The sequence below is a fragment of the Cibotium barometz genome, chromosome 5 (assembly GCF_041138505.1).
Source record: "Cibotium barometz isolate CiBa-2024 chromosome 5, ASM4113850v1, whole genome shotgun sequence".
NCBI lineage: Eukaryota > Viridiplantae > Streptophyta > Polypodiopsida > Cyatheales > Cibotiaceae > Cibotium > Cibotium barometz.
Window position 1 is genome coordinate 48361492 of NC_141050.1, and position 72089 is coordinate 48433580.

At 41.2% G+C, this 72089-nt stretch overlaps 1 protein-coding gene across 5 annotated transcripts; it reads right to left on the reverse strand.

Moving 5' to 3' along the window:
* Positions 1-5703: 5703 nt before the first annotated feature.
* On the reverse strand, positions 5704-34909 carry LOC147638575 (polyadenylate-binding protein 2-like). 5 transcript variants are annotated; one of them, XM_086798494.1, is made up of 8 exons: positions 34782-34909; positions 34512-34633; positions 6985-7087; positions 6813-6883; positions 6583-6686; positions 6391-6478; positions 6176-6261; positions 5704-6067 (listed from the first exon to the last, which is right to left on the reverse strand). In XM_086798494.1, the coding sequence occupies exons 2-8, from the start codon at positions 34620-34622 to the stop codon at positions 6019-6021; spliced, it is 612 nt and encodes a 203-aa protein (XP_086654620.1). In that variant the 5' UTR covers positions 34623-34633; positions 34782-34909; the 3' UTR covers positions 5704-6018. The 5 variants fall into 5 exon arrangements, with proteins under 5 accessions (XP_086654620.1, XP_086654617.1, XP_086654618.1 ...); XM_086798491.1 differs by having other exon boundaries at positions 6176-6268; XM_086798492.1 differs by having other exon boundaries at positions 6176-6268; positions 34512-34653; positions 34782-34891.
* Positions 34910-72089: the final 37180 nt, after the last annotated feature.

Below are 72089 nucleotides of genomic sequence, written 5' to 3' on the forward strand. Positions count from 1 at the left end.
CTTGGCAACAGGGCATGAAAAGACCTAGGACAGATGTGTGACCCAATTGCCTATCACTATCCAAAGTTATTCACATAGTCTAGATTTCTTTGTTAAGGAATCTAGATAGGGTCGATATTATTATAGCAAAGAATGGTTCTATAACCATGACATCCATGTGGACTAGACTATGGGACTTAAGGGTATTCAAATTGATCCAGCTAGAGATTTCTTGGCAGCAAATATGCAATAAATGCTTGTTGTCGCTAGAGATTCTATCAAGAGTGCTCAAGCTAGTGCACGGTTCTATTCTGATAGACCGCGTCGAGGGAATTATCCAAGGAAATGTTGGTGTATTTGCAAGTACCCAAGAGTTCAAAGACATTACATACAGGGAAAGTTGGGAAGTTATCCCCTAGGTAGTACTAAGGACCTTTCCGGATTTGAAAAAGATCAATGAGGTAGCTTATAAGCTAGAACTACATCAGATGTGAAAGTTCATCCAATCTTTCATGTCAGTTGATTGAAAAGAGATGTTGGGTGCTTAGGATAGCATTGTGAATCCTCAAGAACTTGTTTAGGTTGAAGACTTGTCTCACGTTCCACATGAACCGGGAAGCGTTTATCGATTTTAGAGAAAGACAACTTAGCAATAAGTTGATTCTTGAGTATAAAATCAACTTAGCAATAAGTTGATTCTTGAGTATAAAATCAAGTGGAAAAATAAAGCACCGGAGAACTCAACTTGGGAGACAATTTCTAGTTTGAAGCATATTAGATTCCTTGATCTTCTTCCTTAGACACATTTTGTTTCCATGAGTGAAAGCGTCTCAAGAGGCTACTAATAGTCCAATTAGTGGACCTAATCCAACAAGGTTAGGGGGACCTAGGATTAGGAGATTGTAGGCAGATCTTAGGGGCTAAGGCTCAAATCTAATAATACTTGGCTACAAGCGATTTATGGTAATTGGCTATTTACGAAAGTTGGCTATTCATAGCATCAACGACCACTATATAAGTGAGGTCTTGAGTTATTCTCAATAATTAGTTGTGCGATGCACTGTGACAAGTCTATGCCTCAACTAGAGTTTCTACTCCTTGTACGGACATGGAAGAGCACAAATAGTCTTGCCAAGGACCCCTTTGGGCAAACACTCGTGGTATGGGACACCAAGGTTGACTAGCAATTTAGATCCTTAGCCCCACACTCGGGGGTGGATTGAAGTATACATCTTATGGTTGGTGGTGAGCTAGCATGCACCCTTTATGTTTGGTTAACCCTAATCTTATGATGGATTGTGTTTAGGTGATTCTTACCAAGACAAGTCTTGGGGGCTTGTTATAAGTTCTCCAAGAAGATCAACATCTCGCACTGGTTGTGTAATTGCATTCAACGTCATTTAATTAAGGGCTAGAAAATGTCACAAAATTTCATGTTATACTCCCTTGACTATGCTAACACGCACATGCACATGGAAAATTAGATCCCAATTGTGAGAGATCAAAATGAGTGTACTTTCTTATGCCTTCTTCAACTTTTCATATGCTCATTGGCATTCGTCTATCCACTTGAAGACAATCAACGACTTATACAAGGGTCTGGCATATATGGCATACAAGAAGATCTATAATACTATATGCGTCCCATGAATCTCTACACCCAATTGATTTGTTAATTCTAATATCACACAAATCTTGTCCTCATCTTTGGAAGATGATGTTCTTGGAGACAATATATCCAAGAATGATACCGTGTTTAACCTTGAGTCTGCATTTATATGGGTTCAACGGCAAAATTTAACTAGCCAAAGATGAGCAGGATACTCATTCCATTTCAAGTACACATAGTTCATCAAAAGTTAATACCACCAAGATCTTCCAAATACGATCCTTGAAGACTACATCAAGCATTGAAAGGTGACTTTTATATATATATATATATATATATATAAAAGAGCATTGGTCAAGTCAAATGGCACACATAGATTTCCCATTCCATAACAAATATTATCTTGCATTGATCGTTGGGATCGATCATCACTTGGTTGTAGCCTAAGAAGCCATCCAAGCAAGTCAATGTCTCTTAGTGGTGGTGTAAATGCTTTCAACATCATTGAGTTCATGTTGGGATCGATCATCACTTGGTTGTAGCCTAAGAAGCCATCCAAGCAAGTCAATGTCTCTTAGTGGTTGTGTAAATGCTTTCAACATCATTGGGTTTATGGTTAGCAAAGGTCACAAAAAAGTCCACGTTGTGCTTCCCCGCACTATTCTAATACACATATATTGAAGCATCAATATGCACATGGAAAATTAGATCCTAGTTGGGGAATCTCAAGATGTGTGCACTTGCTAACGCCTTCTTCATCTTTTTGTATGCTCATTGGCATTCGTCTGTCCATTCGAAGACAATCAAAAACTTATACAAGGGTCTGGCATATACAACATACAAGAAGATGAATCTTTTATAATACTCTACATGTCTCGTGAATCTTTGCACCTCCTCTAGTTGATAGTGGTGGTAACACTAAGATTACGTGGATCTTGTTCTCATCTATGGAGATACCTTTCTTGGAGACAATGTCTCCAAGGATGACACTAGGTTTAACCCAAAATTAACATTTGAGTGCATTCAACGAGATGTAATCACAAGTCTACATCTCTTAAAGACTAGCCGAAGATGAGCAAGATGCTCATTCCATGTAGAGTGCACACATAGCTCATCAATATATATCGCTAGAATGTTTCGAAGGAGATCCTCGAAGGCTATACACATCGAGCGTTCGAAGGTGGCAAGGACATTGGTCAAGCCGAATGGCATGATGCAATACACGTAGGTTCCCCATTTCGTACCAAATGTTGTCTTATATCGATCGGTTGTATCACGCGTCGCTTTGTTGTAGCTTAAGAAGCCATCGAAGGAGGTCAATGTCTCTCAATGGTTGCGCAATTACATTCAATATCATTGAGTTGACAGCTAGCAAAGGTCACAAGGAAGTCCATGTCGCATTTGCTGAAGAGCATCGATATGCACATGAAAAATTAAATCCCAGTTGAGAGATCTCAAGATGGGTGCGCTTGTAAGAGATTATAAAGTCATTTCAAGATCTTGGTTGTGTTATAAGTTAGGTTTTATGTGACTCGTAGAACGGTGCACATGTTCCCATAAACACAAAGTAAGTCGAGAGAGAAAAGGCTTGATGCTTGCAACACATTTCCAACTATAGAAACTCTCCCGGAGAGTTCATCTAGTGAAAGAAGTGCATAACTTGGCCTTCAGAGGAAAAAAAAAATCATCTATTTATCACGAACAGCGACCACCTTCATAAGCTTACCATTAAGATGATAAAGGTAATGGTGATTGTTGCCAAGATCAAGTGTGGACAAGAGATTGTCCAAAATTATTATTAGCAATGGGATCACTTATGGATCCTTGTACTCGATCGAAATTGTGTCAATCCATGGTTATGTTTTTGATTTAGCACTAGTCTCGTAATTAAGAAACAAAAACGAAAACAAATTTATGAAATTCGTATAAGCGAAAAAGACAAATCGACGCAAATTTCCATGAAACTACTTGAGAGTAGTTAGTTAGCATGCATTTATCTACGGTAAAAGTATTCAAAAAAGCAATTTTATACTTCTTCAAATCACTAAAAATAGCATAAAAATGTCTTTAAAAAAGGATATTCTAATAGCCTAAATACATACAGAAGACTTTTTGTGCTACATTTTGGGCATGCTACATATAAGCAGTTGGCGATGAAAAGAGCTAAATAATTATCCCATATCTCTATGGTTAAATAATAGCACACTAGCCCTATAAAAACGACAGATGGGATCATTGCTAGGTGTATTGACCCGACCTTTTATAGTTCTTGTCTAGACTAGCCTTAGAATAGGCTTAAGTGAGTTTTGGGATAGCGAGCTCCTGTAGACTAGCTCCATGTGGTACAAAACACATATGTTGGTTGTCTGACTACAAGGAGCCCTACCTAGAGAAATAAAATTGTCATGCTATGGTGGATACAAGCATCTTACTGTTCCAAGCTCAAGGGTGGTTCGGAGTAATGTGCTTAGGGTTAGGAGGTGAGTCTACCTACTACTTTCCCTCAGTGTGTGGGTAATGCTAATGGATGACTTTAGCTAGGAAGGAGAGTTGGACACTAGCCCTCGGTGTAGTTTCGTGCCTGCTAGTTGCACTACCTCTGATCTTTTAGAGGTGGTCTCAAATAACCGCTTCTATAACTGTGCCTCGTACTATCACCATGTAGATTGAGCACAAAAACTGTTACAAACTGTACCTCCCTTATGCCATGAGTGGATCTGACCGCCTGAAGTCCTCAAACTACCCATATAAGAATTTACAAAAATCCAGAATGGAGATTTACCCTTGTGACCATAAAATCCACATGCACAACTGCGTGTGACCATAAATCCCTCAGCACTAAGTTCTATGAGAATCGATTAGGTTGAATCAATCATGAGAGTCCCCACTAGTCTTATGTTCAAACTTCAAATGTTTATGAGGTGTACTGCACACTCCGCAAACCATTCATCAAACTACCATACTAAATGATCAAATGTGGAACCATACAAGATTACTTGTGAATTAGCACAGCACATCCTTCAACTACACCCACTCGTAGTCAAACAATAATAGGCCTCTCCTTGCTGATTTTCTCTTGTATTCGCACATTAGGGTCTCTCTACAAAGAATCCGAAAACAAATGCAAAAGATTTGCATCCAAACAGTATATTGATGATTCAGCTCAAAGAGTCTTTCATAAACCCCTTGTGTTCTGGTCCCAAAAAATGAGACCTAGAGGGTAATATACTCTAGCCAGAGAAAAGCGTTATAGCAGCCACTATGGTAGTAGACGATTGTTTCAAAGCTTGCCAATATTTTCATGTGTACAGCTTTACCATCTGTGGTAGCTATCAAGCCTTTCCCTTCCTAACAGAACTTGGCTTTTTCTTTTTTCCCTCAACTCAATTTTCTCCCAATACCTTTTCTCCTGTTCTTCCGTTTATTAATCTTAGTTTTGCCTCTTGTTTTGTTTGTTTCTCTTTTTAAAGCCTTTTTTCTGCATCTTCTGCACTTTCTCCAGGCCTTAAACCTAAATAAGAAGATTCAAACCGTGTTTGCATATCGTGATATGAATGGCACTAGAACTCCATTACTGCAACACAGGAAGCTACAAATAAACGACATCGATACATTATACCCTTGCAAAATCACAGCACAATTTTTTGCAAATGTTACCCGACAAAGGATCTTTTCTCTCCTGCCACCTTATCATGTTTTTTAATAAATTGAAGATGAGCCAACACTAATGAAAACAAACCCAGAAAAGGACGTTAAGAACATACCATATCTTGAGAGAGCTTGTAGCTCGAGGATAGCATGCGCTTCACTGCCACATAATCAAAAGCACAAAATAACACCTGAATTGAGTGCATAGTTTCAGACATGGTTCCTGTAAAAGTCACATAACCCATAAAGCTTTGTATTAGTGTATACCTTGAGCAACTATTTTCATCCAAGCCTCGTGCAGAGAATTGGTTAGAAATTTTCCTGTTTCATCAAAAGAGAGCAGCAGCTAATAAGCCATCTGCTGCAACACAGCCTTGATGTGGACATCAGCTCCCTACCAAGAGCCACATACAGTAAGGATGAAAAACATACTATCATATGGAGATGCGACTGTAACACACTAGGAGTTTGCAAACAAATATTTGGCATCCAAATCAACTGGCAAGTCGCCATCCTCCTGATGAACCCTCATTTGAATCTGGAAGGAACACCATCAAAAAATAGCAACACCAATCTTTACATTTGGAAATCGTGATATATTCCACATGGAAATCAAGGTTCTTGAGGTGAGGCTTCTATTTGGAGATCCAACATACAACTAACAAAAGCAGACAAGAATGGTATTCAGACTCCAAAGTAAGATGTATCCTATGACAAATCTTGTATCCTATGAAGAGATTCCACACGTCACACTGGGAATGAGCCCAAGCCACAAAGGAAATTCAATAATAGGGCCTGAATCGGGAAGGTCTGCGTAACCGCGGAAATTTCCTGTGACACATGATGAGAAGAGATCTCAGCCAGCTTGAATCCTTTGATGGTAAAACTGACTGTAAATACGGTGTCGCTAGATTCAAAATGTACTCATATGGAGAATACCCAGCATAAGGATTTGGAGCATATCCACCATGTTGCCGGCCTCTTAACACCTTCATCCCTGGTACATTGGTCCTTTTGGCCGTCACCTGCCAGCTTAAAGAAACACGTGTGGTGGTAGCAACTTAAAGGATAGCTCATGTACATAGCTTATGAGCTCCTAGCGCGCGCGCGCGCGCGCGCGCACACACACACACAGAGAGAGAAAGAAGGCTTACCTTCAAAGGACGTCCATGGAGCTCTGATTCATTCAACAGCAGGGCATTCAGGACAGCCTCCGTCTCCACAAACTCAACATAAGCATACCTAAAAGATGACACGAGATTTCAATTCATACAAAAAGCAGTAAAGAGGTCCTTCCTAAACTATACTAAGCTTGAAACTACAAGAGCAAATGATTAAGTTAATACCCTTTTGGCTGTCCAAATTTATCTGTTAGGATTGTAACACGATTGACAGTACCACATGGCTGGAAATGCCGCTGAACTTCCTCAGGTGTGCAAGAATAATCAACCTAAACCCCTCCAAAATGATGTCAGTATCTTAACAATACTTGGACAAGTACAAATTTCAAATCTAAGTGAATGCATCGGAAAAGCATGATGTAATAATCTGAAGATTTTATGGTGTGGACCATTACATTGCCCACATATACTGAACGTGAATCCACCTCTTCTTTACTTGCTTGGCTTGCTGCAACGTCTGACGTACCTGGATCCAAACCAGCCACACAACCAAGTGAGCAAACCGCCATCCAGTGACAAATCCCGCTTGTGAACACAGCACAACAGTCTCAACATAAAACCCCGAACCTTGAATGGTCCCCATCTCTTTCTCCACCTTAGCTTGTGTATCCCGCAAAGCTGCTGCCTCCACCTCTATTTCTTTAAGTCGCCTCTTCATTTCTTTCAATTCCTGATGAAAAAGAGGGATGGTTCTCAGTTTTGAATCTGTACCACTGGGATTAAATTAACATGGATCCATATCTCGCAGTATCTAATAGAAGACCACAAGGGTCTCTGATCCATCCAACTTCATGCTCAATACACAGTAGAGAAGATGACCTAATCTAACTTGTATTACTTATCATGAAATACGTAAAATGATAAACTAGTAATAGTCAATGGTAACACAGCTCCTAAGGCATAGTAGCAGGGTGTAATATGCGGAAGCTTCGGAGAAGGATCGGTACTTCAAAACTCAGAAATCAGCACTCTTTTCGCAACGGAATTAACGCACAAACTGAAAGACGATGTGCAGAAAATAGAGAGAGAAGGGGGGGAGATGGAGAGGACACAATATTGGGTCCCAATTACCCTCTGTAGGGCCCCCACCACGGATGGTGTATTTGCTTTATTAGAATGATGTAAATCTGAAAACAAATACAAAGTACTTGACCTTTTCTTGGCTGGAAAACCTGCCCTTGACCTTCAGTCCTTCACCCCTTTGCTTTAGCAAGTTCTTGGCTGTCCTGGCCCTTGTTTGCTTGGAGCACTTGGTGAATTATGAGATTTATTAAATGCTGGCCATTCTGCGCAGCCTTTTGGGACAGCATCCTGGCTGCTGGGCAATCAGCGCATGGGTGTGGGACTGCTCCCTACACCTGGCCGACTTGCTGGGTAGGGTATTAGACCTGTCGGCTGCCTGTCCAGCAGCTTCAAAACTGGCCGACAGCCCCTTCCAGCCCATGCCATGGCTGGTGGGCACAGCCTGGGCCCTCCTGGCCCCTTGGGGGTGGTTCTACACCTCCCCCATGCCCACACTAAGAGTGCAAGTGCAAATCTTCGCACTGGGGTAGCCCTATGGGCTGGCCCCATCTCTACATCCAAACCTACATGCCTACAGAGGCCTGGCATCCAGTTGCAAACCAGATACACAGAACATCTGACATCATTCCAGAGGGAGACTCACAATGCGGACTGGCACTGCTTCATGTGCAGGACAGTGCACACCTGACCTTGGACTCATGTGCAGGACAATGCACACCTGACCTCGGACGACTGAGATGGATCCCTGGCTGACTCGTCCCGGACTGGGCTCACATGGGACCAGTTCACCATCCCAGGTCCTGCACCTTCTGTACAGAAATGTCTACGTGGCATCCAAGTGCGGGATGCACGTGACATCCCCTTTTGCTTAACTTGACGGAAGCTGCATAGCCTCCAAATAATCCGTCAATAATGCCAGATAGTCTTCGAAAAATTCTTTGTCGAGCCATACCGCTTCATGAGTTCCTCGGTCCCGAAACTTCGTGAGAAACTGTCGTAGTCTTCGGCCTGAGCCATGCTTGAAACGGTGCAGAAGGATCTGTTCTGGAACCATTACTTCTGCTTCATCAATGATGTCTGGTTCCGCTTCGTCTTTGACCTCTGAAGGGGGTGGACCTGCATATGGCTTTAACCAACTGACATGAAATACATCGTGCATAGTCCAACTCAGAGGTAGCTTTAACTGCATAGACACCTCATTAATCTTTTTCCGGATGGGAAATGGTCCGAAGCTCCTGAAAGACAACTTTGGGCATCGCTTGCCCACCTGCTTCAATCTTTGCTTCATAATCCGAAGATACACCCAATCTCCTTCCGAAAACTTCATGTCCCTTCGGTCTTTATTGGCCTGTCGAGTGTAGGCCTCTTGCGCTTTAGCCAATCTGTCTTTAACGGACTCTAGGATCTCCTGGTAAGACTCCGTCACTCTGTTCGCCTCAGGTACTGAAGACGAAGTCCTGGTTAACAACGACTGGAAAGGCCTTCCAAACGCTGCCTCATATGGAGTCCTCCCAATAGCTGAAGAAAAAGAGTCATTCAAAACAGCTTGAACTAAAGGCAAAAACGATTCCCACTTACCTTGCTGATCGTGGACATAACACTTCAGCACATCAAAGGCCAACTGGTTGTATATCTCTGTCTGGCCATCTGTCTGTGGATGGAATGCACTGGAAAAATTCAACTTAGTACCAAAATTATCAAACAATGCCCTCCAAAAATGACTGGTAAACTTGGCATCTCGGTCTGACACTATGGTCCTAGGAATCCCACCAATCGGGTACCAATGCCGAATGAATAGCTGGGTAACATCCTCGGCGGTCACATTGGCCCTGCAAGGAATAAGCATAACAAATTTGCTGAACCTATCAACAATAGTTAAACACTGTGTATTACGCTTACTCGGACTGGGAGGTTGTGACAAAGTCCATCGAAATGTCCTGGAAAGGACCCTTAGGAATTGGCAAAGGCTGTAACAACCCTATCTTCTTTCCACGAGGAGCTTTCACCTTTTGACAAATGTCACAGCGTTGTACATATGTAAACACATCACGCCTCATCTTTGGCCAATAGTATTGCCGTTCTAATTTCTCCAGAGTCGAATTCATGCCCCTATGACCACCTGTAATGGCGTCATGGGCATCATGGAGAAGAGCTGCCCGGAATGATTTCATGACACAGAGTCGGCCTTTGTAGAAAAGCCAACCATCGCGTATCAGAAAATGGAATGGTCCTGTGGCATCCAATGCATGTTCCCACTGTGTACCGAATTCCTCGGAATCCGCATACGTGTGCTTCATGTCTTCTAGTCCTGTACCAACAAGGTCAAGTCTAGTGGTCTGAATCGTAGATACTTGTCCCTTCCTGCTCAAAGCATCGGCCACTGGATTGGCCTTTCCTGGAAAGTACTCAATCATACCACCGAACTGCTGGAATATCTGATTCCAGCGGTGTTGTCGATCACTCCACTGTGCACTTGGCATCGTCTGAATCCAGCGCAATGCCTGATGGTCAGTGCGAACCTCAAAGTCACGGCCATACAGGAAATGTTTCCAATGTTTCAAGGCCTGTATTACTGCTAGGAGTTCACGATCATAGACTGAGTAGTTCTTCTCGGCGGGCAGTAACTTACGAGACATGTAAGCTACCGGATGACCATTCTGTTGCAATACACCTCCAATTGCGATGTTACTCGCATCGGTGATCACTTGAAATGGTTCGTCCCACGAGGCGAGGGCTAAACAAGGCGCTTCTGACAAAGCCACCTTGAGGTTCTGGAATGCCTCCAACGCTCGTGGAGTCATTCGAATCTTTTGCCTTCTTGTTTTCACTCCCTTTAGCAGATCGGTGAGGTCTGCCGAGAGATCAGAAAACTTGTCAATGTGGGTGGAATATGCCTGGCATATACCCACAAATGATCTAATGTCATAAGCGGTCTGAGGTACTTCCCAGTTAACAATCTCGGCCACTTTAGCCGGATCAAGTCGAATGCCTTCGGCACTGATTATATATCCCAAGTAATGTACCTGGAACAGATAAAATTCTGACTTCTTTTCATTGACATAGAGCTCGTTGCTTTCCAGCAACTTAAGGACTTTCTCCACATCAATGTCATGCTGCTCAACTGTAGCTGAAAATATGAGTATGTCGTCCAAAAATATGAACACACACACTCCAATCAACTCCCGGAAAATACGCATCATCATGCGGTTAAATGTAGCTGGGGCGTTCGTCAATCCAAATGGCATAACCACAAACTCATAGTGGGCCCGTTCTGTACGGAAAGCTGTCTTGGGAATGTCCCCCTCAACAATCCGTACCTGGTGGTACCCACTCTTTAAATCCAGTTTAGAGAACATCTTAGCTCCATTCAGCCTCTCGAGAATATAGTCAATTCGAGGCATCGGGAATCTGCTCTTGATAGTCAGCTTGTTGAGTGCACGATAATCGACACACAACCGAGAAGACCCATCTTTTTTCTTGACAAACAAGATCGGTGCTGCAAATGGCGACACGCTGGGGCGGATGAAGCCAGCTTACAACAATTCTTGGAGTTGGCGGTCCAACTCCGATTCCATTGCCTTAGAAAGGCGATACGGAAACTTGCTCGAGGGTTCCGAGCCTGGGAGGAGGTCAATCTTGTGAAAAATCTTCTGGAACTTTTCATGGAGAACCGAGTACTTCTCGGAAGCACTGGCCACCGTCTGGGCTGTCTGGATGTAAATCATCGCACACTGTGCGCCTTTCCTGACTGCTCACTTAGCCTGCAAGTGGCTTATGAGCGGAAAGTTTGGAATACCTGGCTCACACTTAATGGTCACCGGGGTATTTGACACATTCCGATCGATTTGGAACGTGTGCTTGTCCCACTTGACATCAGGAAGAAACTTGTGAAACCACTGGATACCCAAAATTATGTCTGCTCCTACAAGAGGGGCAACCATAAAGTCACGCACAAACTCTATGCCCTGAATCACTAACTTAGCACCTAGAGCTTCATACTTGACGCTCGTTGTCATACCTGTGCTAAAACCCTCAACTTGTTTGTCCACCGGAGTCAGCTCGAAACGGGCACGCCTAGCGGCCTCTTCCGTGACCACATCCTCCGTGCTGCCGCTGTCGAACAAGACGACGACTCTCTGGCCACCTATGTAGCCAAAGGACTTGAGCAATTCGTGCACTCATACTCCTGGTCATGGGCACCCTTCTGCTTATCTTCGAGCTCCCGGCTAATAATTGCTCCAACTGAAGCACCGGGGGTTGAAGAACTAGGGGTAGCCGCTGGGGTCTGTGTGGGGGCTGTGCTCACCACGGAAGCTGTGGAGGCGGCGGCGGCCTTTGGAGGCTTCTTCGGACAATCCCGAGAAGTATGTCCTTTTGTGTGACAAAAGTAACATCTACCCTCCTTCCTGTACTGAGAAAGCTCCTCAGCACTCAACTTGCCACCTGTCTTCTCAATTTCAACTGTGAAACCTTTAGTCTTTTAAAATTTACACATGGCAAAGTCTATAGCAATTAGTAAAATTTAAAACTCCTCTTATTCTCTCTTGAGTCTCTCCCTCTTAATACAGTAGACAAAAAAGAACTAATTTCTCTCATGCTCTCTCTCTCATGGATAACTTTGAAAGGCTAATCAATTTGTTGGCCGAATTTGCAGAAATCATGGCTTCCTCATGGTCAAAGCAATCAGCTTCAAATGCTACTTGGTGGGACGAGGTTGAAAGGCTAGAACCATATTCATCGAAGGGAGGTGCAACACGATGGAAACGTAAGCAATGTAACAAAGAGAAGTCAGGAGGAGCAAACCATGTGAGAGCACATCTATGCCATGTAAACAATTAAAAAGCACAAGTGCACAAATGCCCAAGGACAACACCTAAAATGCGTAGAGAGCTTTTGGCAGAGTACCCAAGTGAAGAGGAGAAAGCACGTGCACGAAAGAAACCAGCAATTAATGCATCTTACTTCAGTAGACATGGGGAAGATGTACACGTGGGAGATGGGCAGCAGTATGGGGGAGAAGGATTCGCAGCCTATGGGTGCAAGCTCCGGCAAGCAGCAAACCTTGGGAGCAGCTTGGGATCCCTGCAAGAAAGAGAGGGTAGATGCAACTGTTGCAAGGTTCTTTTATCATGATCTCAATGTTGCAAAGTCCCCATATTTTATTGAAATGGTCCAGGAGATTGCCGGGTCAACGGTATGGCCCAACATACAAGCCTCCTCCGTATGAGACACTGCGCACCACCTTGTTGCAAAAGGAGAAAGCCGCAATTGAATGTGCTTTAGAATCTGTGCATGAAAGTTGGGCAAAGAATGGTGTGTCACTTATTGCAGATGGCTGGAGTGACACTCGAAAAGGTCCATTCATGACATGGTTGCTTATTCTCAAGAAAGAATGCAATTCATTTTCTCACATGATGCTTCTAGGACTGAAAAAACTGTAGATTAGCTTGTGGAAGAGTGGGCCTAAGGTATTGAGAAAGTTGGCCCACAGAATGTTATTCAGTTCATAGCTAATGGTGAGGCAACAAATAGAGCAGCTGGTCTAAAGCTTAAAGACGGGTATCCGCATATCACATTTAGTCCATGCTTTGCACATTGTTTGAGCAACTTACTGAAAGATATTGGCAACTTACCATGGGTTGATCCACACATTCAAAAAGGCAAGAAGATAAAAAGCTTCATTCAAAACCATTAATTTATTTTGAATGAATTCCACAACACATCGCCCAAAAAGGATCTCTTGAAGTACTCGAGACACGCTTTAGTTATAACTTTCTCATGATGAAGAGATTATCCAAAGTGAATTTGCCTTTGAAGCAATTGGTTGCATGCAATGAGTAAATAGGATGGACTCTTTCTCGGTCAAGAGCCAGTATCATAGTTGTCACGGTACGAAAATACAATACCATACAGGAATTTTTGGTACAATATGAAATTTTCGGATACCGTACAATAAAATATGGTTTTTTTTTACACTTACAAACTATGGAGCTTCAAGCTTGAATATGAGGGAAGATTTGGGGGGGGGGGGGGGGGGGGTGGGTGGAGAGGAGTCTACAGTGCTCGAGGAACCAGAACATGGAGATGTGTCTCTCCTAGTTGGATCTCCCAATTGTCTCCAAAAAAGAACCTGGATGGGTAATGCAATACCAAAGGTCTCCCAGTGTAGCGTTTATGACTAAGGGACCGTCCTTGCACACATACGAGCAGTGCATCTAGGGTGATAGGTTTAGGGACTCCTCCCTAGATCAAAATGGCCATGTCCAAATCTTCTCCTTCGTACATAACTTGAGGATCTGACTATCTAGCCTATCTATACCAGGGATCTCCAAGTGATGTAGCAAGATTCTCTCATCCTACCAATCATGTGTACACTACCAGTCTCCCTTGCCATATTTTTTAGGTCTCTCAACAACCCCATATGAAATACTCAGTGGACACGAAAGTTGCGAAGTATTGCATGCATTTGGGATCTTTGTTAAGCAAGATTTCTATATTTTTTTAGCATTTGGAGTTTTTTTCTCAAGGTGGGGAGGAAAAAAAAACAAAAAGAAAAACTCGTAGCGCACGATATCCTACGGTACCATAACGTATGGTACGAATCGGTTCGTACGGGTACGAGAAACAACTATGGCCGGTATAGAGATTGCGAGAACCATACAAGACTTCACATTTTGGAAGTCAACACTATCAATGCTATGATGAAGCCGATCATGCGCTTGATGTGGATTGCATATGGACACGAGCCATGCATTGGCAAGGTTTATGAGAGGACTGACTAGCCAGCCCAAGCCACGTGGCCACGTGGCCAGATCTTCGTGAAGGTGGCGTAGGCCACTACAGGCCGCCTATGCACACTCAGGCGCCGGCAGGAAGGGCAGCGCAGGTTGACGTCAGCGACAACAGCACGCCAGCGGTTAATTCAGGAGGAGAAAAAAAAAACAAGGAAAGCCCACGTTTTTTTTATAGCTTTCGTTTTTTTTTTTTTTTTTTGAGATTAAATTTTTTTGGTTTAAAAGGTTTAAAAGTCTCCTCCTCCAAGGTTTCAAAGTGTTTATTTTTTTTTTTAAGAGTATAGAATATATATATCCATATATATATATATACATATATATATATATTTAATCAAGAAAAAAAAACACAAAAGCAAAGCAAAAGCTAAGCCTAGCTTTTGGAGATTTTTAGCTTTTGGGGCTATCTTTATGAACCCCTTAAGAGGGCTTCTTGCCACACATCTCTCAAGTTTTCAAGCTCTCAAGCTCTCAAGTTCACTCGCACTCTTCTTGTGCAAAGATTGAATTTTCTCTCCACGTACCCTCTTTACGATGTCGACCCAAGAATCGGAGTTGGAGCCCCTTGTGGAACGCCAAGGCTTGTCGGCTACGGAAGGTACTAATGCCGATATTTTTGACAATTTTGTGTTAAAATCAGATTTCCAAAAGTTCAAAGTAGCTCTCGAAGCTTCTTCAACGGAACCTCAGGCACAAATCGCAGCCCAAATGCAAGCTTTGCAAAACTCCATCGCTCTCTTGACCACTACCCTCTCTACTTTCTCGGGTATGGATACCTTGGCTTCAGCTTTAGGCCCCAACATTACTCCGGAACCGTTCGGGGGCGAGCAAAAGCAGCACACCAAGGAGATCGTGGACACGTGGCTACATAAGTGGCAAGTTCACTTTCAGTTTCATCCATATGATGATGGAAAGAGGATCCAGTTAGCAACAGGTTTCCTGTCCGGCAAAGCTTTGCTTTGGTGAAAGAAACTCAACCCTGAGCCAACAACTTGGGCACAATTCGAAGACGTCTTGAAGAAAGAATTCCTCAAGAAAGAGGATGATTATGATATTGTTGCCCGGTTTTCAGCTTTGACCATGACCTCGCAGCACCTCACTTATGAGGTCTATCTCCAGAAGTTTCGTGACTTGCAGATGAAAGCTACAAAGATGGATCCCACTACTCTTTTGGGATTTTTCGTAGCTGGTTTACCAGACTCGTACCGATTACATGTTAAAAATAACAAATGCAAAACATTGGACGAGGCCATTCATTCAGCGCGTATCTATGATGATACAATGGTCTCTTCCAAGTCGAAACCCGTTACCGAGCAGGGGAACAAGCATAAAAGAAAGTTCTCCGTACCTATGGCTAACACGATTGAAGGCAAGTCTTCGGACCAACCTTCGAAGAATTCAAGTTCGACACCAGCAAAGAAGAAACAACTCCTTAGGGCTTTAAAGCTCAAGAAGGAAGAATGTTGTTTTATCTACGAAGAAAAAGGACACATGCGTAACGAGTGCCCAAAGCAAAAGGGTACCTTGTTCTAATTGTCTGTTCAATTCTAAAGTATTTGGCTTGCATAATCTTCTCCGAGTTTATGGAGAAGTGAATGGCCATAAAATTCACATTCTTTTAGACCCTGGCAGTTCACACAACTTTGTTAACTACAAACTTGTGCAGAAATTGAGTCTTGATACGACACTCAACGACCATACCTATGAGGTACGTCTACCTGCGGGAAGGCAAGTTTGGGATCGCAAGGTGGAGATGCTTCCAATCCAGATTCAGGACTACAAAGATACTCTGGAATGCTATGTAATGCACCTAGAGAATGTAGACTTGTTATTAGGGATTGAGTGGTTTAAGACTCTTAAAGTCCAGATAGATTGGTCTAGTCATATTTTTTCTTTTCAGGGGACACCAAGTATAGTATTTTAGGTGATTGTATTCATCCCTCTCAGGGACATCTTGTAAATACAATTGATTTTGGAAATATAATGGATTCTTCTTTGTATACCGCTTTCCATTGTGTATTGATTCCACTTTCTTCCTTTCTCATCCCTTCCATAGATGTAAATGAATTAAGTGTGTTTGAAAGCAAAGAATTACAGAAGATACTTGATTCGTTTCAAGACATATTTCCTAAGGAACTGCCATCGGGTTTACCACCTGAACGGGCAGTAGATCATCGTATTGACTTGATCCCTGGTGCTCATCTTGTGAGTATTCCACCTTATAGGATGAGCCAAGCCGAGGAAGATGAGTTGGCTAAACAACTCGAAGATTATTTGAGGATGGGCCAGATCCATCCAAGTAAATCACTTTGGGATGCACCTGTGTTGCTTAGGAGAAAGAAGGACAATACTTCGAGAATGTGTATAGATTACAAGAGATTGAACAAGCTGACCATTAAGAACCGTTATCCTCTCCCTAGATCAGATGACCTAATTGATCGATTAGCAAGAGCAAAATATTTCACGAAGATAGATTTACGTACTGGCTACCACCAGATACGTATTCATGAAAGGCATGTCGAAAGAACCGCCTTTCGGACTAGGTATGGCCATTACGAGTTTCTCGTATTACCTTTTGGATTAACCAATGCTCTTGCCACTTTCCAGCAAATGATGAACGATCTTTTTCGTGAACATTTGGGGAAATTTGTGATGGTGTTCCTGGATGATATTTTGATTTATAGTCGTACTCTTGAGGATCATGTCAGACACCTCACGATTGTCTTATCTATTTTTAAGACAGAATCGACTATATGCTAAGTTAAGTAAATATGAGTTCTTTATGACCGACATCATTTACTTGGGACACAAGATCACTAGAGATGGATTGAGCATTGACTATGACCGAGTTCAGAAGGTTCTGGACTGGCCTATACCGCGAACAGTGAAACAACTTCGTTCTTTTCTCGGTTTTGTTGTTTTTCTTCGGAAATCTGTACGAGAGTACTCTCAGCTCACACTACCGATGACCGACTTATTGAAAGGTTGTGGACGTAAGTCAAATCAGCCTATCACTTGGAATAACAATTTGGATATGGCCTTCAAACTTTTGAAAGATAAAGTCAAGAAAGCACCTATCTTAGCATTACCTGATCCTAGTCGGCCTTATGTTCTTGAAACTGATGCCAGTGACTATGCTATCGGGACTGCTCTATTTCAAGATGGTAGACCAGTTGCTTTTGAAAGTAAAAAGGTAGACGACACTCAATCTCGTTGGCCAACCCTTGAGAAGGAGCTTTATGCTGTGATTCACGCTCTCAAGGTTTGGAGACATTATTTATATGGCTCCAAGTTTGTGGTATTGACTGATTATCAGTCAATCAAGTATGTGTGTGATGCGGATGATTTGAGAGGAAGGAAAGCTCGTTGGGCGGAGTTAATGCAAGATTTTGATTTTGAAATCCGTTATCGGAAAGGATCCATGAATAGTGTTGCAAATGCGCTTAGTCGGATTAGAGAGATACTTTGTCATTCACCGAGATTTCTATTGACTTATTTCAGTCATTGAGAGGGCTTTGCAAGACTGATAGTTATTTTGGTCCATTTTGGCAGAAGATCCAAGACGGGAGCTCATTGATTGACCAAGACTCGGTGACTGAGCAGTCTACTATTCAGGCTGCAGGAGACCAGTGGATGATTCGGAATGGTTTACTATTCCGTAATGACAAAATTTGTGTACCAAAGATCCCGGACATTAGGTCCAAGATTCTTAAAGAGTGTCACGACGTCCCTTCTGCTGGACACCCTGGGGTACACAGGACGTTATCATTAGTGAAACACACTGTTTATTGGCCGAAGATGAAAGGGTATGTTGAAGGTTATGTTCTCAAGTGTCATATTTGTCAGGCAAATAAAGCTGAACGCTTTAGACAGGCTGGGTTGTTGCATCCTTTGCAAATCCCAGGTAATAAATGGGAAAGTATTTCCATGGATTTTATTACCGGATTGCCAAGAACACATCAAGGCCACGATTCTATTTGGGTTGTGGTAGATCGCTTGACAAAAATGGCTAGATTTTTACCGACCCGAAAGACTATTACAGCTACGCAATTAGCACGGCAGTTTAACGAGCAATTGTTTAGACTGTACGGGTTACCACAGAACATAGTCAGTGATAGGGACTCTAAGTTTACGAGTGATTTTTGGAAACTTGTTTTTGAGAAGTTGGAAACAACTTTGAATTTGAGTTCCTCATATCATCCTCAATCTAATGGCCAGACTGAAAGAGTGAATCAGATTTTGGAGGATATGCTTCGAGCATATGTATCCAAAAGACAGAGTTCATGCGAGGATTATCTTCCTATGTTAGAATTTGCATATAACAGTACTAAGCATACGAGTACAGAGTTTAGTCCTTTCATGCTTATGTATGGTTTTCAACCTAGATCACCTGTTACAGTAGGATTCTCAGGACTTCAGCATGATGCAGCACGTAATTTTTTGCAAGATATGCAGGAAATGTTACAAGTTGCAAAGGAATCTATTAGAAGTGCTCAACTCGAGACAGGTTTTATTCTAATAGACATCGTTCACCCAGAGAGTTCTCTGAAGGAACGATGGTGTATTTGCGAGTTTCGAAAGATTCCGAGACTTTACGGACAGGTCGATCTCCGAAATTATCTCCTAGATACTGTGGACCATTTCGTGTTACACGACGGATTGGTTCAGTTGCATATGAATTGGATTTGCCTTCTCATGTGAAAGTTCATCCTGTATTTCATGTCAGTAGACTTAAGGAAGTACTGGGTGGGACAGATCAGTTAGTTACTCCTCAAGAAATTATAGATGTCGAGGACATGACATTTGTTCCGCACGAACCTGAGAAGATTCTTGGATTTCGTGAAAGAAGATTGCGTAATACGCTTATCACGGAATACAAGATCAAGTGGAAGGACCGTGTTGAGGAGGACGCTACATGGGAGACATTGACTACTCTTCAGAGAGATTACCCTGGCTTTTTAGTGAGCTCTTAGAGGAAGGGGAGTATGTCATATGCATAGTGTGTATCTACCGTGTGCTACACGTACGCAAGACTAGTTTCGAGGCTTGGGGAAGCTTGGAACTAGGCAGGCTGATTAACGAGCTGAGTTAGGGATATACTAACGAGCGGGCACCCAAGTATGGACGGACGGGCGCCCAAGTGTGGACGCCCGATGACCGGCCAAGAGCCTATAAAAGGGTGGCCAAGTGTGGACGCCCGATGACCGGCCAAGAGCCTATAAAAGGGTGGCCAAAGTTAGTTATTGAGATATAGAGAGCCTCGCGAGTTTGTGAGAGCTCTATGGTCTTGGAGCCTAGATCTAGTGCAGACGTGCACCTGCTTTATGCAGCCGAGGCCGACAGCAATCTCGAGGCCCACGATGGCAGCCGAGGCCGACAGCAATCTCGAGGCCCACGATGGCAGCTTCATGGCGGTATGGGACGTCGCAAGGAGGAGATTGGTCGGTACGTCATCCTAGTTAACTCAGCTCGTGGCTCGGTGGGGACAGCCAAGACTGTGGGCTTGCCCACGGCTGTCATGGTTGGGAGGTGAGTCAAGCATGCACCCCCTTGTTGTTTGTTTGTTTGTTTTGTTTGCAGGATTCGAGTCTCGAACCAAGAACGATCACGAGGGGATCCGTGGGGATTTGACACACCCCGTCCTACTTAACTTGGAGCGCACGTGCACATGATGCGCCTTAGATCCACATTGTCGAGCCGACTAAGGGCTCTATCTCCAACATGCTACCTTCACGACCATCTCCTCGAGAACTGTGAGCACTGAAACTGGCCCCTTTTCCTCTGGATGTTGCTCTGCCATGGTAGGCCCCATGGAAACCTCGAGAACTGCTAAAACACTCAACTCATGCTGCTGCTCAATGGATTTGGAGAGAAGTGCCTGAACCTCGAGTGTTGCCACCTCCTCGATGAATGTGAAGATCTCGGAGACCAGTTCAAGAAGTGACGATGTCTCGCACGACTATTTCAACTTTTGTACTTAATCAAAAGAAGGGTTGGGCAAGAAACTCGTCCATCGCTTTCAAACATCTGACTCAGTGCAGTGGTAAGAAGGAACTCTATCTGGAGACATTGAGAGCAGTGAGCGCCGCCCCCCGCCCCCCTGGCCGCCCCTCTTCGCCTTTGCTTCCGCCTCCCTCTCTTGCTTTGCTGGCCCCCCTCACTTTGTTCCTTCTCCACCTCAGCCCCTACCAATGGCTCCCTCGCCTTTACCCCCTCCTCCCTCCCTGTGCAGCTCACCTGGCTGTGTGTCATCACCTTGCTTTTCCCCCCTTCCTTCCGTGGTTCCACCTGCCCCCAGGAGGACTCCATGGTCTTGAACCCCCAGAAGAACTCCATGGCAGCCACTCCATCGTTCCCAATCGAGGCCACCGTCCCTTGCCTCTCCTTTGCAAAAGAGAATCTCCACCTCCTCACTTCGACAGTCGCTTCTTTGGAGGCCTCCGCCTTGGTATGCAAGATTGTGGGTAGCCACCAAGCGCACGGACAGTTCAAGGATCTGTTTACATGCAAGCCTTCTCCACAAGCTTGGAAAGATACTAACATTCATCCCTTGGGGTGTGGCTACTATCAGGTTGAGCCTGCAGCTTCGGATAGAGTCATGCAGCTAAGCACTGTCGCACTACCTACGGCCCAAGCCTTCTTTGCGAGGTGGCAGCACCGCTTCGACCCGGTGTCCGAACCTTTGGTTGGTGTCTCAGACTTTCCTGTGATAGTCTGCTTTCCAAGTCTTAGGAAGGAATACCTTCCTCTCCTCCCGATGATATGTGGTGCTATCGAGAGAGTGATGGAATCCCCCCCTCCACCGCCGCTTCGGTTCTTGCACGAACGGCCGGGATTTCATCCCTTCGTATCTGCATTGCCTCTCCGGAGTCAGAGCCTCACACCATTTTTCTCCCTAGTCTACAAGGGGACCCTATTTTGCAGAGTGTTGAGTACCATGGCCTCCCATGCCAATGTTTCATCTGCCAACAGATAAGACACCTCGCTGGTGCTTGTCCTCATCAGCAATCTAAGAGGCCGCCTCCAAATGCCCACCCTCCCCCGCGTGGGCACGCGCCACCGGCCCCAATTCAGACCCTCCCCACGGGGGTGGGCAGGACACAAGCCCCCAGGTACCAAAGCACCAAGGTTGAGACCGATGCAAGACCGCTGGCTTGAGGCGGAACCAATAGCTGCTTCCAGAGCTGAGCGACGCCGACGAACGCGCCAAGCTGGCGGGATTCAAGAGGATACGGTTGTGTCAGAGAACCGTTATGAGCCTTTATCTCAGTAGCCCCCCAACGGTGATGGGCCTCCATCGAAACCCACACCCAAGACTCTTCGAGAGCAGTTTAAACAGTTCCGCTTCCCACCACTCTTAGTTATGCGGATTGTCTCATGGAACATCCAACCTTTTGGAGAGCCCACAATGCTTTCAAGGACGTGGTGTCCTTAGCATAGTAACATAAAAACCCGTTTTCCCCTCTCGAAACGGCACGAAACATTTCGAAACAAAACAAAACCTATCCATCGAAACGGTGTTTCGCCCAAATGTAAAGTGAGGTTAAAAAAAAGGGCGGAAGGTTTTTTTTTGCAAATGCGATTTTTGTCGTCGTTTCCATTCTTGTTTGCTGCCCATTTGCCACTTCACTCATTCGACGCTTCTTCTCGGCCGCAACCTGTTGCTCCGCCTCTTCTCCTCGTCCACTCCTCCTTTACGCTCCTTCACTTCTTCTCCTCCACGCCTCCTCTTCCTCTTCCCTTTTCCTCTTTCTCTCTTCTCCTCCACGGTCCACCCCTCCTCTTCCCTCCTCCTCTTTCCTCCTCCTCTTTCTCTCCTTTTCTTGTCTTCCAAGTTTCTCTCCTCCTCTTCTCACCTCCTTCCCTTTTCTTCACACCTCCCTCTTCCCTTCCAACTTGTTTCTTTCCTCCTCTCTTCCTCTCCTTTTCTTGCCCAAATTTTGAAAATACCAAAAAACCTACTCCCAGAATCATGAATTTCATGCCCACTAGTCCCAAAAAAATGTATCTTCATCTTTGTGTTGGCTATGTTATAAATTTGGTATGTGTACATAAGAAGTGTCATTTTGAAACCTTTGCGTTTCACCCAAAACAAACGAAACGAAACCTTCGAAACGACAAAATGACAAAACAGACGAAACGTTTCATGTTACTATGGTCCTTAGACAGAAGCTCCACAAAGTAGCAGTTGGTGGACCCATTGACATTCTCTTCATTCAGGAGCACCATCTTTCAGAGGGATGTACCCAACGTTGCGGGAAGATCTTGCAAGGCAAGAGTCACACCTTCCGGTCCCACTCTTTTGGCCCATCCGCGACAGGGTGGAGTATGCATTTCCATCAATGGGCAGCTATTGCCGACAGTGGTCGACTCAAGCACCCCATTGTCACAGGACGAGCTCAATGGGCAACCATCAAGATTGCAGAGGATTGTGTGGGCTTCCTGAATGTATGCACGCCAAACTCTGCAGCAGGCACCTACAAAATTGTGGCCAAGGCCATAAGCCTAAGACTGCAACCCTTTCTCCCCGACTTTATTCATGGTACACACGGGTTTCGTTCAAGATACGAGTATTCTACACAAGATCTTCACCTTCTGGGAGGCAACCCCGTCGGTCAAGATGCATCAACAAGATCTCATTGTTCTCCTTCCTCGATTTCTAAAAAACCTATGACAAAGTAGATCGGGGCTTTCAAGAGGGGACAATGTGCAAGATGGGTTTCTCGGAGAGGAGTGGGTCCAAGGTGTTTCGGGACTCTACTCAGCTTCACACAGCCAAGTCTTTATTCAAGAAGCTAGAGGTGACAGATTTTCGCTTTCTTGCTTGGTCCGACAAGGGTGCACTCTAGCACCTTATCTCTTCCTGTTTGTTGACGAGGCCATGAGTAGTTTTCTCTCCGCCCAAGAGACCAGGCTCCAAGGATTGCATCCACACACAAGAGGAGCTCCTTGATTCTGAGTTTACCAATGACACGCCAACATACCTCTTGCGGGGCAAGGGGAACCTCCAAAGATTCACCTAGGCGATTGAGATCTTCTGTTGTGCATCCGGAGCGCAAATTAACTAGCACAAGTCGTGTGGATTTTGGGTTGGCTCATCACCTACCCCGACTTGGCGTCCAGTTGAGGCTTTTCAGTGGGTCTCGAGGGGCACTCTAATTCGACTTGTTGGATGCCGCCTAGGCATTGACATCTCCCCTAAGCAACAGTTAGCCCCTCTTCTTTTGAGCATTCAGAAGAAGCTGCTACACTAGAGTTTTGCCAGGCTTCCCTTAGCTGGCCAAGTTGTGGTGGCGAACCAGGTTCTTCTCGCCACCATGTGGTACATCACCTCTTGCTGGTCTTTCTCTCAAGCCTATATTGGTCTTTCTTTGCGGCCTTTATTGGTCAGGTTCAGCGTTTGATCCAGAACCTCTGTAGGCTAGCAACGAGACGGGAGACCTACACAAGCCAAGGTGACTCGGAGAGTAATCATTCAACTACGATGCAGAGGGGGCTAAGGCATCATCGACCCCTCCATGGAGAGTCGTGCTCTATTGGACAAGTTGATTGTTCGAGATTTTCTTCCAAGTGGTGAGCCTTGGAAGGACTTCCTCCTGGCTAGGATCTCCGCCAGCACCCCGACCCTTGGCCTTAGCACGAGATGGATTTTCACAGAGATGTGGACAAGTGACTTTAGCCCAGCATTTGAGAACAGATTTACAACCAATCTCTTGCGTTCTTGGGATCATCTCATACTGGCCCTTTATTAATCAACTCCAGTAGCCTCCGAGGAGCATCTTCGACAACCTCTGATATGGAAGACTAGAACCCCATGGTCCATCTGCCTAGTGGTCACATGCTCACAGCTCATCTACACATATCGTGGGGAGCTTTGAGCACAGACCCTGCTAGGTCACTTGGAGATTGGCTTACATTCAGACAGTTGCCCCCATAGGCCTAGTAGAGGAGCCTTATTGGGATTCGGGGCAGAGACAGACTTAGCCTTGACATCGACTCCTCCATCCCTCTGGAGTGGCTAGCCCCAACTACTCCCCCGCAACGACTAGGAGTGTTCACCATTCATGATATACCCTTGGCAGTTCATGGCGCGGATGAGAGCTCCACCTTACTCACCTTCTCTATTGGGCTTCATGGCAGGCTGGAGACAACAAGGACCCCCTTAGAGGATTTCAGGACATGCACCTTTGTCACATGCACTATGCACTGTAGTGCATGGTGACAAGATGGCTCATCATCGGTGCTTCATTGTACAGCAATAGGACCCTTTAGGATATGCTATTGTGTTATGTCGTGGCCCCATTGTAATCCTCGGTCCATGTCACAAGATGGGGAACGCGGAACAACAATATAATAGACCAACACTTCAAATACCAAACAGAGCATGGAAACACAGTGGAAGAACCATGAACAATACAATATAAATACACCGCACTGAGGCAGAACGGCCGACCCCCGTAGGAACTTCTTTATTGAGATGGAAGCTTTTACAATACACCAAGGTGCGGGTGCATACGGTACCGGATTTTCCACAAAGCATCAGCACATGCCCAGATCTCAGCCAAGATAGAAACATAGCTCCAAAAAGCCATCCGATAGACTGTCTCAAAACAATCCCATAATCAGCCCATAAACTGTCCATAAAAAAAACTTGGTACGGAGCCCTAAATTCCGTGCCCAATCAGCCCCATAACAGAGCCATAAATCAGCCCCAGCGGAGCTCGCGGGCTCTCAGATCAGCCCCAAAACAGTCCATAAACCATCCCCAGAAGAGCTCTCAAAACTGTCCCACATTCCTCCCAAAATAGTCCCAGAAAGGAGTCAATCAGCTCTGTCAGGTTCTGGGAGAAAGCGACCAGCCATGTGGCTGTCTTGGAGAAAGTCAAGCAGCTCTGTGGGAGGTTTGGAAGAAGTCAACCAGCCCAGTAGAGGGTATGGAGCAAGTCGGCCAGCCCTATAGAAGGCATAGAACAAGTCGGTCAGCTGAAACAGCCCCAAATCTGTTGTACGGCCAGCACAAGAGAGTGTTCCCAACTACTACCCCTTCTTCCTAGCCCATCCTTCCTTTTGTTGGAGTCGGCCAGCTCTTTTTAGCCCCTTGCTTTTCCCCCTTTTGCCAAAAGTGGCCTTAGCTACCAAAAATAACTACTTTTAAGCTTTTTTCCCAAACTTGCTCCCCAAGCTAGAGCTAGGCGCCCTTTTTTGTCCACATAGACCTGTCCAAAAGTAATAATATGTCCAGCCCTTTGTAAAAAATATGTGAAAACACTGACTTATCATTTTAATGATGAAAATCCCATAGTGCTCATGCTGCATAGCCATGTGTCAGGCCAAAACTTTGCTGGTTCATGCTCCCATTTTCTTATGTGAAAAAATCCTCGTTCACACCTTGGTTCCACCTAGTGTGTGAAACACTAGTCAAGACGGGTGAAGAGACCAAATGGTGACAGTCCAAGATATGCCAGGCACAAGCTATGTCGGTCATTCCTCAGTCCTAGAGTGTGAGTCAGCCAATCAAGTCCCTTAACCCACTTGGAGAATCATTCATGCATATAGAGTCAGTAGAAACCTTAAGGTTTGCATTAGAAAGCATTCTACATTTGCATAGCATTCATTCCATATGCATATACATCATTGCAGAAGCATTAGAATATCATTCAGCTTTATTCCATATTTTCTAGCATTTTACACACATTATTTTCAGCATAAGCAAGTCGTGTAGCATTTATTACTAAAGTCGGCCAGCTTTATAGCTGACCAACCAGCAACCTTGTTCATATAAATAGCACCGCTTCATTCCATATGATCTCATCTCATCATCAAATCATAAGCGATTCAGTCGTCAACTGTGGGAATATCATCGCTTGAACATCTTGGGCATTCATCATCAAAACGCAGCATCCAGAATTCAGCCAAGGAAGGAGGCGCTTCAATCCTTGCGAGACTGGAACATGGTCTGGAGGACCACCTAAGTGAAAAGATGCAGGGGAGAAGAGAGCTTGAGCTCTTGCAAGCACACACTCACACAAACCCTAGAAGAGAACACACAAGGTGAGAGGCTGAAAAATATTCTTTTTCTTCACACAACAAAAGAGGTCTACAAAGAAGATAAAGTGACTAACACACATAATAGAGTATATACAAGTGGTCCATAATGTGAACACACTAAGAGGAGTGGGTAGATGTGGACTAATCAATGTAGTCCAGCTGTCAAATCTCTAGGGAAGATATGTCGGTGCCAACTACCAAACCCGCCAGTGATATAAATGTCGAACGGTCATGCAAGCGCCTTGTGAGTGTCAGCTCATGTTGAGCTTGATATCTCAACACTCCCCCTCAAGCTCAACTCCAGCTCATGAACTCCAAGCATATCTTGAAATCTGTAGAGCTTCTCAGCTCCTAAGGCCTTCGTGTTGAAGATGTCAACAACCTTATCCTGTGTGCTGACGTAGGCCAAGTCAATGTTGCCTACCAAGACTCTCTCCCTGATGAAGTGGTAATGTACCTCAATGTGTTTCGTCCGCGCATGGAAAACTGGGTTCCTCGCCAACTGAATACTACTAAGATTGTCACAATATATGACAACCTTTCTCTCCACATGCAACCCCAAATCAGCAAGTAGCTTGCGTAACAAAGCTACCTCACACTCTGCCACCGCAACTCCTCTGTACTCTGCCTCTATGCTCGATAAGGCAACTATGGGCTGCTTCTTGCTACTCCATGTCACAACAACACTCCCCAATGAAAATATAAATCCACTGGTAGATCTCCTGTCTGAGATGCTACTTGCCCAATCTGCATCTGTGTACCCATATAGCTCCGATGGTACACCTACAGCATAAAACAATGCATAATCAACAGTGGCCCTCAAATACCGAAGTATGCGTCGCACAATGTCAAGATGTGGTTTGCACGGAACCTGAATAAACTGACTCTCTAAGCCAACAGTGTAGCTCAAATCTGGCTTACCGATTGTGACATAGATCAAACTCCCCGCAATCTTCTTGTACATAGTGGGATCCTTCAACACATAACCTGCATACTAAGCTTACCATTTTGATCTAATGGCACCGAGATTGGCTTACAATCAACCATCCCACACTTAGACAACACGTCCAACGCATACTCTCTGTGACAATCAAATACCCTCACGTGTGCGAATGACCTCAATTTCCAAAAAGTAGCGCAGATCTCCAAAATCTTTCATCTCAAACTTTCGTTTAAGAAGACTTTTCACATGCTCAATCTCATCCAAGTTATCACCCCCAACAATAAGATCATCTACATGAATGGTGATGATCACAATACCCTTATCACTCTTGCACACATACAAAGAGTAATCTGCATCTGTCTTATGAAAACCAATAGTGACAAGATACTCAGCAATCTTGTCATGCCATGTTTGTGGAGCTTGCTTCAGCCCATACAAGGCCTTACGAAGCTTACACACATACTCTGGGTGACCTGTATCCTCAAAACCTGGTTTCTATTCACGGGATCCCAAAGTCTATACTCCATTTCACCTCTGTCACCATATCCTAGGAATATGCATTTGTGAGACTTAGGATCAAGTTTGGTGCGCATTTCCCTGCGTATGTGCACGTACGCAATGCAACCAAACACTCTGAAGTGCTTGTATGACGGAGGCTTCCCTGTCCATACTTCTTCTGGCACTTTCCCACCAAGCCTCGTGTTAGGTGACCTGTTTATAAGGTGAACGGCTGTCATAACAGCTTCAGCCCAAAAACCATGAGGTAATGCAGCATGTGACAACATAGAACGGACCTTCTCCTGAATGGTCCTGTTCATCCTCTCTGCTGTCCCGTTTTGTGGAGGATCATAAGGAGTAGAGAGCTCCCTCTTGATGCCTTTAGCATCACAAAAATCCTGAAACTCTTTGGACATATACTCTCCACCATTGTCGAAACGCAAAGCCTTCAGTGTTTTGCCAGTTTGATTCTCAACAAGAGCAACAAACTTCTCAAACACTGAGAATGTATCACTCTTCAAACGAAGAGGATAAACCCACACCTTGCGTGTGACATCATCTATAAAAGACACAAAATATTTTGCCCCTCCCAAAGAAAGCTGAGGCATCTCACATACATCTGTATGCACAAGCTCTAACTGAGCATCTTTCTTTCCAAGAGCTTTCTTGTGGGGGCACTGGAGTTGCCTGCCATATATACAATGCTCACAAAACTGAAAACTTGAAAACTTTAGAGAAGGCAAGTAACCCAAACGAGACAATTGCTCCATTCCTTTGACACTCATGTGTCCCAACCGGCTATGCCACATAGAGATTTCCGGCAGCTCGGTTGCATTTACATTAGCATGGTGACAAACACCTGCATGCATGAAGTAAAGAGTGTCCACCTTAGAGCCTCTGGCAACAACCAGTGAGCCCTTACTAATCTTCCACTTTCCACGACCAAATGTGGTAACATAATCAGCATCATCAAGCTGTCCAGTAGAAAGCAGGTTCTTCTTGATCTCAAGCACATGCCTGACATCATGGAGCATAAGTTGTGAGCCATCTGAAAACACAAGCCTCACATCACCTCTGCCAAGAATCTTGCCTGCATGGTTATCACCCAAATAAACTACTCCTTCATTGCCAGTAGTATACCTGACAAACAAGTCTCTGCAACCTGTGACATGAAAGGAGGCACCTGAATCAATGATCCATGAGTGCATACCATGACCACCTGTAAGAAGTGAATGGGCATCAAGTGAAGACGTAAATAGGACCTCATCCTCACTGTCACCTGCATGTGACACATTGATTTCTTCAATCTTGACTCCACTTTTGCCCTTTGGCTTTACATCTTTGGCTTCATCTTTGTCTTTGTCTTTGCCTTTTCCCTGTTCCTTTTGATCATTTTTCCATTTGTAGCATTGCTTTTTGATGTGTCCCTTCTTGCCACAATAATGGCATTCCAAATCCTTTTTGGAGCGAGACTTGCTCCTTCCCCGTTCTTGGCTTTTTCCCCTTTTCCTTTTGATAGGCTTGTGCTGCTTCTTCTGGAGCAACACATTATAGCACTGGGTTTGCCAAATATCATAGTTATGTGAGCCTTCAAGCTTCTTGATGTGAAGCAATGAAGAGCTCTCACCTGTGGTTGCCATAGCAATATGCAACCTGTCAATGCCTGACTCTCTACAAAATGTGCAAACACTGCACCAAAAAGCACACAAAGTGCTCACAGTTGTTCTCCCAAGCTTTATCTCCCACTGCGGAAGCAAGAATGCAACTTTTCTCCCACTATATGTGATGAAATCACCAAAATCTGGTTGCTGCAGATTTAGGACAGCACCTTAAATGTGCTCTGTTGCCCTTCCAAAGTACTGTACAGCAGTACTAAGTGCTCACCTGTGATGTACCAAACCTGTACCGACAAGTACAGCAGCTGAAATTGAACCTTTTGCTCACTCAAATCAATGTGCAGCCATGCCAAAACTTGTACAAAGCTGTACCAAATCTGTACCAGCAGGTACAATAGCAATAAATGCTCTCTTGGCTGTCCAAATGAGTGAAAATCAGACTTTTACAGTCCCGAACACTGCATACAACAGTCTCGAACAGAAATTGGACAAAAGCCCCTTGACTGCAAGCTGATTTCTGAGGATTCAAGGCATAAATGTCTTGCCTGCTGCTTTGCCAAGCTTAACAAGTATAAAATCTTGAAAAGCCCCTTGATTTAAGATCAATTGCTGATCATACATGGTACATTGACGCACATGAAGGCATCCAGAGTCTTCACGATGCTTCCTCCTGGCCACATATACATCCAATACATGAAAGCCCCTTGATTTACAGGCACATTGAGTGCTTGACAGGCATCAACACATTGCCCAAAGCATCAATTGCGAGTGCCTGCATGCAAATCAACCAAATCGGCACAAAAGCCCCTTGATTTGCACTGCAATTTGCTGCAATTTTGCCCGAATGTGCGATTTCTCACATCATACAGCATGTATGAGTGCTTAATTGCACAATTACATCAAAAGCCCCAAATTTTGACATGCAATTTCCTGCAAATTGATCCTGATTGTGACCAATGTCACCCAATTTTGCCAATTTTACTCAAAATTGAGCAATTCGACACCTATACCTGCTCAATTGATGATTGTACTTGCTCAATTGCAAATCCCAAAGAAAAATTGAAGCAGAATACCTTGTAATTTATGATTTTTTGTTGCAAAAAAAGGGGTTGATGATGCTGCTGCTGCTTTTGCAGAAATGGGCAATTGAAGGAGTTGCTGTGCAGGTTCTTGGAGGTGATCCTTGCTGCAGATTTGATGGCTGCTCCAATCAAGCTGATGCGTTTGCTGTTGTATGGATGACGGAGGGCTGGGGCAATCGTGAAGAGCCGACGGGCTGCCTTGTCAATCGCACACCATCGAAACTCCTTACCGCCGACTTCAAAGTTGTCGCCGCCTTCGTCTGTAGCCGGCGCTACACGCGACAAGGAGTTTTGTTGGTGTCGCCTCCGCTCAAGATCACGTGTTCGTTTCACGCTAAGGCTCTCACCGAAGCTATTCGTACTGCAGGAAGCCTGCTCCGCCTGCGTGTACACACCCGCCTGATGCGACTGGTTAAACGGAGAAATGGCTGACCGCCACCTTCTCTTTCCGCTCACCTGCCTGCAACACCCAAGCCAGTCACTTGCTTCGCTTGTAATGGGAGCCTACAAATACAGCATATAGAGCCGTCAATTTTGCTGCCCTGCACTGGAGGTGTATGAAGCGAAGGCTACAGAGATGAAATCAGTGGCACTTGCTGCTAGCTCCGATACCAGTTGAATGGGAGAGTTAATTAGGGTTAGGTTAGAGTTCATGTGTGGGAGACATACACAGAGAAGCAAGGGAGAGAGAGAGAGACATATGTGGGGATAAGTCAACTCACCAAGATGAGTGTGTGACTCCCCTATCACACATGTATATTGCACTAGTACACATAGTGCACTTAGTACATTAAAAGTACTAAGTGTACTATATACTATAACTTATGGGCTTGTACACACTATAAGGGTGGGCATAATGCCTTTACCCCAACACCCGGGGGACTAGGGCCTTTGACACACTTGTTGATCCCATCAATGCATATTAAAACATTTAAACATAAAAGCTAGACAAAAACATCCACAAATGCTGAAAATGAAGCTTGCTCGTGTGACACCGCATAGAGGCCGGAATGGGCCGACCCCCCCCTTGGAGTATTTTATTTCCCAAGGAGAATAATACTCTCCCCACGGGAAATGCCGGATTATCCATATACAAATGCCATAACACAGCCCAACACGAGGCTACCAAGCCGGAACATAGGCTGTAGAAATGCCGAGCCAACAACATAATCCATATACCTCCGTGTGGGTACTGATTCTTCCCCAAAAACCACGGGTCTTCATGCAATAGAGCTGGTACAACAAGTACAACTCTCCATTCAATCGGTACAACAGGTACAATGGCTAGTACAGCCGATACAGTGGTTGGTACAGCAAGTACAATGGTTGGTACAGTCGGTACGATGGCTGGTATAGCAAGTACAAATGTTGGTACAACATATACAGTGACTTGTACAGTAGGTACAATGGCTGGCACAGCAAGTACAGAAGCGGGTATAACCGATACAATGGATGGTACAAGTACAAGTACAAGGACTGGTACAGCCAGTACAATGGCTGGTACAACAAGTACAAAGACTGATACAAGTACAATGGCTAAAAATCATAATAAATGATTAAATACCCTTGCCTTCAGTATTTCTTCGCGATAGAAGCCTCCAAAACAGTCCCCAACAGCTGGTATTCTTCATGGGCAGCTTTCAAGAGTGAGAGAAAGAGAGTAGCCATCATTAGGGCAGCCTGTAACAATGGTAGAGGCTAGTGTGCAGCAAGAGAGCCTCTATTAATGAAGATAGAGGGCTCCAATTTATAGATTTGGGCCTCCCATGAGCTAAAATGGCAAGAGAAGACTACAATGACAAGTAGAGAGCCACACAATAGCTGAAGTGACAAGTGTGAGGCCACTTGTCTCACTTTGATCCACTTTCTAAAGTGTGAGGCCACTTGTCTCACTTTGGTCCACTTTCTTGCCACATGTCCCAATCTAAGAGATGGTCCTTCCATAAACTTTATCTCTAAAAATATCCCAATTGGTAGACATTCTGTCATAGGCACTTTGCCAACTCTTGGTATCTGCTCAATTCCAGATGTAATGACGCAAACAGAATTTCCATCGAAGTCGAGCCAAAAATAGCAACTCTCCTAAATTTTAGGAGTGTGGTCCTTTGTATTCTAGAATAATCCCCCATTCCCAAAGCTTGTACTTTCCAAATATTTAGACATCCTGGAGTCCACCAGACCCCTTTCATACTGGGAAATGTCCAGGCTAGTGACAGCCGACTGGCTGCCTATGTCCTCTATGGCCAAAGTATTGCCCTTATGGGCTAGCCAAGCTATGGACTGGCCTTTGGCTAGCCCATAGACCTATCAATGCATCTACATGCAACTACTGGAAGACCTATACTAGGGATTTGACATTCTACATGCCCTTACTAATGAACTCTCCAAGTGGGTAAGAAGACTCACATGCAGACTCTCTATGGCTGTGGAGACTCACCTACGTAGCTCGTGCCTTACATGTCCCGATTTGGGGCTCACAATGGGGCCACGGCATACGACAAATATTCCTAAAAAGGTAAAATACTATTGATAAATGTTGCACTGATGTAGAGCCAGTGTGTCACATAGCACTCCAGTGGAAGGTGCAGTGACATCTGCACCGTCACCTTCTCCGATGTTGGGGCAGCTTCCCGCCATTTGTGCACCACCCTCGTCATCCACACTCGTTGTCTATTGTAGGCATTTGTGGACATAGAAGCCAGGCTTGTTTTAGAAAAAGCATAGCAAACATGGGCATGAGCTTTTCTAAAGGGCTGCCCAGATTATTGCCAAAGAAAAAGTGCCATGTGTGTGTCTGATTTAGGATAATGCCTAATTTGGGACCTTAGTTACTTTTCTTTGTTAAAAAAGAAAGCGCTAGCTTTTTTAAGCTGCACATGTCTTTTTTTAGCATGTAGAGTGGGCACCAAGCTTTTTGTTCAAAAACAGGTATTTAGTGAGTTGTTTTGTTTTTTAAAAAAAACAAAAAAGCACACTCACTCTTATAAATACACACCTCCTATACAAGGCTAAACCATCCAAGCGATTTTTCCAAACTTTGGGACAAAACCAACGAGGAACAGGGATCATCATACTTTGCTTTCTGCACACAAAACTTGGGAAGCCTGGGCTGACAAAGATGCAAGGGCTCATGCCTTTATCTTCAGTACCATGATGATGTATTCCATGGACATGATGTAACATTTTGGTCTCATAGTGTTACATACAGAAGCTCGGTAGAAGAATCGATAACTTCAATGCTCAGAATTTAGCAATCATTCATGACGAAGATAACGCACAATACAGAGAGATATGTGTAGAAATAGAGAGAGAGAGAGAGAGAGAGAAGAGAACAAAGTATGGGCTCCCGAATACCCTCTGTAGGGCCCCCACCATGAATGGTGTATTTGCTTTATTAGAATGATGTAAATTTGAAATAAAGACTAGTTCTTGAGCTACACTTCTTCACTTTTGTTGAGCACTGGGCACTTTCCCTTGGCTGTCCTGGCCATTGGAACACGGCAACCCTTTGTGAATAATAAGATGAAAAGACTGATTTCTAACTTGGGTATTTACACCCCTTTCGTGAGCAAGTCGGCTGGTTCTTAATCCTCTCCACCACCTGCTAGAATCTCATCCTACACCAATTCAAACACAACATCATCCACAAGAAGCAAAAAATTTTGACCAAGTTCAAGGACCGAGGAACCCATGAAGCCCCAGGGTTGGATAAAGATTGCTTCAAGGAGAACAAGCAGAGGAGATGTCACTTGCACACCCGTTAAGTGTTTGCTGGGAGCTAAACAATCTTTAAAGAAAGGTTTATTGGCTGATCAAAAGCCTGCTGATGGTCAACCGAAAACTCTAGCAAACGCGTGATCCTTAGATAAAATTAAAAGCGCTGAAGAAGAATGAGTGCTACTCATACGAAGCGTAATCAGGATTCGGCTAGTAAACAAACGTTTTTAAAGAAGGATCACCGATTAGGGTTTCAACATTAATCTGTCATTAATCTTGCAAACAAACCTACTGCAGTCTGCAGACAGCATCAGATGGGAGAGAGAGAGAGAGAGAGAGAGAGAGAGAGTGTGTGTGTGTGTGTGTGCGTGCGTACATTAGCGGCAACATCGTCGGTACTGCCCTTATCCGGGACTCCATCCAGGTCTGTTTCTTCCCGATCCGCCTCCGGAATATCTCCCCCATACACCTCGTGCTCCTCCTCCATCCCGCCAAAACCTTAAAAGCGCCTAAATTAACTGCAGAGCGCAGAAAACCTAACCCTAGAACCTGGCATTGAAAGAAATAACTATCGAAAAAAGAAATCCCTAACCATAAACACAGGAGAAGGAATCGACAGAAAGCAGAAACAAAGAGATGAGCTTACCGCGGAAGGGGAAGTGAGTGTGCTGTCGAAGATGGCGTGTGTGCTGTCGGAGATGGCGGGTGTCTTTTTAAATTTTGGTTTGCTAGAAGGGGTGGGTTAGATATGGCACCAAAAATGTCTTACATTTTCATTAATATATTCTTTGACATTTTCAAGAATAAGACTGTTTTTCTAGGGTTTCATTTAGTATGTAATGATGAATGCTTGAAAAAAAAAATTATTTACTAGTGGGCTGACTTGTCAAATTCCTAGAGTAATAGTTATTTGGATAGAAAACCAACAAACAATATCTCTTTTACACAATGGCACAAAATGTGTAAACTAGTATTAAGCAACAATAGCTCCACTAGGCCAAGAAAATTCATAAAAAATTAGTTGGACATGAATGTATAATGAATGCCATGAGATCTAAACTACCCAACTTATATTTACCTTTAGATATTTTAAGTAGTGTTAAAAAAGCACACAATGTTCTCTTACAAAACCTTGACTACACAATAAAAGAAGCATTTCAAATTACCACACATTAGCTCAACCACTTATCCACAAGCTTGTGACCCAAAAAAGATTTGGATCATAAGCTCTCAATATTCTTACATTTCAATGTTATTGGAAGCTAGCTATTGGATGGCCTAGAGGCTTATGGCCTTTGTTCACACATAAACCAAAAATGTAGTTATATTTTAGCAAATGAGTGGCATGTGATCATACTCTCTAGCCAATCTTTGGCGGCAGGAGGTTTGTGCCTCAAGTAGATGATCATACTCTTTGGCCAATGCTTGGCTGGATGTCTTTGCCTCACATCCAACCTTATGAGGTTGGTAGCTTTTTTCCCCTTTCAAATGTGTGAAAAATCTAATTCATTAATTAAAGAGAATCTTTATTAAAGCCACTTGTTAGTGTTTGCCCACCATAGTTGTGCCTAAAAAATCATATTAGCGTGAAAAAGAAACAACTATTCCCCCAGCCCTGTCATGCTAACCATAGTTATTAAAGCCACTTGTTAGTGTTTGCCAACCATAGTTGTGCCTAAAAAATCATATTAGTGTGAAAAAGAAACAACTATTCCCCCAGCCCTGTCGTGCCTGTAACTACCTTAGCATGAACCCATGCAGCACTGCAGCTAGCACTCTCATGACGATAACGTCTTATTCTGCTATATGTTAGCATCTCCATGATGTGAGTAGCACGGAGGATTGTAAATGAAGAAACATGAGATAGAAGCAAACCCAGATGAGTGTAAATATGGGTGCCCAATTTTGTTTTTGTATTAATTAATTAGTGAGGGGGAGGTTTTCAATCGTGTGGAGCCTTAGGAAACGGCAAGTTGGTTGAAAACCTTAGGGAATGTGAGGTTGCCAACTTTATTATAAAAAGAAAAAGTATTCCATCGCCTTAAAGAGTATCCAGCATTCGAGACTTTTCCACCGCCTCTCTTGCTGTTTTGAAGGCAATCAGATCACCTCTCTCGGTTTCTCCTTCCCTCTCTATGCAGCACAAGGCTGGGTCTCTCTCTCGTAGTCACGTGTAGGCCAGGCTTGTCTTGGTCATGTAGGGCAGACCAGCCCCTTTTGTGTCTTTTCTTGAAGCACTAACATGCTGGGAGAGGGGAGACACGTGGCTTGGGCGAGGAGGTGGGAGTGGATTGGGAGGTGGACTGGCAGGTGGGGGGTGGGTGTGACCTCTCACTCTCTCTCTCTCTATCTTTCTGGGGGGTGTGACCTCTCACTCTCTCTCTCTCTTTCTGGTGGTCGTTAAATCTCTCTCTCTCTCTCTCTTTGTGTGGTGGTGGTCGTCTATCTCTCTCTCTCTCTTTGTGTGGTGGTGGTCGTCTTTCTCTCTCACCAGTCCTCGTCTCTGGCTGTTGCGTGTGGTCGTCTCCCCCGTTCTCGTCTTTGGGCTGTTGCACAGCCGTTTGCCTAACCTTAGGATACACTAAGGTTAGGCATTAATTTAATATGCCCACGGATGTTGTCATCTGTCTTGCTCACCGATCTTGGTCTCAAGAGCTGTTGGTCGTCTCCCCCGTCCTGGTCTCTGGTTGTTGGAGAGCCGTTTGCCTAACCTTAGGATACGCTAAGGTTAGGCATTAATTTATTAACGCCCGTGATCTTCATCATTTGCCAAGCTGCGATGATTTGTGTTCACACCCCCTTTTTTATTTGTAGTGTATATTTAGAACTTTATTTGTAGGTGTATTAATTAAATGCCACTGGCGTGGCATTTAATTAATACAACCTACAAATAAAGTTCTAAATATACACTACAAAGTTCTAAATATACACTACAAATATACACTTAGTAAGTGAGTTCCCCCACCCCTCCCTCTCCTCCTTTCTGTTCATCCCTCTACTCATCATTGAATGAGCCCTTTGAGGCCATTTATAGAGAATTGTGAGACCATAAATATAAATGATATGGGTGACACCAAACGTATTAATATTTATAATGGCATCACCCATGATATTAACCATAATTTGGCATGACACAAAGATAATCCAAGCGTCCCTGAATTATCTAAGAGGGTAGAATAATATTTTTAAGAGGGCTTAAAATATATTCCCATAACAGGTAGCTATATTGGAACTGTTGAAACCATCACAAGGAACTTCTAGTCATAGCAAATCTTTTGCGCCAAAACATTACCTACTGTCATCAGCAACTTGTTTGTCCTGCTATTACAACACATATTAATGAATCACCACTAGCATCACAAGTCTCTCAAAATGATGATCCCCTCAAGTTTGAGAACGGACTTCAAAACTTTGAAACCTTCAGTTTCTTGACATAGGCCCTGCCTCCAACAAAATAGCAAGCCTTTCTTTGTGCATCCATCAAAGGACCGGACTCTTATTTATAATGCTCTCTAAATCATAGAAGAATCCAAAAACCTTCCATGCTATTATGGGTTTGCTAAAATTGGCTAGAAAGGCATTGAGTCCAGCTTTTGAAGTTTATAAGGACACATAATAAACACTAAGAAAGCCTCCAACGGCATTGCTTAGCTTGGCCTCCATCCAACGAATTTGTTATTTAGGTGTCCAGCGGGCCAGAAGCGAATCAGTTTTTTCATTGTGGCCTCCATCCAGCGAATCTATTTTCTTAGCATCTAGCAGCCAGAAGCGAATCTAGACGCGAATCTGTTTTTAAAAGCCAGAATCGATTAACCTTGGCCACAGTGAGCCACGTGGCCTCTGTCCAGCGAATCTATTTTTTAGCGTCCAACAGCCACAGTGAGCCACGTGGCCTCACACCCTTGCTTGCTTTTGTGCAAGGGTGTTAGGACACCTAAGGTAAAAAGGAGTCTAAAATTTGGATTTTTGGGGGAAAGCTCCACCGACCAATCTCATGGACAGGGAGTCTCCCTTGTCCATCTTCTCACCCACCAAAAAATTGCAACTAATTGCCCGCAAATTCAAAGAGAAATGTGTAGAGGCACGCACTTGAGTTATAATGAGCTTATTCACGTAGTTTTCTTAATTGTTATGTATGGACACATAAATACCTAGTTATAGTTGGAATCGGAAAGGAAACGCGTAGTGGATCTAAAATCACAAGAACTCGGGGATTTGATGTTTAGTTTTCTCAATTGTTATGTATGGTTGTTAAATGTTAGACACATAAATAGCTAGTTGGAGTTGTAATTGGCAAGGAAACACGTAGTGGATCTAAAACCACAAGCACTCGTGGCTCTCATGGGTTAGTTTACACTAAGTCTATATGGTTATGGTTGGCAAGGAATTAAATGGTTGGTCTAAAACCTCAAGTAGTTTAGTGTGGCAAGTACGAGGCTTAATCCTAGTATACACATGCTTGTCAACCTAAATATTACTCCCATGTTCATGAAGTGTGCATCATTATAGCTATACATTGATATTGGCTAGCTACCCTTGATGCATTATTGCTGCCTTAACAAAGCATTAGTCAAAACGATTGTTTCAAGGCAACAAAAAAGTGACCTGCACTATTATCTCAATAATGAGATGGTCATGACGAGTGAACGAACAATTTAGTGTGTGTTTTGTTTTTCAATGGGAGGAAGGTAATCATAAAAAAGAAAGAGTTAAATTTTGCATGTGTCTATTTTGAGTGGAAAAAATAGGTTAGTACGAGTAGGATGAAGAGTGGTTTCAAGATGCATAAAGTGGGTGTTCCTGGAGATGTGACTATGGGTGGATGATACGACTCATCCCACCACTCATATAGGTAATATTCCCATATATAATTCAATAGAAGAAAAGCACTTACATGATGTACTATGAGTACCTCCAATTAGAAATAATCTATTGTCAGTTGGGCAAACGGTAGAGCACCACATGGAAGTGGTGTTTAACCCAAAGGGTTGTTTTGTATATTAAAATAAACTCATAGAAAAAGGGAAACGAGAAGGCCGGTTGATGCATGCAATACAAAGAGGCACAAGAGTATGTATGCAATGCAAGAGGCATGACAGTATATATGCAAAAATGCAAAACATGAAGGAGTTTGATGTATGGCATAAGTGTCTTGGACGTGTCAATGCAAACCAATTGAGTATTAAGTCAAAGGGATAATGAAAGGCTTGCCTTCTTTCAAGGCAAGTAAAAGGGATAGTGAAAGGCTTACTTTCTTTCAAGACAAGTGAATTGTTACATGTATGTGAGTCATGCGAGTTTGGAAACTCTTCAAGATTTCCCTTCAAGAAACAAGGTCAATTGAGCCAAAAACCATTGGAGCTTGTGCATTCCAACATATGGGTCCAACAAAAGAGGTTAGCATTGATGGAGCCAAATATTGCATAATCTTTTTTGACAATTGTACATGCAAGACTTGGATATACTTCATCAAGCACAAGTTGGAAGCATTGGTAAGTTCAAGCAATTTAGTGCTTTAGTTAAAAATCAAACCGGGTTGAGAATCAAGTGCCTAAGAATAAATATTGGTGAAGAGTATTTGGCACATGAGTTTGATGCTTACTTTGAGAGAGCATGACATACACCATCAATTGACAATGAGATATACTCCAATTGGGTTGTAGAGAAAAAAAAATAGACTATTACAAAGACAGTAAGAGCTATGCTTAGAGCAATGTACATGCGTATGGAGGACTGAAGCATGTGCATATGTGTTTTCTAAATCAATACAGCCCCTACTTATATGCTCTTAGATGTTGCACCCAAAGAGTGGTATATGGGATGTAAGCATCATGAAGATCTTTGGTTGTGTTTATTATTTGCATGTTCTGAAAAAGGTGAGGTCAAAGCTTCAAGCAAAAGCAATGAGATGCATATTCATTGGTGTAAGTGAGGGGGGCAATGAGGAGATATATGCATTGCATATAAGAATGCTTGTTTTGGCTCCAAACAATATCACACGAAGTGTTGTTACAATAGCATCAAGTCAAGGGTAGATGGTACACCAAATGGATGTCAAGAATACTCTCTTGAATAGATATTTGCATGAAGTTATTTACATGTTTTAGTCGAAAGGGTTTGAGCATAGCACAAGGAAGTCATATGTATGCAATTTTGAGAAAGCTTTATATGGGTTAAAGCAAGCATTGCGAGCATGGTTTGAGCAACATATTTACAACATATTGACTTTCAAATAAGCCTTCATTATTCATGATAGAGGTCAATAGAAGTGTGATGATTGTGGTAATTTATGTACTTGATCTTATTATTATGAAAGCGAACGATGCATTTGACGTAGAGATGGTCAAAAGAGAGCTCTCCCAAGAGTTTAAAATGAATTGAGGTTCTACCACCTCTCAATCTTCTTCTAGTAAAGGAGGATCATCATGTGCTTGAAATGATTACAATAGACTAATGTGAAAGGAGCTATGAATATGCCAATGTGACAGAATATCCAAATAGAATGCAATTTTCATTAATCTTATTGAGAATCTTAAATGGTTCATAAAACCTTAGAGCGAGTTTAACTGTAGGGTTTTCCTCTAAAGTCTTTAGTCGTCCCTTTCTGATCCTAGGTCATGCATAATCTTTGTCTTGGAAAGTCATAAGATTACGTTTCTTATTATCTTAGGTCATGTATTGGGCTTGAGATTCAGAGATAACTTCATGTACTTTACTAAGAATACAGATATGGTCTCTAGTAAAATTGTGAACAATATGAGAGAGTCGAGAAGTAAGTGTCAGTAATTTATTACCATACACAACTTTAAAGGGAGATTTTCCAATAGCAGAGTGTGGTGTGTTATAAGCGAGTTGGGGGCGAGTTGGAGAAAATGAAGGTGTTGGTTCCAAGTGCCTAGTTTAGAAATATTATAGGACCTCAACAAATTTAGAAATATTATAGGACCTCAACAAATTTAGAATAGTGCTATTGATCACTTTTGTCAAGAGAAAATCTAGAATAGTGTTATTGATCACTTCTGTATAGGACCAAATCTAGAATAATGGTATCGATCACTTCTTTTTGGAGCAAATGAAGGTGTTGAACCCAAGAGCCTCGTTTAGAAATATTGTAGGACCTCAATAAATTTAGAATAGTGCTATTGATCACTTGTGTTTGGCCATTAATCTAAGCAAAACTAAAATCGATTCTAGATTATAAAAAATAGAAATGATTACAAAATCTAGAATCACGATCAGAAATGATAACTATTGGTGCGTAAAAACATGCTTGATAAACACATATGCATCTTATAAAGCCAATAACGTCTTTTTACATGTAATGAAATATGATTGCTTACTAAATCTATTAATGATAGTCCATAGAATGTCATTTTGTGCACATGCAATGAAATATGCTTGCTTACTAAATCTATATGTAGCAATGAAATATGCTTGCTTACTGAATCTATCAATGATAGTTATAACCTCCATAGCATGTCTTTGGTGCAGATGTAATTGGCAAACTAGTATTGAAAAAATATGAGATTTCTTCCTAAGGGGCATTACAAATAGTAACGGCATCAGCAAGCCATGCTGTTTTCTATGATGTCACTAACTTGTTGACAAATTGGGATTTTTCCTAAGGGGCATTAGAAATAGGTAATGGCATGAGCAAGTCATGTTGTTTTCTATGATGTCGCTTACCTCGTTGACAAATTATACATTTAGAGACAAAATTCACAACACATTCTTTACATTAGGCCAATAAAAATCATCTTCTACTACTTTAAAAGTAGGGAGTATTTCTTAATAACCCATGTGAGATGAAGTATGCAATTCTTCTAGAAGCAATTGTCTAAATAATGATTAGATTATACTTTCAACCATGCATGAGAGAAATCAGGATCATACTTATATGTATCATGCATAGCATCAAAATAATGAATAGTAAGAATCAAAATATTAGTAAGAATGAAAGTATTAGCAATGGATCATGCTTATATGTGTCATGCATAGCATTAAAATAATGAATAGCAAGAATGAAAATATTAGCAATAGAAGGACATCTACTTAATGCATCGGCTGCAACATTTTCTTTACCTACTGCGGTGATATTGAATGAGATGATGAAAACTTTGAATGATGCCACGATGATTAAAAAATCAAAGGTTGATTAAGTAGATGCCTTATACTATGTTAATCAGTTTGAAATTTTTAAAGATTTTTCATCAAAATTTTGATACCAAAAAGTTCGTTTTGCCTTTTTTAAGCCTTAAAAAAGGGCCTAAATTTTACTAACAGAAATTTAAAAAATTCCCTGAAACGTCTAGAAAAATCTAAAGCTTCTCCAACAATTCTCGATACTTTTCTTGAGTCCCTATCATGGAATTAAGTCTGATTCGACTAGAACCACCAACATCAATATCAATAATTGAGATAATCAAGTTCAAGATGGTGGACCCACTTTCATTGCCAATATTTGCCGAGAAAATTCAACCCCTTGAGAAACTACTTCAATAAGAGCAACAAAAACTTCTCGACCTCAAGCAATGACTTGTCTGTCATAATAATTAATTTTCTACTCTCGATGCATGCATTACCAAGATCATCGAGGTTACTTTTGATGGTCAAGAAACTAAAAAGGATAATAAGATTAGCTGTCACACTTTTTCTTTTTATTAAATTTGATGGCAAGAAAGATGTGCTCTCATGGTTGAGTCAATTGGATGACTACTTTTATGATGAGATTTTTAAAGAAAAATTTAAGATTAATTGTGCCTCCAACCACATGGTTGATTGTGCTTCACTTTGATGGAACGTTCTCCACAATAGTACTAATGACCAGCTTACTACTTGGGGAGAATTCCAATGTAAGGTGAAAGTAAGCTTTTTACCACCACTGTAGTTTGCACTATCGTCGTGCATGGGACACTTTGTCTATGTTCAACTAAGAGACTATACCTCCGCACACTGAAAAGTTTTGGCAAACTCTTCTACAACTTCACATGCTTAAAGCAACGCCTAATGATACTATTCAACATCGATATGAATTTAGTCTTGAAGCAACCATACAAGCCAAGGCAAACATGTTTAAGCCTGCATCACTTAATGCTATTGCTTTAACTCGTAATGTAGAAAGAAATAAAGGCTTAACTAATCCAATGCTTTTTACCCAAATAACCACCAATTCTCGGGCTTCAACAACAATTGGCAATGTTTTTCTCGTCCCTTCAATGCATCAAGATGCAAATGTGTCTTATAGAAAAAGACATGTGGAAAGTGTTCAATTTATATTGCCAAAAATCCTTGCCCTACATGCTATAATCAACCGTACCACTTTGCTGCTCGATATTGGAAGAATTTTAAACTACCAGTAGTAGTCACTCAACTTCATAACATCAAAGAAGCATCCAATGATGATGGTGACTATGCTCCAAATTAGTTTGAGGATGTGCTACAAGACATGGATACTAAAGCAATATGCTAGGTAACCCTATTTTTTCTTGTTCATTGATTAAAATGAAGGCTAAAATAAATGGTCATGATGTTGTAGTGTTGCATGATGATGGGAATACCACAATTTTATTTCTAAATGTGAAGTTAAGAAATTACAATTAGAGATGCATCTATAGCCAAATTTATATGGTAATGATGTGTAGATGTGGGTTAATAATGGGCTGGGTACTTTTTAGGAGTTTTTCCCCCCCCCCCTCGAGCATATGTAAACACTCTTAAAGTGTGTGTAAGTGACCTTATCATGTCACTTGTACTTCACTCATTCTCATCAATCTACTTTGAGTGTTGTGCTTCTCTTTATCTCTATTGCTACATCTGTATGTGTGTTGCGACCTTTGTCTCCAACAATTGGTATCAGCACAGACCCCAAAAAGGTTCAAACCATAAAAACTTTGCCTACTCCTAAGGATGTGAACAAGGTTCACTCTTTTCTAGGTCTCAATTATTATTGATTTTTTTTTTAAACAATTTCCTAAGGATGTGAACAAGGTTCACTCTTTTCTAGGTCTCAATTATTATTGATTTTTTTAACAATTTGTCTTTATTGTGTTGCTGCCTTTGACTCCATGCTCCTATGCCAAAATTGGCAGATTTCTTCCAACCCTTGTTTCTTGTAGTCATCACTAATGCTAGTGGATTAGGCATCGGTGTGGTCCTTATGCAAGTGCTTATGCAAGATGGACATTCTCTTACATATGAGAGCTGAAAGTTGAAACCTACTAAGACTAAGTATATTAAAACCTTCTAAGACCAAGTATAGTAAAACCTTCTAAGACCAAGTATAACACTCACAATAAAGAACTTCTTGCTATTTTTCATGCACTTTGTATATGTGCTTGATGGGCTCTAAGTTTATAATAACGTTTCTAAATCTATGTAGATCTCACAAAAAAATTTAGTATGGAGATTTTGTAAGAGCAGCTTCAAAAAGTGATTGTTATGAGCTTTTAAAGCTTAAAGCTTTTATTTTTCAAGCCTTAAAACCAAGTTTTTTCACAGAAATGAAAGTTGTGTGTGTGGAGGATTTCCAGGCACGGTGAGCCTTTAGAGCATGGAGGGAGAGAAACTGTAATAATTTTCCACTTAGAGAATTTGGAATCTCCTTGCTTAGCCCGTCACTCACATCCATGGATCCCAATTTTAAAGAGGGAAGGAGAAGGGAATAATGATTTTGTGAGAAAAGGTGAATTTTTAGCACACCAGTGGTTTTCATCTACCCTTGTTCTTTTTAATGAAATTTCTAATACAAATAACCACATGAAATCCAACTACTTGAGATGATGCATCCAATACTATCACACATATATGTAGTCACCCCTGTTTGTTTAAAGTAGGCTACCACCCAGATCTAGAAAGGCCTCCCAATCTAAACCCGTCTAGGAGAATTCACAATTCATGAAAAAACATGGTAATAAAAATTCAATGAATTACTCCTCACATAACACTTAACCATCACAATAAACATTTCTTATAGTTTAGGGTGGTTAGTCACAATTTTTACATGGGTCAAGGAAGCCACATTATGATGTATATCTAAAATAATTGAGATATGTGAAAATAAGGATTAATTATGGGTTGCTATATGAGAAAGATGAAGAGTTGAAGCTTGAGATTTTCAGTGATTCAAAATATGCAAGAGATCCCAATACCAGAAAAAGTGTTATAAGTATGGTTTGTTATCTAGAAATGGATTCGTGTCATGGCTCTCCAAGAAACAAGCACAATAGTTGTGTTAGGTAGTAGAGACACATAATATAGGGCATTGATACAAGCTTGAGGTTACATGGATGCCGAGTTTATTTGATACTTGGAGTTTTGGAGTGGAGATGCTAGTACATGTGTTTTGTGAATGTTAGATCGATCCAATGTTTCATGGCCAAACTAAACATGTGAATCATTATATGTTGGATAAAGTTATGGCAAAGGAGATTGATATAGAGATTAATATATCAATGTAATTAATTAGTGAATCTCATGATAAAAGAATTAACCAAGGAGAAGCATGAAGAAGTTTAGATGGCACCGTAGAATAGAGAGGACATGAACCTCGAAGTGTTGGAGAAGCGAAAGCAACTTCATGTGATGGACATATGATTTGCACAACACAAATTCATTTAGTTTGGTGTGATTTACTATGTTTTATGAGTAACTGAGTGTATCAATTTATCCCTGTGAGAGCGTGTGGGTTCCATATACATTTTCAAGTAGATGGCCCAAATGGGTCTAATCCATGAGTATGTGAGTAAGAATCAGTCCAAGAAAGCATCAAATGCAAGATCCTAGAACAAGTTAGACTAGAACGTGCACAAGAATCAAAATCAACATTAAATGAGCCAAGGATCATGGAGTAATGCTTATAAAGTAACTATCAATATATTAGTACATCATGATCGAGGGGTCTGTTTCAACACATACTACTGTTATATGCACATTATGTGTGCATATACTAGGAGGCTAACCCACATTAGGCTTGTGAGCATGGGAGCATGGTAACAAGCTCTAGTGGAGCATGGGTTAGGACTAACCTTAAGGGTTAAGGTTAGGGTTAGGCATCCAAGGGTCACACATGGGAAATGGAGAGTCAAGAATCACTCGAGGGCCCTCCTATATAATAGGGGCATGGGGCACACTCAAGGGAGGCTAAGGCTATGTTATCTTGAGGCTAGGTTATGATATGATGTTCTCTTGTATAGAGGATTATATCTACTCACCTCCCATTTCACACTATAGCTACATGCTACTGGATTGGAGTTATACCTCTCTTGATGGTATGGGACATCAAGGTAAAGGTATGATGTACTTCATTATAATTCATGTGTGCATCCCTTGGGCTCGAGGGTGAATGAGTTTATGCTTGATTTATGCATGTTTATGCATAACAATTATCTAGAGACGTCTTAGGGTTTTAACAACTACAATGCCTTTTTGAGTCAACAAACTCTATTTCTTGAATTAAGGATCACAAATTTTAGTGGCTATGCTACATAAGCCTTCTTTTTTTTATGTCCATTATTTTTTTAAAAATTTTGGTCCATTTTCATGATTGCTCTCCCCTTATGTAGAACTAAGGCTAGAAATATACATATTATGGTAAAATTGGCTATGCTATATAAGCCTTCTTCTTGAGATGAATATTCAAAAAAGTTGATTTTGGCCCATTTGCATGATTGTCCTCCCCTCATTTACAACTAAGGCAAAAAATATAGCAATTATGATCAAATTGGCTATGTGAGTAAATATACTTTAGAAGTTAAATCTCTTGACCTATCTCTTTACTCTACGAGTTAGGCCTTGACCTATCAGATCTCTACTTATCTCTCTATGCATGCTTGGTGCCAATAAACTTGTGTTTCTATGATTGATCTTTAAGGTCTAAAGTGTGGTCATGATCTCTGTTTGGATGACTCCCATGTAGTTTGGATCCATTATACCTCCTATGAACTCATGAATCTTCATCATGTCTATTATCATGAGGGCATGGTTGACAATGTTTAAAGAAAATGCAGAGGAGATAGAGAGATAGAGAGAGAGTTCCTAGCACACACACACACACACACACACACACACACACACACACACACACACACACACAAGAGAGTAAGACATAAGAGAGAGATGGTGGCTAAATTTTCTTTTGTCTTCCTCTTCTCTACAACCATAAAACGATAAGAGTACATACTATAAACAAATGTACACTCCTACTATAACATATAATGAACAGTCTATAAGAAGGTTCCTACTATAACATATAATGGTCAATTCCCCATAGTTTGAACCTAACTATGTGACCTGGCAAACACTGGTGTGAATATCTGAAATTCAATGGTAATAAGATACTCCATGATCTTGTTTGACCATGCTCTAAGCATTGCTTTAAGCTGCCACACAAGGCTTTATGTAATGTGCACACATGCATCACTTTCATAACTTGGTGGGATGCATCATGTATACTCCTTCTTGAAAATCCTCATGTAAGAAGCCATTCTTTACATCCATTTGATGTAAAGACCAACTCTTCATTGTAGCCAATGCAATGACAACTCTCATGGTTGCCATCCTCACAATCGGGCTAAATGTCTCCTCTCATAGTCAATGCCATAGGTCTGCACATAACCCTAGTTCTTTTGTTTGGTTTCCTTTGCCATCTTAGAATCTTGGGGAGTTCTTAGCTCACATTGTTCTTTTATGCTCGTTTAGAACTACCTGTGTCTTCCCTTTGTTAGAGTCCCTACTCTTTTTTTTTTCATTTTTTGCTTTTAAGGGTTTTGGATGTAGAAGAAGTTGTGGATAGGGCTATGTGATCTTGTAATTACTTGGCTTGGGTCCATGCCTCAAAAACCCTGCCTAATCTTGGCTTAGGACCTTATCATAACCTTCAATGGTACTTCTTTTTCATTATTAAAAGATGATGTTAGACATGAAACACTAACCCTAACCTTGTGGCAAGCGATGATGTACCCATCGAGGAATTTAAAGTTATTGGGATCTTAAGAGGGTAGTCAACATCATCACTAATTAAATGAAAATGCTAGACTTCGTACAATACCATCTAGAGGTGGTGGGCTAGCACAACTACTCTTGTGGGTTATCTCTAATTGGGCAATCAGTCACTCTATGAGGGCCTTGTCATAACCTTGAATGGTACTTCTTTTTTATTATCTAAAGATGATGTTAGACATAACACACTAACCTAACCTTGTGGAAAGCGACGATATAATCATTTAGGCATTTAGAGTTATTGGGATCTTAAGAGGCTATTCATCATCACTGATTAAATGATCAATGCCACACTTCGTATAACACCATCTATCTAGATGTGGGGGGGCTAGCATAGCTGCTCTTGTGGGTTAGCTCTAATTGGGAAATCAACAATTCTGTAAGGGCCTTGGCATGTGAAGTAAGCTAAGGGAGTTTTCTTCAGTATGTTGATATCTCTCGGTCTATAAGCTCTAGATGCAATTTGCATTAAGGTACTCAACTGGAGTCTAGGTAAACATAGAATTCAGGTGTGTTCATCAATAAGCTCAGTCTTGAGACGACTAGCCTTGTATAAATGGTTCCTAGCGTGGATGGTTGAGAAGGTAACACTGAAGGTGGAATCTCCATGTCCCTATAAGGATTCCTAATAATAATCGAGTTCTTGCTAGGGTAAGCCACATCTACACCACTAGAAGGCGGCATTGGCAAGCCTAATGGTCATGGGGGTGGTAGCAATGCTTGCACTCTAGCCATCCTCATCATCATTCATTATAGGCATCGTAGTAGTTGCTTAATTCATGAGGGATATCTTTTGTAATACACACACCACTTTTTTCTCTTGCCCTAAGGACTAGGCATTTATGGGCTATGTGTTTGCTTCTATAAACAACACACCATGTCAATTCTTGTATAGGAGCTAAGTTATTAAGATATACTTGACACATGTCTTAGAGAATCCCGTTGTGAATGCTAGGTCCTAATATTCCATGGTTTCTCTTTGGGAATCTTCCAGTAATTGAAACTAGAGTAGAGTGTTATTCTCTAAGGTTAAGCCAAAAGTGTCTATCTTAATTCAAGGATCACTCACCCTTTCTACAGTACATACTGTTTGAAGTCAAGAAGATGGCTGTAGGATCTCCTAAGCCATCAAACTTCAAAATCAACTTGGCTATGAGAGGGTCTTATCCTAGGATGACCATATTCCATTTCCTCCCTCAATCCCCTAGTTGGTCTCATTAATGGCAAAAATGAATTTATGTTTTTTTTGGGGTTTTTCAAGTGTTATATGAGTTCTGAACCCGGTCCCTATTGGTTTTTTAACTTGCTTAGGAGGCCACGGGTTCCATTTAGAAAGGTACATGTGTATAGGATGGTCCCACATATCCATAGGCTAGCACCCCAAAAGATGCTTCTATCAGGGATTCAAAGCCTAAATGTGACATTGAGTATCCATATTCCAGTGCTCCATGGGTTGTTAGTTGGCTTGAGGCATTATAGTCTTGGCTCTCAACTCTCGTGGTTCTGCATCCTAATTGAAAATTGGCACTACTAGTTCAACTAGGGTTACTGACCTAGTCCTTTCTAAAGGTTCTAGCCTAAAGGCTCTCCTCCCTAAAGATGAATGTTCCTCTCTAATTGGATGCAATGTGGAGGGAAGCCTCACCTCACCTTTGGGTTTTCGGTTTGTTTCACTTGTGGAGTAAAAAAGAAAATTCTCCCCTTTGTTGCTATGCTTCTTGGACTGAAGGTGATTTCCTCTAGAGGTCCTCACTTCACTTGGCCTCAAAGTCCTGCATTCTAGGTCTGTGTTAGATGGGAAAACTTTCCACTACCTAGACCTTTCCATCCTTATCACTTCCTCAAGCAATCTTGAGTTTTTTTATGTTACTGTCCACATCCGTGTATATCATTTGATCACTGGTAGGATACATTTGGATGTTGTCACTATTGGCTTTGTGCGAGCTCTTGAACTCTCAAGGACTCTATAAGGTTATTGTGCAAGCTCTTGAACTCTCAAGGACTCTATAAGGTTATTGTGCCCGTGTTGGCACACCAAATGGTCAAATATTAGAGGAATCTCACATAGGGACATACATATCTATGATCTTTGGTTCATGCCGTGGCATAGCTGGAAGTGACCACCATCGTTCTAAGAGCACCCCATTATGGTCAATGTAAATGGGACCTTTTGTTGTTTTATGATACCATAGCATTGTAGCACATAAGTTTCATTTATAGTTTGAGTGCAAAATTGTTCCCTAACATTCTCACTAATGGCTTGTCTCTCTCTATATACAGGTTCTTCGGATGTCAGGTGTTTGGGCACCAGCTCTCAAGGATTTCCCATCTCCTTCTGTGGGCCAAGGAAGCCAGGGTCCCAGAGTTCAGATACAGACTCCTTCGTATCAGTCTCAGGGTCCCCCGCGCCAAAATCAGGGCAACCCCAAAAGAGTGCCAGCTCAGCTTGCAGCCTCCATGCAAAGCAGTCTCCGAACTCCCTCCCAGAATTGGGGTAACCAAAGAGAGAGAGTTCCACCTCAGATTGCAGCAGCTAGAGCCGTCACTATAGCTGAGGAAGTGGAGGAAGAAAAAGGACAGATCTATGCTGCAATTGAGCATCAGGGGAATAATCATCAATTTTCAGTCCTCCAGACGCCAACAGAGTACCAGGGTAAGCAATTCAAGATTTTGATTGATTTAGATATAGTACTCATTCTTTTATTTTCCCAGGATGTCTGCGTAAGTTAGTCCTAAATAAAAAATCAGGGAAACCTATGCAAGTGGAATTGGCCAGTGGATTCTTTTCACACACCTTGAGACATACCTTATTCAGTTTAGTCTAGATGGGAACATAACAGAGTGCCAGTTCAGAGTCCTTCCTTTGGGAATCTATGATGGAATCCTTGGAATGGATTGGCTCCATAAGAATTAGACTGACATTCATTGTCACAATGGAACCATCTCTTTTCTTAACCTTCACGGGAATAAAGTTTAAGGAACTGGAATTTTCTAATCTCCCCAGTGCTGCAATTAGTCAAGGCTTCTAAATTATTAAAAGGGCTCAGAAGGAGGCAAGTTGTTTATGTCGTTAAGATGAATCCGGTAGACATAAAATGCAAGGCTAAAGAACCAAAGTGGTTAGGTGAGTATGCAGATGTGTTCCTAGAAGAGCTGACTGAGATGCCTCTGTCTCGCGAAGTAGATCATGAGATTGAGTTAACCCCCGCCAGTAGCCCAGTGTGCATACAAAATGCCAGTCCTTGAAGCCATAGAACTTAAGGAGAAGTTAAGACAACTATTAGAGCAGGGAGTTGTCAGATCTAGTGTCTCACCTTGGGGTGTGCCCGTTCTCTTTCAAAAGAAGAAAGATGGAATGTTAAGACTCTGTATTGACTACAGAGGATTGAATCAATTAAAAATAAGTATCCTATCCCGAGGATTGATGAACTTTTGGATCGGTTAAGTGGAACCCAAATGTTCACAAAGATAGATCTCAAATCTGGGTACTACTAGATCAGAATCAAGGAATAGGACATCCCAAAGACAGCATTCAATACTCGCTATGGGCATTATGAGTTCACAGCCATGCCGTTTGGATTGACTAATGCCCCGATGACGTTTAATTATCTTATGCAAGATATTCTTTTGTTCTTGTCTTCTTTGATGATATCTTGGTATACTCAAAGAATGCTATAGATCATTAAGATCATGTGTGCAAGGTCCTAGAAATCCTAAGGAAGCACCAACTCTTTGCAAAAAAGAGCAAGTGTTCTTTCTGTTGACTAGGTGGAATACTTGGGATTCATAGTGTCTAAAGATGGGATTTCTCCTAACCCCGCAAAGATCCAAGCAGTCGTAATAGATTGGCTGGAACCCAAGACGGTAAAGGAAATCAGAGGATTCCTAGGGTTAACTGGATGGTATAGGATCTTTATACCCAGGTATGCTTAGATAGCATCCCCTTTAACTAACCTTCTCAAGAAGAGTACCCTATTTCAGTGGTCTGAAATGTGTCAGAGTGCCTTTGATAAGCTGAAGATAGCCTTAGTAACCAACCCTATCCTTAATTTGCCATATTTTACCAAACCTTTTGAGGTAGCTACTGATGCCAGTGGGTTTGCCTTAGGTGGTGCTCTTATGCAAGAAGGTCATGCAATGGCCTATGAATCTAGAAAGCTCAGAACCACATGAGAGAAATTATGTTGTCCATGACTTGGAGTTACTCTCAGTAGTTTATGCTCTGAAGTTGTGGAGACATTATCTTTTGGGACAGAGGTTCACCTTGATGATAGATCAAGGTTCACCTTGATGACAGTAGTTTATGCTCTGAAGTTGTGGAGACATTATCTTTTGGGACAGAGGTTCACCTTTGATGACATATCATCAAAGTCTAAAGTGGATCTTCACCCAAAGGGATCACAACATGCATCAAAGGAGATGGATGTAGACCTTGGAGGAATTCGATTTTGAAATTAAGTATCGACTAGGGAAAGAAAATGTGGTGGGAGATGCGCTCAGCAGAAAATCCTCCTTGCTTGCAATTACAGTGGTGTCAAATCCATTAATCAGTGAAGCAAGGGAGAGAATCATGCAGGAAAAATTCTTTGCCCCTATTGCTACCCTTCTGATGCAGGAAAGCAAGACTCCTCAAGAAATGAGTCGAGTTCTTGGGTACAAATTGGATGAAGGATGTATGTATTATAATAATCGGCTATGCATTCCCAATGATGAGGGAATAAAGGGAAGGATTCTGATAGAGAAGTCCATGATTGCTTGATAGCTGGACATCCAGGGTTTATAAAAACCTATATGTTTGTGAAGAAAAGCTTCTTCTGGCCACAAGGATGTACTTGATCATGTGCGATAATGCGTAATGTGTCAGAGAATCAAGGCAGAGAGATTCAAGATGCTAGGGAAACTGCAGCCTCTAGACATTCCACAGATGAAGTGGGAATGTATCAGTATGGACTTTGTCACTAGATTACCTTCAGTGCAATCAGGTTACAACTCCATTTTTGTGGTAGTTGATAGACTAACCAAAGTTGCCCATTTGATTCCAGTGAAAGAAACATACACTGCAGTGGATGTTGCCAGAGTTTTCCTTAAAGAAATCTTCAGATTTCATGGCTTACCTAGGAGGATAGTAAGTGACAGAGATCCCAAGTTCACATCGAAATTCTGGACTGCATTCTTTGAAGCAATAGGAGCTTTCTTGGATCTCAGTACAACCTATCACCCCAAATCAGATGGCTAGACTGAAAGAGTGAATCAGGTAATAGAAGATATTCTTCGGTCATGCTGTGGGCAGAGAACCCAAGAAGTGGTTATGCCATTTGCATCTAGTTGGATTTTCTTACAATGCTTCTTATCATCAAAGCATTGGGATGAGCCCTTTCAAAGCTATGTATGACAAGATTTCCTTACACCATTGACTTGGTCCGACGCATTGATCAGAGTCGAAATGTCCAGATGACAAATGCTTGATAACATGGACTAGCAAATGCAATCAATCCGTAAAGATATTAAGGCAGCCCAAGATAGGCAAAAGCAGTATGCAAATAAAAAGAGATTAGAGAGAGCGTTTGAAGAATCAGATATGGTCTTCATTCGAGTACGACCAAAAAGAAGTTCCTTATTTTTAGGGAAGTACAATAAGCTCTCTCTCCCCAGATATTGTGGACCGTATGCTGTTATAAAGAAAGTAGGCAATCTAGCTTATAAAATTCTTTTGTCTCCCCATCTCAAGGTACATAATGTATTCCATGTCAGTTTGCTTAAGAAGTATGTACCCAGCCCGAGTCATGTGCTTGATGATGAACAATTGATTTCTTTGACTCAAGGCCAGATGGTACTCCAACTTGAAGAAACCCTTGACGTTCGGGATAAGGTTCTCAGGAGCAGATTCCTTAGAGAATTTTTAGTCAAGTGGAAGTTCTTCCCTCTAGAAGACGCCACCTGGCAGAAAGAAGAAGAGATGGAAAAAGATTACCCCCACTTTGTGAGATGAGGACATCTCGCATTTTTCAAGTGGGAGAGGATGTAAGATTCCTCCTCGGCTTGAATAATGAAAAAGCTTTTACCTCAATCCCCTGTAATCATTCACTATTTCTAAATACAAGAAAATATTATTTTTCCTTATTTTTGCCTAGACAGAAGAAAAATTCTAGAGAGAGGTAATTAATTCTTATTTCAAAACCAAACTCTAAGCTTGTTAAGCTAGAGAATAAGAAAATGATATTTTTATGCTTTTATGTTTTGGGAAAAGAGGAAAAACGAAAATAGCTTAATCTAGTGGAATAATCATAATTAAGTTTATGATTATGGTTAAAATTATGATTTAAATTCATAGTTTCGATTTAAGCTTCAGAATAGATTTTCTATCATATTTTCATTACAAGCTTTTATTCTTTTAAGAAAATTAAAAAATTACCAGTAATAGCAGCGAAGCTATGGTAAAATTTTCAGAAAATAATACATATCTTATTTTTATGCATAATGCTAAAAGAGGACTTCCCACCATATTCTAGGATTGGACATCCTATGCAAAAAGAATGATTTTCATCATATTCATGAGAAATAAATTTTTAGTATTTATGCATAAATATTAATTAAAAGAATTTTTTTTGGTAAATTTATTTTATGCTTAAGAAATTTTTAAATGATAAAAGAGGAATTCCCATGACATTTGGAATTCAATCATTTAAATACAAAAAGAGAAATTTTTAGCATATTTGAAATAATGGATATTTTTATTTAAATTAAAAAAGAGAAATTTTAGATAAATTTATTTTATGATAAAAGAGGAATTCCCATGAAATTTGGAATTCAATCATTTAAAATGCAAAAAGAGCAAGTTTAAGCATATTCAAAAAATGGATATTTGTATTTAATTAAAAGAAGTTTTCTATGGTATTTTAAGTAGAGAAAGGTTTAAATTAAATTTCAGTGTGACAAAAGAGGAATTTTCACCATAATTCCACCTAGAAACTTAGGGTTGAAAATTAAATTAGTAGAAAGAATATTCTTAGATATTTTAGGTGGATAAATCACCAAATTGATATTTACCCAAAATTAGATGAATGGAAGAAGAGTATTTTTATAAAAATCTGATATTCTCATATAGAACCATTTCTTAGGAAGGAATGAAATTCATAAAGTTGGAATTTTCCTTACGGTTAGAAGTTCAGTAGATTTTTATCTGAAGAAAATCCTTAGGAATCAAAGTTAGAAGTAAATCGAATAATTTTGGTTAGACCATGACTGTGAGAGGGGCGGCCAGTAAATTACTTGCCCATCTCTCGAATCTAAATCAAGCAAAAACCTCGTGAGACCAATTCCAATTCTTGACACAAAGAATAGACTACTGTTGAATTAGCATAGTTTTCCCTAACCAAAAAATCACCAAGAATCTAGTTGGAAATTCACCAAGAGATCAATGATTGTTATTAAGAAAATCTGGTTTAAGGGAAAAGGGTTTTGTGGAACCAATCTTAAACCGAGAATTCTACTTGCATAGAACCTCTGTTTTGTGGTTAAAATGGTGCGCTTCCGGTACGATGGGCGAGGACCGATGAAGCGGTCCCTGAGTGAAGTGCTAGGACACCTAAGTAGGTTCCTAGAGGGTTTTGACCAGGTGGTGATGCACGGGCTCACGGTTGCTAGACACCATGCGTATGTCGAGGAAGATACGGATGAACCGAAAGAATGACTTTTGTGAATGGAATTTTAATATTGGATCTCGTTGGTTGACCAGCTGGTCTTCAACGGAGAGTCTAGATGATATATTTTGTAAAACAATGGACTCAATATTTTGGAGGATTATGATCAATAATACTATGATTTCATTGAAAGATTGTTTTAAAGACAGCCGAATCTGTTAAAATGGCAATTTCATATTGGGTGTATAAGTGGTATGACTACCTTGAATTTTGCTTGAAACGCCAGCTAGGGGGGTTGGGAACTCTTTTCCTTGGTACCCGGGCAAAAAATAACCAAATTGTTATAAAGGAATCCCACCAATATAGTGGTTGGGTGGTTGGCTAACCCATGGGCCGCCGGTTGGGTGGGGGGATTCCTACGATACAAATAGTTATGATTAAGTTACGTTCGTTAGATTAAGTCCTAGGAAGACCCTTGTTCTGTGGGAGGGAATCAACGGCTGTGCCTCGCTCTACTAAAGGAGGAAAAAAGTGGTGATTCTATGGACCAAGTGCAAGTCTCTTCCTTGATTTGACCATGTGACTTTCGGGTTCGGTCGGATCAGTTTGGTTAGTTTGGTTAGTTTGGTTAGTTAAGACTTTGACTCGTTAGATCAATTCTCCCGTTAGATGATTTTCCTGGTGGAATCGCCCGTGCCTTTCGGGTGAGGGAAGTTTTTTCGGGTTCGGTTTTGAGGGAACCGTCGGGCTAGTCTCTTGTCTTTGGATATCCATGGGCGAGGCCCCGAGTGTGGATCCCTGCCCGATTGCAAGCCCGATAGAGGCTGACGCTACTTTCGTTTTGCGAGCGCCCTCGGAGGGGGCATCGCGGAGGGGGTGGTGGTCTCACAATTTCTCTTTTCCCAAGTTGATAGGATAATCTATTTGTCGTTTAGAATCAATCAAAGTAGTTTTTAACTACTTATAAATAATCTAAAAGAAATAACCATTATTTTGTTAACACAAAATCATAAAAATACCATTTTCTTAATCTCTAGCTCATCAAGCCTAGAGTTTAGCTTTGAATTAAGAGACTATCATTGAGAAGCATCCTTTTTCAAAGGATTTAGTCATAAAGATGGCTATTCTTTTAGAGAGAGAGAGATTTACTTAAAGAAAGCATTACAAATAAGCATAAAGACTAACTTTCTCTTAATTAAGCATTAAGACTTTAAGAGAAAGCTTGACTTGAATTAAAACAATTATTTAGAAAGCTTCTCAAGCTTGAGAGGGATCGAGAAGAAGAAAGTCATTGAGATAAATTAGAAAAAACCATAAAAATTAAATTTACCTCCAAGTTTGGCTTGATTCTCTATTAGCAGTGAAGCCCTCGACCAATCAATTGGTCCACTAAGAGGAGAAGAGAAACTCCAAGAGTTGTTGTAGAGAGAGAGAGCTCCAAGCTCCCAAGAGAGGAAAATTTAAGGGATAATAGAAAATATGATTATTTTAATATAATACTAGCATGGTATAGCTCTAATATTTTTTTTACAAAAGATTAAGGGTCTATTTATAGGTGAGTGAGGCCACTAACCAAGTCCAACTAGGTTCTAGAATTTTCCAGGTTCAGTTTGACTCAATTTGGACAAGATTTGGACCAGTTTGGCTCCCTTTTTGATTTGGTTTGATCTAGGAGAGATAAAAATATCACAAATTTTTTGAATTAAAAACCCTTCCACACAAGTGGAATAGGCACCTACCTCAAGAGTCCCCCTCTCCTTACCAAGGTGTCAGAAATGCATCATTATTCCAAAATATCTCATTTTTTTAGTAATATCTTATAATTTTTAACTAATAAACCTTATACTCAGTCAACTCTTCATCTTATGTGAGCATTTACTCATTTTTGGGTATTTTCTTTGATTCTTTAGATTTATCTCATCCTAACACTTGGATTAATCCAATTGGCCCATTGGAACCTTAATTGGATCATAATCCAAAAACTTCTAAAAATGTAGACCCTTAGGCTAAGGTCCCTTATACCATTTTCAATTAATTCCTAATGCACATTGGAAAGTTCAATTTGAATTTTTGTTTCAGGGGAATCCATTTTACACACTAGGAGGATTTTTATATCCAAAGCTATCTAAATTTTGGATTATCTCTCTCTAGACATTTTCTCTCTTTAGGCCAAAACAGGATAAAACAAGATCTCTCCTATTTCAGAGAGGGGAATAATTTCAAGAACAGAAGGGGATGTTCTTACACCTTTACACCTCAAAAGTTGGAGGAAGGAATCTTACAAAGCCATAATCCCAAAAGCTACGACACACTACTTGTGTTGTGTCCACACACTGCTAACCCTAGCTACTGTCCACACAACTATGACCAGCTGGACGCGATCATTTATGTCTCACACATGCTACAACCTAACACGCCAGCACATAGTGCAACTGGCACAAGCTGTCATCGAGCTTGAATCTCAACACTTTATGCATAAGGCTTCATGCGTTATGTTTTTATATGCATAAAGCTTTTTTGATGTGGAGTGCTATGCATGGATGGAGAGTATAAGCTTTTTGAATATTTATACTCTCTTTTGCATATATCATATATTTCTTATGCTCTCTTTTTCTATGCATACGGTATTCTTTCTATTCATAGAGTTTACATGTGTATAGACATAGTCATCACAATGCTTGCTAGAACTCCTTATGTTAGAGTTCAGTGAGAAGTGACATTGCATGCTAATGTAAGGAGGTCTAGCAAGTATTTTGAAGTGGGTAGATAATACATAGGCTCTATGCAAGCATGAATATAGATGATGCATAGAGTTTAAATCTTAATGCATTATTATTAGTATATTAAGCTTAATACTAACAATATTAAGTTTTATAGATTTGGCCATCATGGTGCATAAAGCTTAAAGCATGTACTTTTTTTTCTCATAAATGTGTTACTAATCACTTTTTTTCATGTTATGTTTGTAGGTCTTGCATTGTTATCCCGTCCTTTGGCTTCACATTATCGAGGTAAGCTCTCTTATTCATGTGATCGTTAATGCAAGCTCATGTTTATTGCACCCTGGGGTGTCGGGTTTAGGGTTTAGCGTAGTGCATAAGGCTTATAGCTTATGCATAAGTCATATGCAAGCTTATGCGCATAAGCCTTATGCAATCATGCATAGAGCTTATACATAAGGCTTATGTATAAGGAGTATAAGAGTTAATAAAATTCTAATATCACATGATAAGTATAAGAGTTCTAATTCATTCTTGTGTTATTTAAGCTTAGAGAGTTCTTATGTTATTTAAGCTTTAAGCATTCTTGTGTTAGAGAGGTGAAAAAGGTATACATCTTATTTACATAGAGCAACTCGAGTATCCCGAGCATCATTTCATCTCTTGAGGTAAAATCTAATGTTCTTATTCTTCTCATTTATTATGTTTGCACCCTTGGGTTCCAAGGCTACAATTTTTATATTCTCTTATGCTTTATTAGATTGCGCGCTTATGGCTTATGCATAGAGATATGGGGCATTATTGTAGCCCATTTAGAATGTTGGTTAAGTCAGGTTAGGAGTGGTTATCTACGAATAGGTGACTTATAGTGGAGGAGGAGCCCTCAATATTTTCAATATCCTTGTCTTGCAAAAGAGAAGTTGCCTTTGGCTCTTTCATAGTGGGGAAAGTCCTCAGAAGCTACGATCCAAAAGAGGCATTGTCCCCACTTGCTTGTTGTCTAAGCAATATTCTAGAATGACTTAATAAAGTTCTAATATCACATGATGTCATAGGCTGTATGCATGTCATAAAGCTCTTGCAGCATAAGCCATAACCTTTATGCATGTCATAAGCTCTATGCATAAGCCATAAGCCATTAGCTCTATGAATAAGGCTCATGACTAGAGCATTACGCATACCCTATGCATAGAGCTTATGGCTTATGCATAGAGCTCTATGCACGCCTAATCCTTTGATGATCCAGACATCGTTATTGATCCGGACATGGAGCGACTCTCACAGTTGGTCGTTAGTTTGTCGCATCCGCCGGTGTGGTATGGGAGAGAGAATGTATGGAACATTTTTTCTCCACCCTCGATTCCTTCCACAATTAACCCTAGACCTATGGGGGTACTTTGATAGGTGGTTTTACTCCTGGGTTACGCACTTCTATACCCTTATCCACTCCCATTGGAGGATCTAGTCCATTTCAGGGTGTTGAGCTTTCACGTGGAGGTTGTGTGACTACCACTCCCCTTTCTTCTATGGCAACTAGTCCACGACCTCATACCACATCCTCGTTAGATAAGAGGTCTGACTCTTCATGTCATTATAGTGGGGGTCATTGTTCTATTGGGGATGGTTATGGCGGTGGTTGTTTTGGGGGTAGTAATAGATCTGTTTCCAATTCCCCATCAAAGGATGTGCAGGCACAGCAGGTGGTGGATCCAAATGCCAACAACCCTTTGATAATTCCTTACCATGTGAGGAGGAAAGATGGGAGCATCATTGAGGATAGCAAGGGGAAGCATGTCATAGGATGCATAGACACCTTGCTGACTAAAAATTGACTGAAAACCAACTCAGCAGTCTGACACAGAACTGGCTGATTCAGATGCTTCAAGTGATGCTGAAACCTTCTCATGTATGTTCTCTGACACACTCATGCTACACTAATCTCAAAGAGATTTCAAACTGCAGGCTCTTTGCTGACTGCAGCAGTAGATGCACACCTGACTCCAACTTGTCTAAACTGACCAAACCGAATCAACCAACTCAAGCTTCCTCTCGTGAGTGTTCACTGGCACTTCTATACCTGAGAGAGAGAGATTGCACACTCAACACTAAATTCTATTGCATATTACAAATGAACCATACAATGATATAGGCTTTCTAGCCTTATCCCACTTTACATGTCATCATCCATGTGGCACTCCCTTTTCCACTTCTTTTGGTCAACACTTACACACCATTCAATATTACATGTGGCATTCTTATCTTGCCACAATATCTTGCACCTCTAGGGTGCTTTCCCACATACACACATCACCGCGATTACATCTCTCATCTCAACACCCTCTCTTAATCGAGGTGTTCCACAACTCACCTATCACCCATCAATGTAGCATTACACAACTGTAATCGTTACCTCTCAATACTCCCCCTCAATGATACATTGGAGTATACATCAAACAAACATGTGTGCACGTGTCTACCATCTTAGACACCAAGTCCATTTTGAGCCGACTTGCTCACAGCGGAACCACTGAGTCCGATTTGAACATAGAAGTTTAACCCATGCACATGCACCTCACACATGCATCTCTCATGCACACATTACAACAACCATTTCGATCTTCTCGGTGAGCTCACGCAGGGCAACCCTCATACCAATGGGTGATTACATTTTTTGTTTTGTTTTGAGCATGCAGGCACGGGCAGGATTGTCCTCATATACGTAGGTGAAAAAATGTTACAACTCCATTTTGGCGGCCGAAGCCGAGTAGAAAAAGTTTGGGTGCATGTGAACTAAGTTCAATGCTTCTTCTCACATCTTCAACTAATAATGTGAGAAAGTTTGTGAAATTTAGGTGTGTGTGAATGAACCCTTGAGGGTTAAAGAAAACATTAATCATAAGTTTACTTTAATTTACTTCCATTGTTTCCATACTTGGTGGCCTTTTTTTTTTCTTTAGGGAAATTTTATTTTGCAGAATATGCATTGAATTTGTAGCTTTTTATTGCTACATGCATTGAATTTGTAGCTTTTTATTGCTACGTGCGAGGATTGCCAGTTGCCTATGAGTTGGAGCCTGGACCCTACACACCTACTCTCTGGTTTTATCATGTTCTTGCCAAACTTTGTAACTGGCTGCGACCCGCGCACATGATCGTCATCTTCCTGGCATTGCGGATATCGAGTTTTCCATCATCAAACTTGGCTCATGCTGTGAGCTTCTTGCGCTTCTTACACTGTCTATTGTTGCAGCTCCCATGGCAACTTTGAATGCAAGCTCTTCCCGAGCAGCTCCAAGGCCGATTACACAATTCTCACTGTGGCGGGTCTACGTTGATAGCTTTTGCCTCAACTCATACGCCTACACATTTCCCTTCGCCACTACGGTGGACAAAATGCTCCCATACGCGTGGGTCGGCAACTCGAACAAAATGCTCCAATACACGTTTTCTTCTCCACATAGCACTGTGCATAGCACGCTAGCAACTACAGTTGCCATCGCTTCTTGCTGTGCATTCTTATTTGCTTAAGGCCCCTTGTCCACTATAGCCTGAGCTTCTTCCAGTTTTTTTCACCAAGGTGCGCTTGTTGTTTCTCTACGCTTCCCCTATGCACTAGAGGAGAGTACCGCCTCAAGACTGCTCTGTTTTCTTCTCTTCAACTCAGTATTGATGCCGGTCTTATTGCCTTTCAAACTACTACTACTAACGCTTTGCTTAGTTCTCTTTGAAGCTGCTCTAGTTTAGCAGTTTATCCATGTGTGCTGAGCTGATGCTTTATCCTCTACATAATGAGAACATGTTGCATAAACTGTGCACCTGCACTACTTGAGCATTCTCCCTTGCCTTCAATTAGACATACATGTCTTCATTGCTTAATGTTTGAGCTTGCTTCTTCTACCGCATTCCATATTTAGTAGGCAGCATTGTGTTTGGTTGCATCTTCCTAAGCTCCATATGCAGCTCGTGCATGTTGTAATCATGTCATCTTCTTTGTGCCTCTTAGGAACTATCTTCATGGTCTTCTCCACGAGCTCTCATTTGAGCTCCATTATGTGCATGCTTCTCTTGCATACACCATCTTCAAGGCTGCTTCTTCTTCATGGATTTTTTGCAAGAAACTCGAGGTGCATAATTGTGTGAAATCCAACTTTCTTCCACCTCTATTGCCCTTCTTCCATGATTAATTCCGTGAGCCATGCCCTTTTGACATGCTCCAAATTGATCTGCAACCAGCCCCACTTGCCATTGACACAAAAAAGCATGCACCTTCAATACGCTCCTTGCCCAAAATGAAAGAGCCATGAGATTCACAAATCCCACACATACCAACCCTTCTCAAATATGAACATTCTTCCATGCTCAAATACCAAATTAGAGGCAAAAATACCAAAAATACCTTCACAAATCTCATTTGGGCAGCTTCTCCTTGATGGACATTGAAGACTCCATAGTCTTCATACTTGCTGAAATCTCCATTTTCAGCTTCCATGATGATGAGTAGGCTTTCCATGTTGCGAAACTCCCATTTGCAACTCTCTTGGGAAGCTTCTATACAACCTCCTTGTTTTGCAAATCTCCTCTCAAACTTGAGAATGGCAGCTTCAAATCTCTCTTAAATTCTCACAAATGCAAATCCAAATGATAATATGAGTGTGCTTAATTTTTTTCATAATAAACTGAAAATAATGCTTAATCAAAGAACTCATAACAAAAAAAAAAACTATATATAGATATTCACCATGACCAAGAGCCCACCCAAGCTCTGATACCATGTTGAACAATCCTAAAATGGGATTGATCATGGTGATAGACATATATTAAGCAACATAATTAAGGTGGATTAAACCACACTAAGAACTCCATAAGAGAGAGAGAGAGAGAGAGAGAGAGAGAGAGAGAGAGAGATTGCACACTCAACACTCAATTCTATTGCATATTAAAAAAGAACCATACAATGATATAGGCTTTCTAGCCTTATCCTACTTTACGTGTCATCATCCATGTGGCACTCCCTTTTTAACTTCTTTTGGTCAACACTCAATATTACATGTGGCATTCTTATCTTGCCACAATATCTTGCACCTCTAGGGTGCTTTCCCACATACACACATCACCACAATTACACCTCTCAACACTTATGTCTTTGAATTAACCATACTCCCACACATGCATTATTGTGATTCATTGTAAATTCATAATTTCTCCCTTGCATCTCTCACATGGACATGGAATCTTTTGGTACAACCACTCATGTTGACTCCTCATGGTTAGTGCCTCAAATGATGAAGGTGAAGTATCATTCTTTGTGTGAGACCCCTGCCCCCTCCGAGGGGCACTAGAGCGGCGGAAGCAGCGTCAGCCTCTCGCGCGGGGTAGGGATCTACATTGGGGCCTTGCCCACAGATGTTCGGACAAGAGATTAGCCCGGTAGTTCCTTCGAAACCAAACCCAGAAAAACTTCTCTCGCCCGGAAGGCATGGGCGATTCCACCAGGAAAATCATCTAACAGGAGAATTGATCTAACGAGTCAAAGTCTTAACTAACCAAATTGATCCGACCGAACCCGAAAGTCACATGGTCAGATCAAGGAAGAGACTTGCACTTGGTCCATAGAATCACCACTTTTTCCTTCTTTAGCGAGGCACAACCTTTGATTCCCTCCCACAGAACAAGGGCCTTCCTAGGACTTATTCTAACTAACATAACTTAATCGTAACTATTTGTATCGCACAAATTCCCTGATCCAACCGGCCCATGGGTTAGCCAACCGCCCAACCACTGTATCGGTGGGATTCCTTTATAAAAATTTGGTTATGTTTTGCTCGGGTATCGAGGAAAAGAGTTCCCAGGCCTCCTAGTCGGCGCTTCAAGCAAAATTTAAGATAGGCATACCACTTACACACCCAATATGAAATTGCTAAAACAATCTTTTAATGAAAATCATAGTACTACTGATCATAATCCTCCAAAATATTGAGTCCATTGTTTTATAAAATATATCATCCGGACTCTTCGTTGAAGATCACCTGGTCAACCAACGACATCCAATATCAAAATTCCATTCACAAAAGTCATTCTTTCGGTTCATCTATATCTTTCTCGACGTACGCATGGATGTCATAGCAACCGTGAGCTTGTGCAGCATCACTTGGTCAGAACCCTCTAGGATCCTACTTAGGTGTCCTAGCACTTCACTCAGGGACCGCTTCGTCGGTCCTCGCCCATCGTACCGCGAAAGTGCACCATTTTAACCATACCAAGGCTGGTCAAGACCTCAGCAGGCTTTGTCGCCGAGGTCGACGTCCCTCGAGGACTCCCCACCAGCTGTGCAACAACGAGTCTCTCCCTCCTTAGTTAAACACATACCAAATGCTTCCTCTAGCATTCTGGCGTAAAACAGTCCTTTAAAAGAAAACAGAGGTTCTATGCAAGTAGAATTCCCGGTTCAAGATTGGTTGTTCCACAAAACCCTTTTTCCTTAATCCAGATTTTCTTAATGAGAATCAATGATCTCTTATTAGGGTAATCATTTGACTGAATTTCCAACTAGATTCTTGGTGATTTCGGTTAAGGAAAAACTATGCTAATTCAATGGTAGTCTATTCTTTATATTAAGAATTAGAATTGGTCACCATGAGGTTTTTGCTTGATTCAGATTTGAGAGATGGGCAAGTAGTTTACTGGCCGCCCTTCTCACAGTCGTGGTCTAACCAAAATTATTCGGTTTACTTCTAACTTTGATTCCTAAGGATTTTCTTCAGATAAAAATCTACTCTATATGAGAATATTGGGTTTTTATAAAATAACTCTTCTTTCATTAACCTAATTTTGGGTAAATATCAATTTAGTGATTTATCCACCTAGAATATTTATGAATATTCTTTCTACCAATTTAATTATCAACCATGATTTTCTAGGTGGATTTATGGTGAAAATTCCTCTTTTGTCACCAAAATTTAATTTAAACCTTTCTTTACTTAAAATATCATAAAAATTCTTCTTTTTAATTAAATACAAATATCTATTTTTTTGAATATGCTTAAAATTTCTCTTTTTGCATTTAAATGATTGAATTCCAAATGTCATGGGAATTCCTCTTTTATCATAAAATAAATTTACCAAAAATTTCTCTTTTCTTTTTAATTAAATATGTATGCATAAATACTAAAAATTTATTTTCCATGAATATGATGAAAATCATTCTTTTTACATAGGATGTCCAATCCTAGAATATGGTAGGAAGTCCTCTTTTAGCATCATGCATAAAATAAGATATGTATTATTTTTTAAAAATTTTACCATAGCTTCGCTGCTATTACTGATAATTTTTATTTTTTCTTAAAAGAATAAAACATTCTTAAAGTATTTTTTAACTACTTATAAATAATTTAAAAGAATCAACCATTATTTTGTTAACATAAAAGCATAAAAATACCATTTTCTTATTCTCTAGCTTAACAAGCTTAGAGTTTGATTTTGAATTAAGAATTTATCAATGAGAAGCATTCTTTTGCTAAAGAAATAGTCATACGAATGCCTATTCTTTTTCGAGAGAGAGATATACATAAGAAACCATTCTAATTAAGCATAAAGATCAACTTTTTCTTGATTAAAAGTCTTAAGGAAAGATTAATTTGAATTCAAAACAACCAATTAGAAAACTTCTCAAGCTTAAGAGGGGTTGAGAAGAGAAGTCATTTGAAAAAATTAGAAAACTTCTCAAGCTTAAGAGGGGTTGAGAAGTCATTTGAGAAAATTTAACAAAAAACCATAAATTCATTCTTACCTCAAAGATTAGCTTGCATCTTTTCTAGAAGTGAAGCCCCCAACCAATCAATTGGTTTAGCAAGTGGAGAAGAGAGCTCCAAGAGTTGTTGAAGAGAGAGAGAAGCTCCAAGCTCCCCAAAAGTAGAGGATTTTTAAGGAATAATGGAAATTATGATTATTTTAATGTAATACTGGCATGATATAGCTCACAGATGAGAATACAAAAGAATGAGGGTCTATTTATAGGTGAGGGAGGCCACTAACTGAGTCCAACTGGGTTCTAGAATTTTTCAGCTTCAGTTTGACTGAATTTGGACAAGATTTGGACCAGTTTGGCTCCCCTTTTGATCCAGTTTGATACAGGAGAGATAAAAATATCACAATTTTTTTGAATTAAAAAACCATCCCACACATGTGAAGGAGGCGCCTACCTCAAAGGTCCCCCTTCCTTACCAAGGTGTCAAAAATTCATCATTTTTCTAAAATATCTCATTTTTTTTAGTAATCTCTTAATTTTTAACATAAACCTTGTACTCAGTCAACTCTTCATCTTATGTGAGCGTTTATTCATTTTTGGGTATTTTCTTTTATTCATTGGATTTATCTCATCCCAACACTTGGATTGATCCTATTGGCCCATAGGAAGCTTAATTGGACCATAATCCATAAATTTCTGAAAATCTTGATCCTTAGGCTAAGGTCCCTTATATCATTTTTAATTGATTCCTAATATACATTGGAGAATTTATTTTGAACTTCTATTTTAGGGAAATATATTTTAGATATTAGGAGAATTTTTATATCTAAAAATATCTCAATATTGAATTACCTCTCTCTATAATTTTTCTTCTCTCTAGGCAAAAATAAGAAAAAATAATATTTTCTTACATTCTGAAATAGGGAATGATTACAAGGGATTGAAGTAAAAGCTTATTCATTATTCAGGCTAAGGAGGAATCTTACATCCTCTCCCACTTGAAAAATGCAAGATGTCATCTCTTGCAAAGTGGGGGTAATCTTTTGCCAACTCTTCTTCTTTCTCCCAGGTGGCATCTTCTAGAGGGAAGGACTTCTACTTGACTAAAAATTCTATGAGGACTCTGCTCCTGAGAACCTTCTCCCGAGCGTCAAGGATTTCTTCAGGCTAGAGTACCATCTGGCCTTGAGTTGGAGAGAAATCAATTATTCATCATCAAGCACGTGACGTGGGTACATATTTCTTAAGCAAACTAACGTGGAATACATTATGTACCTTGAGATGGGGAGGCAGAAGAAGTTTATAATCTAGATCACCTACTTTCTTTATAACGGCATATGGTCCATAGTATCTGGGAGAGAGCTTCTTTTACTTTCCTAAAGATAAGGAACTTCTTTTTGGTCGTACTCGAATGAAGACCATATCTGATTCTTCAAACTCTCTCTCTCATCTCTTCTTATCTGCATACTGCATTTGCCTATCTTGGGCTACCTTAATATCTTTATGGATTGATTACATTTGCTGGTCCATGTCATCAAGCATTTGTCTAGGCATCTCAACTTTGATCAATGGGTCGGACCAAGTCAATGGTGTAAGGCAATCTTGTCCATACAGAGCTTTGAAAGGGCTCATCCCAATGCTTCGATGATAAGAAGCAAATGAAGTAAATTCAACCAGATGCAAATTGCTTAACCACCCACAGCATGACTGAAGAATATCTTCTATTACCTGATTCACTCTTTCAGTCTGGCCATCTGTTTTGGGGTGATAGGTTGTACTGAGATCCAAGAAAGTTCCTACTACTGCTTCAAAGAATGCAGTCCAAAATTTTTATGTGAACTTGGGATCTCTGTCACTTACTATCCTCCTGGGTAAGCCATGCAATCTGAAGATCTCTTTGAGGAAACCTCTAGCAACATCCACTGTAGTAGTGTATGTTTCTTTTACTGGAATCAAATGGGCAACTTTGGTTAGTCTATCAACTACCACAAAAAAAGAGTTGTAACCTGATTGCACTGAAGGTAATCCAGTGACAAAGTCCATACCGATACATTCCCACTTCATCTGTGGAATGTCTAGAGGCTCTAGTTTCCCTAGCATCTTAAACCTCTCTACCTTGATTCTCTAACACATTTAGCATTGTCGCACATGATCAAGTACATCCTTTTTGAGTTCTGGCCAGAAGAAACTTTTCTTCACAGACATATAGGTTTTTATAAACCCTGGATGTCTAGCTATCAAGCAATCATGGGCTTCTCTCATAATCTTTCCCTTTATTCCTGTTGAAAATACAAGTGAATAGGGTGTGTGCAGGAATAAGCCCTTGGTTAGAGGCTGTAAAAGAGGAGATGTAATTGTGAAAGAACCTGTGAAAAGGTGAGACGAATCTACTGGGAGAGAATAAAGGGTAGCATGAGAGAATTTAGGAAGTGTGGAGATATTCTGGGAAGTGTGGAGTTATTCTGGGAGATATTCAGGGAAAAGAGAAGAGGTGGAGAGAATCAGGCAAGAGGTGGAGATATTCTGGGAGTGAATTATGGAGAAATCAATGGGATTTGATGCTTGATGTAAACTCTATAAATTGAGGCATAGCCCTAATGAGAATTTGCTGGTTTTTGAGTATCCATGCCTACATTAATCTATTTGCTAATTATCCACTAATTACATCTTAATTATTTGCTAATCACTTTGTTAATGATGTTGATTCTAGTGTTTGATCCACCATAGCTCATCATTATGCTCAAATTTCAACATGGTATCAGAGCCATGCCTAGAATCCATCAGGTTTATGAGTCCATTAGTTAATTAATTAGGATTATTAGATAACTAGTAAATAATCAAAATTTTAATTAGTTTTCACTTCCCCCCTTCACCCCCAGCCAGTGGAGGACTCTATTCAGCTTGCACACTCACAATTAGGGCAAAATCTTCTAGCATATGGTAGCCAACACACTTGGCTACAAGCCTATCAAAACCGCGTAGCAAACCACCAGCGAAGGAGGGAGAATTTACGATTTTAGCCAGTGCATTTTTTTCTGAGTAATTTGTAGATTTCTTTTTGCTCAAATCAAATGTCTCTAATTCCTCTTAGCCCAAGGTGTATTCAAGCATGCTCTACAAGCTGGTGAAGACAGAATTCAATTTCATCAAGTCTACAGTGAGATCCAAGCTCTTCATCAAGTCTACAGGTGAGATCCAAGCTCTTCATCAAATCTACAGGTGACTTTGGTAAAACAGAGATTAAGCTTTCAATATTTGGTCAAATCTTGTGTTTCTTGGCTTAATCCTCTACTAGACTCATTGCTATTGATGCCTTTGAAAGCATTTGAGCTCATTTGAAGTGTAAGACACCAGATCTGGACTCCCCACATACTTTGTTTTCTGCACACAAAACAGAGCATTAATTTGCTAATCAATGATTAATCAGTGTTAATCACTATATTTTGGTGTAATTGAGAGTTCAAATTAACCATTAGGTATCTGATACAGATCCCTATAGCTTCAGATTGCAAATCAGAGTTGGTTTGGTACTCCAACCATCCCGTATAAATTGGGTTACCCTTGATTTAGTGTAATTTCTGGTGATTTTATGGTGATAAATTTGTTGTAATCATCTATTAAACACCAGATTGAGTTGTAAAAGGGTAGACACTACCCTTGACTCTTGAAATTGGATCAAGAGGTAATACCCCCTTCACATCACCATGAGTTCAACACAGGAAATATCCAAATTTAATGGGGAGCAGTTTTATACATGCAGACAAAAACCATGTATTTACTGATGAGGAAAAATCTGTGGGGATTAGTTGAAGGGAGAGATGAATGCCCAGAGAGAGGAAAAAATGAGTGGAAGAGCAGGAATGAAAAAGCATTGGGACTTATTGCACTCAGTTTAAATGATGAAATCATTCATGACATCACAGGGATACAATGGGCAAAAGATGCATGGGATGAACTCAATAAATTATTTGGTACACAAGCAAAAAATTCAAAGATAAATCTGTTAATGCAATTCTACAAATTGGACATGAAGGAAAGTGAACCTTTAATCACACACTTGAACAAATATAAAAGCATTAAGCAACAGCTGGGCAGCTATTGGGTTGGCAAAAAGGTAGAAGATGATGAAGCATTAGCTATACTTTTGAAGAGTGTGGACAAAGGTGATTATGAAAACATTGTAGCAACACTAAAGAATGTACCTGAATTGAAGCTACAAGACATAGAAGCAGCTCTACTAGAGCAAGAGAGCAGAGACAAAGAGAAGAAAGGGCTCGACTCAACAGCAGGAGAGGAAAAAGCATTCTTCACCCGAGGAGGATTCTCTCGAGGATGAGGACGAGGAAGAGGCAGAGTAGGAGGAAGGACCTTCACTTGCCACAAATGTGGAAAGCCAGGACACATGGCGAGAGACTGCTACAGCAAACCCAGTGAAGAAGGAACGACATCGGCAAACTTCATGGAGGCTCCAAAGGAAGTGGAGTCAGATCATCTTTTTTGAGAGAGAGAGAGAGAGAGAGAGAGAGAGAGAGAGAGAGAGAGAGAGAGAGAGAGAGAGAGAGAGAGAGACCCCACAACCTAATGTAACCTGCCCCAACAAAGTAAAACCACCTCTGAGCCACCGATGATGTAGGCCACGTGGTAGATGTATGTGTGAGCACTTTAGTCAAGGTCGCGGGCACTTATAGTAGAGAGAGAGAGTGTCAAGGACTATGGAGTTTAGGGACTTGAGGCACTGGTCGCGGACTATCAAGTAAAAGGAAACTTGGTATAGGGTCCAGGTGTGCTAGGATTATTCACTTGAGGGGAGGTGTTGAAAATACAAGTGAATAGGGTGTGTGCGGGAACAAGCCCTTGGTTAGAGGCTGTAAAAGAGGAGATGTAATTGTGAAAGAACCTGTGAAAAGGTGAGAAGAATCTACTGGGAGAGAATAAAGGGTAGCATGAGAGAATTTAGGAAGTGTGGAGATATTTTGGGAAGTGTGGAGTTATTCTGGGAAAAGAGAAGAGGTGGAGAGAATCAGGCAAGAGGTGGAGATATTCTAGGAGTGAATCATGGAGAAATCAATGGGATTTGATGCTTGATGTAAACTCTATAAATTGAGGCATAGCCCTAATGAGAATTTGCTGGTTTTTGAGTATCCATGCCTACATTAATCTATTTGCTAATTACCCACTAATTACGTCTTAATTATTTGCTAATCACTTTGTTAATGATGTTGATTCTAGTGTTTGATCCACCATAGCTCATCATTATGCCCAAATTTCAACAATTCCCTCATAATTGGGGATGCATAGCCGATTATTGTAATACATGCATCCTTCATCCAATTTGTACCCAAGAGCTCAACTCATTTCCTGAGGAGTCTTGCTTTCCTGCATCAGAAGGGTAGCGATAGGGGCAAAGAATTTGTCCTACATGATTCTCTCCCTTGCTTCACTGAGTAATGGATTTGACACCATTGTAATTGCAAGTAAGGAGGCTTTTTTGCTGAGCGCATCTGCCACCCACTGGAAACTGGCTTGGCATTCTTGACCAAGGTGTCTAAAGGTTCGTTCATTCCCCGATTGCTCCCCTAGTTTAGTTCTAAGAATTCATTCATCTTGGTTTCTAAAAATCCAGGGGAACAAAATCTCTTCCTTAGATAGGCTTTGAGATCATTCCAGGATTGGGTATTCCTATCCAGATGGTTAGTGTTGCAATGGTTTCTCCATGCCACCCTGGATGTTTACACAATCTTTAGCCTAGTGAGAGCCATTTTGCTCCTCTCATTGTAACTGGTGACATCAAAATATTCCTCTCATTGTAACTGGTGACATCAAAATATTCCTCCATGGCTTCAACCCACTTCTCC

What these genes read in the sequence shown, in the direction of transcription:
- LOC147638575 (XM_086798491.1), bottom strand. Translation starts at nt 34,622, where the DNA reads ATGGAGGAGGAGCACGAGGTGTATGGGGGAGATATTCCGGAGGCGGAT. An exon ending in CCGACGATGTTGCCGCTAAT is followed by an intron (nt 7,088 to 34,511) that starts GTACGCACGCAC and finishes CTTTTTCATCAG; the next exon opens with GAATTGAAAGAAATGAAGAG. An exon ending in TCCATGGACGTCCTTTGAAG is followed by an intron (nt 6,269 to 6,390) that starts GTAAGCCTTCTT and finishes TGTTTCTTTAAG; the next exon opens with CTGGCAGGTGACGGCCAAAA.